Source organism: Schistocerca americana, chromosome 8 (assembly GCF_021461395.2).
Source record: "Schistocerca americana isolate TAMUIC-IGC-003095 chromosome 8, iqSchAmer2.1, whole genome shotgun sequence".
Taxonomy (NCBI): domain Eukaryota; kingdom Metazoa; phylum Arthropoda; class Insecta; order Orthoptera; family Acrididae; genus Schistocerca; species Schistocerca americana.
The window spans coordinates 476,329,640-476,401,728 of NC_060126.1; positions in this window are offsets into that span (position 1 = coordinate 476,329,640).

Consider the following 72,089-nt stretch of genomic DNA (forward strand, 5'->3'; position numbering starts at 1 on the left):
TGGAAATTGAAATAAGAAAACCGTGAATTCATTGTCCCAGGAAGGGGAAACTTTATTGACACATTCCTGGGGTCAGATACATCACATGATCACACTGACAGAACCACAGGCACATAGACATAGGCAACAGAGCATGCACAATGTCGGCACTAGTACAGTGTATATCCACCTTTCGCAGCAATGCAGGCTGCTATTCTCCCATGGAGACGATCGTAGAGATGCTGGATGTAGTCCTGTGGATCGGCTTGCCATGCCATTTCCACCTGGCGCCTCAGTTGGACCAGCGTTCGTGCTGGACGTGCAGACCGCGTGAGACGACGCTTCATCCAGTCCCAAACATGCTCAATGGGGACAGATCCGGAGATCTTGCTGGCCAGGGTAGTTGACTTACACCTTCTAGAGCACGTTGGGTGGCACGGGATACATGCGGACGTGAATTGTCCTGTTGGAACAGCAAGTTCCCTTGCCGTTCTAGGAATGGTAGAACGATGGGTTCGATGACGGTTTGGATGTACCGTGCACTATTCAGTGTCCCCTCGACGATCACCAGTGGTGTACGGCCAGTGTAGGAGATCGCTCCCCACACCATGATGCCGGGTGTTGGCCCTGTGTGCCTCGGTCTATGCAGTCCTGATTGTGGCGCTCACCTGCACGGCGCCAAACACGCATACGACCATCATTGGCACCAAGGCAGAAGCGACTCTCATCGCTGACGACGACACGTCTCCATTCGTCCCTCCATTCACGCCTGTCGCGACACCACTGGAGGCGGGCTGCACGATGTTGGGGCGTGAGCGGAAGACGGCCTAACGGTGTGCGGGACCGTAGCCCAGCTTCATGGAGACGGTTGCGAATGGTCCTCGCCGATACCCCAGGAGCAACAGTGTCCCTAATTTGCTGGGAAGTGGCGGTACGGTCCCCTACGGCACTGCGTAGGATCCTACGGTCTTGGCGTGCATCCGTGCGTCGCTGCGGTCCGGTCCCAGGTCGACGGGCACGTGCACCTTCCGCCGACCACTGGCGACAACATCGATGTACTGTGGAGACCTCACGCCCCACGTGTTGAGCAATTCAGCGGTACGTCCACCCGGCCTCCCGCATGCCCACTATACGCCCTCGCTCAAAGTCCGTCAACTGCACATACGGTTCACGTCCACGCTGTCGCGGCATGCTACCAGTGTTAAAGACTGCGATGGAGCTCCGTATGCCACGCAAACTGGCTGACACTGACGGCGGCGGTGCACAAATGCTGCGCAGCTAGCGCCATTCGACGGCCAACACCGCGGTTCCTGGTGTGTCCACTGTGCCGTGCATGTGATCATTGCTTGTACAGCCCTCTCGCAGTGTCCGGAGCAAGTATGGTGGGTCTGACACAACGGTGTCAATGTGTTCTTTTTTCCATTTCCAGGAGTGTATCTGATGATATGCCTTTTGATAATCCATGGCGCTGAAATACTTTGCTCCCACTAGTAGACTTTGTAACCTCCCCCTCACTTATCGACCTTAATGACAGTGAAAAATGAAACCGCGTGTACCTAATGGGAATTTTGGAAAAGCAATCGTCACCGAAGTTAACCTGTCGGTAAAGAGGGAGGAAAGGGTTACATCTAAATGAAAGGGAAAGTGCAAGTGAAACTGGTGGAAATTAATTTCGAAATAGGGATACAGTTAATAAAGAAAGTAAATGTGCGGCCGTTACGTTAACAATCAACTAGCGGTAATTAGATATTTGAGATTTGGAGGAAATTACGGTCGCCAGTCCTATGGACAATTACTATAATAACTGAAAAAGAAAGGTTATTACACATACAATTAGCACTAGAAGCGTGGCAACTGAAGGTTGACACGTGTAGTGTGAAAACTGAAAGTTTGAGAGAAGTAATAAATTTCGCTACACTTCATTTAGCAAAAGAACTAATGAAACCGGAAAATCGAAAGTTAATTTAGTGACTGAAGTTAATAGTGAGCTTTCTTTCTGAAGCACATCGAAATACAGTTAGTCTTGGACTACCTCAACAATCATTTCTAAAGCTACTTGAATCTACGCAATTTAGAAAGAAGAGATTTAACTTTGAACTTGAATTAAACGATTCTGAACAATTAACAATAGTAAAATTTAGTACGTACCAAGCTGAACTGCAGTCACAGGTAAGCTAAAATACGGTAACAAAACTCGCACTCTTAATTTGTGCTTGTGTAATCTAACTATTGTAGCCAGCTATGAGTACTTAAATTGAACTTTTGAAATTAAAGTAGTGAAATGGAATTTATGCTGGCGTTTGAATTTCAACGACATTCGGGTTCATTTCGGAAAAGGAAGGGACCCTGCTTGGCAATGCAATTGGGACAATGAGCAACAAAGGTTCATGCTAAGTTGCTGTAATTTTGCGAGGCAAATGGAACAATTTGAAAAGCTGAGGTCTGCCATACAGTTCTGAAACTTTACGTGCTTTTAGTCTTCCTTGTTGGTTGATTGAAGGTTTGAAGCCGTCGATCGAGGAGGTGGCGACAGTCACTCATTGTTGGCCGTCGCTGTTGCAGAAGCTGGATGTTGGCGCGCCTTCTTCTCGACACGGCCACGAGGCGAAACGGGCTCTTGATGTGCGCCAGCTAATGCCTCCCGTCCCCGACACCATGTCAGAAACTATCATCGCGAGTCGAGCGCAATTACATGCTGCCAAACCCCGAAAGCGCGGCAACTCGCGGGAGCGTCAGACAACACACCTGCTCCACTCGCTACTCCAGCCAGACACTCACAGCTCTGCCCGCGCTCCACGCGGCAGAGTTAACACTACCAAAGATCCTACACACTTTGAGTCTTCACACGACCTATCGATGTAATCGTTCGATAGCAGTTTTCCCTAGGCAAGACCCAGCGTAAAAATACAAATAATATGTACGAAAGAAACCAATTACACATCGACATAAATGCATAAATATATGTATATATACAAATAGTAAAACAATTACAATATGTAAAGACACAGAAATGTCATATATTCAGGTAACAAAAATAAGGAAAACAAATTATAGTACAATAGATGGAAATAGGAGGATATGCATTTCCGGCGTTACAACTTGTAAAATCACGAATTTTGACCTCTGTATATCGATCGGGTATCGTACGAGCATTCAATTCCCTTTAATCAACGCAAGGCCTCCAACTTCCATCTCTTTTTTTTTACGTAAAGGTGAGGGCAATCCAGTATCATATCGTCGTATCATTTCTTTTCCTGGTCCGCCCCTGGTAGCTGCTTGGTCAGCGCGACGGAATGTCATACCTAACGGCCCGGGTCCGAATCCCGGCTGGGTCGTAGATTTTCTCCACTCAGGGACTCGGTGTGGTGTTGTCTTTATCATCGTCATTTCATCCCCATCGACACACAAGTCGCCGAAATAGCGTCAACTTGAAAGACTTGCACCGGGCGAACGGTCTACCCGACGGGAGGTCCTAGCCACACGGCAATAAATTCCTTTGTCTTACATACGTTCGAACTTAGCCTCTGCGTCCGAGAACCTGTCTTGTGACAGTCTTCTCGGTGTAAAAGAGACTGGAGGGTGTAGCACTGTGTTTATGTGGTGAACGGCATTATGTGCCACTGTGATAGGTTTCTGTGCTGTCAGGTACCTATGCTAGTCTACCTCTGTCGCTTGTACCGAACCACCTCCTCTTTCTTTGAACTCACCTGGAAGTCCAGTTACTGTTTGCTCTCCTTTCCTGAGTCGAGAGAACCGAATGTCAATGGTGATAATGTATGCGTACAGAAAATCCGCCCCTAAGATTGGTTCCGGCACGTCCGCTATTACAAACGTCCAATGACAAGTATGACGAAAACCTAAATTCTTGTGATTGCTCCAGCTGCCATGTGTTGTTGTCCGCTGTTTATTTCCTTCCGTGAAACGAACTGACGAACTGTCCTTGACTGAATTATACCAGCCGCGGTGGCCGAGCGGTTCTAGGCGCGTCAGTCCGGAACCACGCGGCTGCTACGGTCGCAGGTTCGAATCCTGCATTGGGCATGAATGTGTGTGATGTCCTTAGGTTAGTTAGGTTTAAGTAGTTCTAAGTTTAGGGGACTGATGACGTCAGCTGTTAAGTCCGATAGTGCTTAGAGCCATTTGATAGTGCTTAGAGCCATTTGAACCATTTTTTTGACTGACGTATCTCTCTCCACTGCTTACGTCAGATTCGGTGTCTACCAAACAACAAGACTTGCTCGTCGGGCCCTCGACCTCACTGATGTTTCCTTATTTATTGTATGCTCACCTAGGAGACTGGATACTGAAACGATCTATAGTTATGATACTTAGCCCCGTTCTGTACTTCAGTGTTATTTTGAATCTCTTAGTGTGGAAGCAGAGTGTGGTTTTGCTCCGTCACTACCCCCATAACTGCCGCCAAAATTCAAAGGGGGATCTGACACCTTGTCACTCGCTGCGAAACACGTAGTGTATCCGATGATCTAACGGTTCACTAAGCCTGCTTAGAAAACCTTCTTTACACTTGCATGTTGCTGTGTTGTTCGTGTGCGCTTAATTTCTTCTCCTACTAATGCCGCTGCTCTGGCGGCCAGACAGTTGACTACTACCACGAACTTTTTTTGAACGTGTGTTAGTTTATTATGAGTGAACACCAACTCTAACATCGAAAATAAGACTTCCGGTTTATCGGAAAGGAACTGAGGTGAGCGAGGCTTCATATGTCCTCTAGATAAATCATCGTGTCCCGTAATTTCGTAGTCAGCGGAGCTTGTTGCGCGCGAATCATTAATTTGTTGCGGCTAAACGTTTCCATGCCGCGCTATTACACTCCGTAAGCCTCGTATCTGACAGCGCAGCGTACTCTGTAGCTGTACTAAATCTGTCTACACCTACATCTACATCTACATAGATACTCTGCATATCACATTTAAGTGCCTGGCAGAGGGTTACTAGAACCACCTTCATAATTCTCTGTTATTCCAATCTCGGATAGCGCGCAGTAAGAACGAGCACCTGTATTTTTGCGTACGAGCTCTGATTACCCTAGTTTTATCATGGTGATCGTTTCTCCCTCTGTACGTCGGTGACAAAAAAGCATTTTCACATTCGGAGGAGGAAGTTGGTGATTGAAATTTCTTGAGAAGATTCCGTCGCAACGAAAAACGCCTTTGTTTTAAATGATGTCCAGCGCAAATCCTGTAACGTTTCTGTGACACTCTCTCCCATCCTTCACGATAATACAGAACGTGCTGCCCTTCTTTGAACTCTTTCGATGTACTCCGTCAATCCTATCTGGTAAGAATCCCACATCGCGCAGCAGTATTCTAAAACAGGACGGACAAGCGTAGTAGGCAGTCTCCTTATTGGATCTGTTACATTTTTAAGTGTCCTGCCAATAAAATGCAGTCTTTGGTTAGTCTTCCCCACACCATTTTCTGTGTGTTTCTTCCAACTTCATTTGTTCGTAATTGTAATTTCTAGGTATTTACTTGCATTTGTGGCCTTTAGATTTGATTGATTTACGGTGTAACCAGAGTTTAACGGATTCCTTTTAGCACTCGTGTGGTTGAATTCACACATTTCGTTAATTAGGGTCAACTACCACTTTTCGCACCATTCAGATATCTTTTCTAAACCGTTTTGAAATGTGTTTTAATCATCTGATGACTTATTAGTCGATAAACGACAGCGTCATCAGCAAACAACAGAAGACGGTTGCTCAGATTGTCTCCCAAATCGTTTATACGTATAAGTAACAGCAAAGGACCTATACCGCTACCTTGGGGAACGCCAGAAATCGCTTTTGTTTTACTCGAGACTTCACGTCAGTTACTACGAACTGTGACCGCTCTTACTAAAAATCACAAATCCAGTCACATAAATGAGACAATATTTCATAAGCAAGCAATTTCACTGGAAGCCGCTTGTATGGTACAGTGTCAAAAGCCTTCCGTAAATCCATAAATACGAATAAAGAACTAGTGGTGTTTCACAAGAACGATGTTTCCGAAATCCATGTTGACTGTGTGTCAATGGACCGTTTTCTTCGAGGTAATTTATAATGTTCGAACACAATATATGTTCCAAAATTTTGCTGCACATCGACGTCAATGATATGGGCTTGTAACTTAGTGGATTACTCCTACTACCTTTCTTAAGTATTGGTGTGACCTGTGCAGCTTTCCAGTCTTTGGGTACGGATCTTTCGGCGAGCGAATGGTTGTATATGACTGTCAAGTACGGAGATAATGCATCAGCATACTCTGAAAGGAACCTAACTGGTATGCAGTCTGGATCAGAAGACTAGCTTTTACTAAGTGAGGCCGGTCGGAGTGGCCGAGTGGTTCTAGGCGCTGCAGGCTGGAACCGCGCGACCGCTACGGTCGCAGGTTCGAATCCTGCCTCGGGCATGGATGTGTGTGATGTCCTTAGGTTTGTTAGGTTTAAGTAGTTCTAAGTTCTAGGGGACTGATGACCTCAGAAATTAAGTCCCATAGTGCTCAGAATCATTTGAACCATTTTTTTACTAAGTGATTTAAGTTGCTTCACTACTCCGAGGATATTTACTTCTTCGTTACTCATGTAGGCAGCTGATATTGATGAGAATTTTGAAATACTGACTTCGAATTCCTTTTTGAAGGCATTTCGGAAGGCTGTGTTTAGTAACCCTCCTTTGGCGGCACTATCTTCGCTAGTATCTCCATTACTATCCCGCAGAGAAGGCATTGATTGATTCTTGCCGCTAACATACTTCATATACGACAAGAATCTCTTCGGATTTTCTGCCAGGTTTCGAGAGAAAGTTTCGTTGTGGAAACTGTTATAGGGATCTCGCACAGAAGTCCGCGCTAAATTTCGAGCTTTTGTAAAAGATCGTCAATCTTGGGTATTTTGAGTCTGTCTGAATTTGGAATGTTTGTTTCGTTGTTTCTGCAACAGTATTCTCCCCGTTTTGTGTACCAAGGAGGATCAGCTCCGTCGTTTGTTAATTTATGTGGTATAAATCTCTCAACCGTTGCCGATACTGTTTCTTTGAATTCAAGCCACATCTGGTCCACACTTATATATATATGTCGCGGGACTTGATCGATCTACCATATACATTTGCGTCGCCTCGTTTGTTTGTTTCTTTCTGCGCGAGTTCTTCTGACTCTAAGGCCACAGTTTTATGGCCACTAAGTAACATCATATTAAATAATCGCTTCTTATACGCACATGCGAGAATATACAATTTTATTTCTCCTTCTCGTAAAACATAAAAGTGAGTGACCAACAATAGAACATTCTGACTCCATAGAGCAAAATAAAAAAAAAAAAAGTTCTGAAATAATTAACATCATTGCCGCCGACCGCTGCACTGTGGGTAACTGTTAATCTATTTTGTCTATCTTCCCTCCCCTACAACATACTGTATCCTTATTCTAAATTTTATTGTAAGTTATTTTGTGTGTGTCTTCTTAACTAGTTAATGTTTATCTTTTGGGGGTCTGTTTAATGTCTTCGATTTGAGCTATTCTTATTGGCTGGTTTATTTAAATTTCTTTCACTCAAAATTTTCAAGAGCCAATAGCGTTAAGGTCTAATTTTCTTGCGACCTGTCTGAGGCCATTATTATTGTAATTCAGTGACCATGCCACTCACGTTTTTGAACGCCTTGAAGTCCGTAAATCGAATGTGGCAAATTAACTTGGATTTTTCCTACACTATGTGATCAAAAGTATCCGGACACCCCCAAAAACATACGTTTTTCGTATTAGGTGCACTGTGCTGCCACGTACCGCTAGGTACTCCATATCAGAGACGTCAGTAGTCATTAGACATAGTGGGAGAGCAGAATGGGGCTCTGCGGAACTCACGGACCTCGAACGTGGTCAGGTGATTGGGTGTCACTTGTGGCATATGTATGCGAGATTTCCACACTCCTAAACATCCCTAGGTCCCCTGTTTAAGATGTGATAGTGAAGGGACACAGACCTCCTACAGTCGAAGAGGGTTGTAAAGAATAATAGGCATACTTCTACCCAAATCATCACACAGGAATCCCGAACTGCATCAATATCCAGTGCAAGTACTATGACAATTAGGTGGGAGGTGAGGAAATTTGGGTTTCACGGAATGTGTGAAATCTTATGGGACTTAACTGCTAAGGTCATCAGTCTGGGTTTCACGGAAGAACGGTTGTCATAAGCCACACATGTGATAAATGCCAAACGACGCCTTGCTTGGTGTGAGGAGCGTAAACATTGGACGATTGAACAGTGGAAAAACGCTACTGGGACTCACAAATCAAGGTATGTGGCGATCCGATGGCAGTGTGTGAGTGTGGCGAATGTCCGGTTAAAGTCATCTTCCAGAGTGTGTAGTGCCAACAGGAAAATTCGGAGGCGGTTTTGTTATTGTGTGGCCGTGTTTTTCATGGAGTGGGCTTGCATCCCTTGTTGTTTTGCGTGGAACTATCACAGCACAGGCAAACACTGATGTTCTAAGCACTTTCTTGCTTCCCACTGTAGAAGGGCAATTCGGGGATGGCGATTGCATCTTTCAACACGACCAACTGTTCATAATACACGACCTGTGGCGGAGCGGTTACACGACAATAATATCCCTGTAATGGACTGGCCGCAGCACAGGGTCCTGACCTGAATCCCTTTGGGATTTTTTTGGAACGCCGACTTCGTGCCAGGCCTCACCGACCGTCGTCGATACCTCTCCTCAGGGCAGAACTCCAAGAAGACTGGGCCGCCATTCTCCAAGAAATTTTCCTGCACCTTATTGAACGTATGCCTGCCAATGTGGAAGCTGTCATCAAGGCTAAGGGTGGGCCAATACCATACTGAATTCCAGCATTACCGATAGAGAGCACCACGAACTTGTAACTACACTGCTGGCCACCGTAAATGCAACACCAAGAAAGACAAGAGGTAGCACAACAAAATTTATTTTCTAAATAACATGTTGACCAAGTATCAAATGATTACGTTTACAGACGTCTGTGACATGCCAGAATCAGTAGCCAGAGTAGCCGCCATTGTTGGAGATCACCGCTGCCACACGTCTCGGCATTGAGTCAAAGAGACGTTAGATGTGTTCCTGGGGTACGGCAGCCCAAGCAGCTTCCACACGTTGCCAATGATCATCTGGTGTGGCAGCTGGGGATGTAATCTGGGTCACTCGTTGAGCAACCATGGACCACATGTTTTCTATCGGCGAACGATCCGGAGAGCGAGTCGGCCAGGGAAGCAATTCAATCTGGTTATTGACGAAGAACTTTTGGACAATGCGTGCCACGTGTGGTCGCGCATTATCCTGTTGAAATATGGCTGTGGCCGAGCCCTGAAGGTAAGGAAGGACAACTGGCTCCAGCACCTCGGATATGTAGCGCCGGCTATTTAAAGTACCGGCAATGCGTATTAGAGGCGTGCGAGAGTAATATCCAATACCGCCCCATACCATAATACCCGGTGCAAGACCAGTGTGGCGGTGCATAATGCAGCTGTCCAGCATCCTCTCTCCACGTTGTCTCCACACTCGAATCCGACCATCGTGGTGCTGCAGACAGAAGCGTGCCTCGTCAGTAAAGACAACGTCATTCCATTCTGCCGTCCACATCCGTCTGTCATCACACCATTGGCGACGGAGACGTCTGTGGTTCTGCGTCAATGGCAGACGAAGCAATGGACGTCTTGTGGACAGACCACTCTACTGTAAACGGCGTCGAATGGTACACGCAGACACTGGATGATGCGTTACAGACGCAATGTGCTGTGCTGTGGTTCGGGATGTCACTGAGTGATCCGTCACTGCCATGTGCACAATTTGCCTATCAGCACGTGCAGTGGTGCACCGAGGTGAATGCGAACGACCATGTCGGTCCGTCGTACCCTCCTGCATCCAACGGTCACATATCCGCGTTACAGCGATTTCTCTGTATGATAATCCACAATCTCGGTAAGCCACTATCCTTCCTCTGTCGAACTCGGATACTTGATCAAACGATGTTCGCTGTTGTCTACGAGGCATAACTGATCGTCTTGTGAAACAACCACAAGGTAAACACACGTGCCGAACGTACAATCGTCGAAATCGCCAAGCCTTAAATGGCGCTATGAGGTGGCGCCACAGGCGCGCGTGATGTGCGTCTGCGCTGAAATTCTAATCAGTTGCATATCTCATCGCTGCAAACCCATGATGTAAATTTCACTTGATTCGGATGCCTCCTTCAGGGTGTTGCATTTACGGTGGCCAGCAGTGTAATTTTCGACCAGGTGCCCGGATGCTTTTGATCATATAGTGCACCTGTTTTTCTTAAAGGGTACCTGTTAATACTTTAAAAAATAGGTGTTTATTATAAAAAGGATAAATGATGTTAGTTAAAGGGGCCTATTCCTTCCATGTCAATTCCCTCATTCCTTCATCAATGTAATTCCCGATTTTAATAGTCTTTGAATAAAAATGTCATTTCTGTTTGACTCGTTGTTTATTTGTTTCATAAGGCCTCTGTAGGATATTGTAGTAAATCTTTCCATACTGTATGTTCCTAGTTTCATGGAGCTGTGTTATTGACTCTGACATATGATGAAAAAGTTACACTCTTCATTATATTTTGATACAGTGTACACTGTCTTCACCTTGAATTGAGCTCTGTCGGAGACTAGCTGCAGTATTAGGCGAAGTCACAAGGAATGGCCTTGCCTCGGCGGATTCAGTTTGACGACCACAACCAGAAGGCCTCTCCAATGGATCATAGATCAGGAGCGACACTGCTCTGTGAGGATGGAGTAGTTTAGTCACATGTTCGACGACAGATGCGAGCACTGCACAAGTCGAATGCACATCGCTAAAGCTTTATACTCTCCCTGGGGGAGTGTATGGCAGGTAGTGGCCTCCTATCAGGTACTGGACGGTGGAAATGGTGCATCGCCACGTAGCAACGCCGTCAACTTTGAACAGCAAAATGCCATATTGCAGGGTGCAATACCAGCACCACTGCAATGCCAAAGTGCACAAGTACGTTGATGCCTGGTCCATTTATCGCTGGCTGGTTTAGAAAGCTAGCTTGAGGCTCAGGCCCAACAACAGCGAGCAGTCATACACTACACACACACATACACACACACACACACACACATACAGAGAGAGAGAGAGAGAGAGAGAGAGAGAGAGAGAGAGAAGAAACAGGTGTGGGAAGGAGAGATGGAGGGGGAGTAGAGGGTGGAGGAAGAGGAGATTGGGTTTATGGAGGGTTGCAGAGGGGTACTGAGAGTTCGGAGTAATGAGGAGGAGGGTTAGGAGGGTGAGGGTGGAGGGGATTAGAAGGGGATGAAGGGGTGTGGAGGGGGGAGGGGGGGAGGGGGGGAGGGTTGGTGGTGTTGAAGGGTGGGGGGAAAGGAGTGGAATTGATCATGAGCTGTGCATCGGCTCGTATCGATGCATGCCAGTGCGCGAGGAAGATCGCTACTCCATTACTTGCTGACGGATTTCGCTGCTTGGCGGCATGCGAAGAGCTGCGGAGGGGTAACATTAATGTCAAACGCTCTTGTGTGGGTCTGTCTGGCTTGGTTTGTACACTCGGTACTGTTGGCTGCCTCTCCGTTCTGTGGCAGTGGCCTGTGCTTGGACCTATTGCGTCCATTGTGTGTGCCCCATCTGAGGTGAGGCAACGGCTACAATGAGGCAGCGTAGCATTTATCCGTGATCATTTCCACTGTGTGGCGCGCGGCCAATAGGGGGGAAGTCTTGACACGACCGGGCATCAAATGCTTGGTCGCTAGTTCCGGTGGATTGCTGCGCATTCTGTGTCGCCACTGATATGGAGCATTTGTTTTTAACGAAGCCATTATAGGAACTGGTTCCGGTTACAAGGTGGTTTTCGCTACTTGACGCTCCCCCTCCCCTGCCCCCCCGCCCCAGAAAAACCTGTGAACGCAGGACCACGAAACTTGGTGGAAACGTTTGTAAGAATACGAGGAAGAGAAATACCGACCAATCCATTGGAGGGAACACATTTTTATTTCAACATTAGATATTTCTTAATTGTGTATCATATTAACGTTCGAGGTTAGAGAAGTTGTTCAGTCTGACGACTGTCTGCATCCACGACAGCCTGGAACTTGACTACAGATACAACTTTACAGTTGTTCGCAGTACTTTTCGAGAGGTGCACCATGGAATAGTCAGCTCTCATAACACTGCTTACGTAATGCTTGAAGATCGTACATTGCATCCAGCATTCTCAGTCTTGGCAACAGCAGCTTCTTCAATAATTTGGGGAGCAACTGGCCGTCGTCCTATCGATGGAGCAGTTCCTAAATGGGTAGTACATTTCGAACTTCCGAGTCATGCTGTTCAACCCGGTCTGGAAAGGCGACCTATCCGTATTCCTTTACTTGGTCGATACTCGAGGAGAGCCTCGTCGTTGTTGCTGTTGTTTCGATAAAAACAGTTTTACGAGTAAAGACTTGCTCATCTTCTCCAGATATATGCTGACTGCCTGCAAAGGCAATGCATCCTGATACTTGTATTTCAAACTTATGTATGAAACACGTATGCAGCGTGTGCGAGGCATTACAGAATCTTTGACCAGAGAGCTATTTATCGTGGCTAGTCTGCGCTTGACCGCGCGAGTGTTGCGAGCAGTTGTCTGTCGGTAGCAGTAGCTCAGTTCAGTTGCTAATGGCAGTCTGTTAGCACTAGTAGTCGAGTACGGTCGCGAGCGGGACGCAGTCCGCGGGCGTCGACATGGGTCTCTGGTCAAGATGCTGAATGAGGTATATTGTTAATTAAGGTAACCAAGCTGCATTGCGCACATCAGATAATGTACAGTTTATTTATTGTAATTAATTTTCAACAAGTGCCCCAATAATAATTTTGATTTCAAAGCAATTTTTTTCAAAAGAACTATTTAATTGAACCAACGATTTCCTTCCATTTCCTTTAAAGAAAAGTTACAGTTAAATTTCAAAAATAAAAAAAAAAATAATACTTGCAATGCATTTCCTCCAAGCCGTGGCCAACAATAAGAGCAGAACTTAGACATGCAGTTTCGAATGAGGTAAGAAATTAATTATGGTTTTTTTTGCACAGGGCCAAAGACCGATATTTCGGTTTAATTGAGTTTACATTGTCACTGAAGTCTCATTAGCATTGAATTGTTTTTCATTATTTTCGTGAGAGCTTACACCTGGGTCAGATTGCGATTTTCACATTTTTATTGTCTTTGTCAGTAGATTTAATTGCAGGGAGGTTACGCTTGGCACCCATTTATTATTTTTTTTGTCTTTTAAAAATTACGGTGGGGAGGTAACACTTGGCGACACCCAGTCCAGGATCGTATTTCGCTGAGAATCTTTTGAAAAACAGTTAGATATCTGCTCTTATTTGCTTAGATATAATTAGGATTTGGCGCAACGCTTTTACTAATCTTGTGACTTTCTTTCTACAGGTCAACGGCAATTCGTTGCTCTGTTGTATTTTTGTTTGTTGCTTTTTGCATTATGATTATTTCATTTGTGAATAATTTTGACTATTGTAAAAATGCCGCGAAAGACTGTGAATAGTGTATCGCGAGGTATTATGAATGAATTTACCGACTTAAACAACGTGACCGATAGTAATTGTGACACGCAGTGTAATGATGACAATCCTGCGTTCACTGACAATCAATGCGTTCCAACCACTAACGATGATTTTTGTCTTAATGATGAACAAACGAACTCGGTTATGTCCTCTGTTGCTTTGACGACAATCGATGACGCGAGACGCTCTATTGTAATGAGCGCTGCCCAGCCTAACACAACCGGTTTACTAAATTTACGTGATGAACACACAAATTTGTCTAATAGAAATGAACAGGATACACAAAGTACGACGGATTTATTTAATTCCGAAATAATGTCTGACAGCGTACATCAGACTGACAAACCTTTTTGTGAGTCTCAGAATAACCAAATGGTTACGGAAAGCGAGACAATTCCAGGTACACCACTAAACAACACGAAGAATAGAAATGATAATTTTGTGTCGAATCCAATTATGGTATTTTTGCTACAAACGAATGAAAAATTAGACAACCTTAATGAAGATAACAAACAATTCAAAGAAGATAACAAACAACTTAGTGAACAGGTCAGACAACTGAGTGAAGATATCAAACAGTTCAACGAAAAAAAGACAACAATTCCAGACAGTTAAATGAAAAATTAGACAACAATTCCAGGCAGCTTAGTGAACAAATTAGAGCCGTTGCCGCGCAGTGCCATGACACTAAGGAACAGTTGCGAGTGGAAATTGAGGCTTGTTCAAGAAAAAGTAGCGAAGAAATTAAGTCTGTTGCTCAGGAATTAAGGGAATTGCAAACAGCTGCAACAGAAACACTCAGAGACGAAATTAGCGGAGTCGCTAAACAATGCTCTGAAAAAGCTACACAATTACGGGACGAGTTTAAAGCAATGACGGTAGAACTTTCGTGCACAATGGACGCAAAGATAGACGCGAAATTCGAACAACAGAACACTCAGATTGACGAACGCTTTAATCTCCACATACAAAACAGTGATACGCGTTTCCGCAAATTTATTGAGGATCAAAATAAAGTAAAACGTCAAGTAATGGAAACAATCACTTCTCAGAGACAGGAAGACAAACGTAAAATGTTTTCGAAGGCAAAAACGTATGTAGACAGTAATATTGCCACAGTGTCCGACGAAATTAATACCATCAAACAGTCGAACACAGAATTACGTGACGAAATTTCAGATCTTACATCGAAAACAGACACATACACAACCGATTTTCTAACAGTGACCGACAGACTCGAACAATTAGAACTAACACAGGATTCAGATGTCGTCCAAACTGACGTTAAAAAACTGAACGAAACTACACGTAAATTGCAAAAACAGATTAATGCTACTGACACTAAAGCCGATGATCAGGTAAAAATACTGACTGAAAAATGTGATAAACTGGCCAGTCGTATTGACGTCATCGAAAGTACTAATGACAATAAATCAGACGATACTTCACCGGTTTCATTTAATCGAACACCTGAATTTCAAAATTTACAGCAGACAATTAATGAGATCGATTCGTCCAATTACACGTTGCGTAGAAAGTTGTCAAGTTTACAACAAGAAGTAACAGAGATGAAAAGTATTTCAGTTAATAACACATCACAGCAGACGCCACTTTGCGAACATTTGTCAGACTCGCGCAACGCGTATAATTTGGGTAATCTACAGAGAGTACGGGACTTAGATTCCGAACAACCACAGTTCAATAGATTCTCTTACAATCCTGAACCTGTTCCATCACACAGAGACGATAATTTTGATTACAAACATTTTCTGTCAGTGAGAAAGTTTAAAGTGTTTAAAAACGACAGAACACAGATTCACCCACTGGATTGGATACAACAGTTTAGCTTTGCTTTTCCACCGACTTGGCCTGTTACGCACAAACTTGAATTTATTTGCAGCTTTTTGGAAGGTGAACCGGCAACTCGTATGAGGCCGATCGCGAGACAATGTTGTTCAGTAGAAGAGTTTCAGAATGCCTTTCTATCTGCGTATTGGTCGAAGACGACACAGCGCGGAATCAAAGATCAGTTAATTAGCTTACCAAATTATGAGAACTCCAATTTTCCCAGTGTGACGCAATTTTTTGAGCACATGGTGCAACAGAACCAGTACCTAAGTGAACCGTACAGTGAATTCGCACTCATTCAATTATGTATCTCTAAATTACCACGATCATTAAGAGTGTCACTTTTAACAGGTCAACAAAAAGAAAATATTTCAGCATTCAGAGATCTGTTACAGCCCTTGGAAGTACAACAATCTGATTATTCTTTTATAAACAAAAATTTTTCATATAATAACCATGGCCAACAAACTTACAGTAATTACGATCAGTCACGTAATTTCAATAGGAAAAGTAACAGTCGCTTTAGAAACGACAACTACCAGAACTTTGGTAACAGACAAAATTCTAATTATCGGTATCGTCAAAACTATGAGCGACAGAAACCATATTTTATAAATAATAGAAGTTTTTCACAACAACAGCAACAAAACCAGCCGGTTAGCATACCTAACTAACAATGTAATACACAAGGTCAACCCAACTTCAATGTTTCGCCGCGTGCACGTATAGTCCCAGATCCAACAAATAGTAACGCACGGCAGCAAGGAAATAACTACGTACAGAGAAGACAGTATTTTAATTCCTATCGCAATGCACCGTATAGGAATGACTATTACGACAGACGTAAAAATAATGACGACAATTTTCAGCGTACATCTAACAACAGTCGGTCATACCAACAGCAAAATTATCCACAAGAACATATTCTCATGAATGAACCCGACAGTAGGTATCATCCAGAGCGTAATACGTCTGGAAGAAGTAATAGAACTGTTCAAATTGTGGAATTGCCACAACATCGTCCTGATAATAATAACACGTCTGATAGAATTTGACTAGATACAGTAAAGATCGCATCTTCAAGTAACACAAGCACTACTTTTGACACGCAAAATGTTGTTCACGAAAATGTTATTACTTTTGACGACATCCGAGACACTCTTTTACAGGAAAGACCAGTTGTTCAGAAAACTATTTCACACCCTGTCATTGAAATTAAAATTGGTTCATCGGAATTTTCAGCAGTAATCGATTCCGGATCACCTATATCAGTAATAAATGAAGAAACTTTTAACGAGTGTAACAAAGAGAATACCTATCCGACATTACCATTAGGCAGAACAAAAGTGAAAGGAGCAGTATCGTGTAAAGGAGTAGACGTTAAATTACAGACGCATTTATCATTTTGTATTGGAGGTCATACTTTTCACTCAAATTTTTGGATTGTTCCTTTATTGACAACAGACGTAATTTTAGGTACTAATTTTCTCGTACAACACGATGCAGTGGTTGATTTTCAGAATTCTTATTTAATGTTAAAGGATGAAAATGTACAACTTGCTTTAGAACTTCGGCACTCACTATCTGCGGAAGAACAAGCAATTAACCGCACAGAGGTCATTTCCGCAATACGTAACATTGACTGTAATTCCACATTGTTCACGGATACGTACGTACACAACTATAATACTCCAGACGAAACTGACTACGACGTAATGCAGATGATTTCCGATAAAGTTAGGCAAAGCAGTGCAAATACAGACGACAAACGCACGCAACTACGCAAAATACTTTTACAGCAAGCTCCAGTTTTCGACAACATTCCTGGTACTATGTCCGGCTTTATGTATGAATTTCAAGTGAAACAGCACGACACATTTAAAGCAAAGCATTATCCCATTCCATATATCCACAGAGATCAAGTTAAAAAAGAATTGCAGGATATGCTTGACCAAGGAATTATTGAACCGGCAGTTAGTCCGTACATAAACCCGCTGCATATTGTTAAGAAAAAAGATGGCTCACTTCGCCTTGTACTTGATTCACGTCACATTTATGACATTATTATTGATGAAACAGATCGACCACAGACACTACAGGAACTTCTACAGAAATTTCACGGTACAGCTATTTATTCCACATTAGATTTGAAATCGGGATTTTGGCAAATTCAGCTTCATCCGAACTGTAGAAAATATACAGCTTTTCTCTGTTTTGGGGACTGTTATCAATTTTGTAAATTACCATTCGGGTTAACTATTTCTTCTGCAGCTTTTATTCGCGGTTTGAACACAATACTTCCGACAGAACTTAAGGACAGAATCACGACGTACGTAGACGACATTCTTATCGCAGAAGCTAACTGGTCTGAACACAATATGATTCTTGAACAACTGTTGCAAACTTTTCATGCTCAAGGACTCACAGTTAATCTCAGTAAATCGTACTTTGGCAAAACTTCCATAAAATTTCTTGGACATGTAATTTCAGCAGAAGGCATTGCAACTGACCCGGAAAAACTTCAAGCTCTACGTGACATTACTGTTCCTACAACGAAAATGCAACTACGCAGTTTTTTGGGCTTAATTAACTTGTTTCGTAAATTTATTCATCACTCTGCTTTAGACACACCTAAATGATGCCAACTAACAGGTAAAAACACTATTTGGTCATGGAATAAGCAAGCACATTCTGAATTCCTGAACCTGAAACATGCTTTGTTGAATGCTCCACTTTTATCGCACCCAGATCTTACCAGAAATTTTTCCATTGCCACCGACAGTTCTAACACGGCTTTAGGCGTACACATTTTCCAGGAAATTGAAGAAGATGGCTCTACAGTAATTAAAAACATCGCATTTGCAAATCGCATTCTGTCACCTGCTGAGCGAAATTATTCTGTTACAGAACTTGAAACATTATGCGTTGTATGGGCTTTTACGAGATTTCGGCACTTTCTTTATGGAAGACATACCACCGTCTACACGGATCACAGAGCGATACAATTTTTACTTTCAGCTAAATTTACTCACGACAGGTTAAGTAGATGGAAATTGTATTTACAGGAATTTAATTTTACGATTGTTCACATTCCCGGCACACAAAATGTTATAGCAGACGCACTATCGCGTTTTCTGAGCAAAATCAGCAAGACGTAGCAACCAACTTCTGCAAAGCAAATTTTAGTGTTATGTACATTCAGCAAGTTGCATTTGAAAATTTTGTTTCGTCGTCATTACAGGACATAGCACAAGAACAAAATAAAGACAACGTGTGGAAAGAAATTAAACACCTTTGGCAAGATAGGAATAATGTTACGATTAGGAACCACTACACTGTACGCAATGACATTCTGTTTGGCCGCTCTCATCCAGACAGCAACAATTGGTTATTATGTATTCCTGACGAACTTGTTAACAAATTAATCTGGTACACTCGTTTAAGCTATGCACATTACGGAGCCAGAAAATGTTTTCTTATACTGAGACAGAACTGTTATTTTACTAACATGGAGAAACGTATACGACGAGAACTAACAGAGGTTTTTGCTACATCTTTGTCGCTGTTGAACTCACTTCCAAATCTGTTACTTTCACTACGTTACGCAAAGCTACTGCTATAACTGTTTCGAAAGCATTTGTAAAACATTTTCTACTTCATGTAGGGCATCTGGTGAGAGTAATTTCTGACAATGGATCACAATTTCGTTGTGGCATATGGACACGCATGTTACGAGCTAGAAACATTTCTCCGATTTATATATCCAAGTACCATGCTTCTTCGAACCCTTGTGAACGATTAATGAAAGAAATTGGTGTAGAATATACTGCCACAAAAGACATATTAATTGGGATACACACATACTCTGATTCCAAGATGTAATTAATTCCATTACAAATGAATCCACTATGCTATCTCCGTCTGTTATACTGAAAAACGTTGAACCACCAAACAAAGTTAAAGAATTAGTAAACTTCCCTACCTGTCGTCGACTAAGACACCACGAAATAATTGACATTGCGCTGAACAACATCAAACGTGCCGCAGAGCGCCGGAGAAGACAACAAGAACAGGTTTGTACGCGCCGAGACTTTCACGTGGGACATAAGATTTTAGTACGTACACACTATTTATCCAGCAGAATAAAAGGTAAGTGCAGTAAATTTGAACTTCTATACGCAGGTCCATATCGGATTCGCAGCATCCCTCACCCCAATGTTGTACACGTCGAAACTTTGAGAACCAGAAAATCGAAAGGCAATCACCATATCTCAAACATTAAACTGTTTATTGAATGAAACCACTTTATGATGTAACATGCTATGATGCCATTTACTAATCTTTATGACCACTTATGCAATCATATTCACATGACTAATTACTGATGATTATCGTATTTTTTTCTTGGCAAGTGCCCGGCAAGGTAAGGTTAGCAGGTCGCTTTTCTTGTCGTTATATATCAGACTGTGCACATTTTTTTTCAGAGACACTTGCGTATTTTATGACTAATTATGCAATGTTATCTAATGACGTTAATTTCATTACATTTTTTCTCCATTAAAGGCTTTAATTATCGCCTCTATTAACTACACTACATACAAGCTGAACACAACGAACATCACATTTTTTCTTTCTTATATATATATACGATTATTTCATGTTTTGTTCGTATGCATTATGAAATGGTGAAGACATAGCAAACACCAGTCGACTTTGACATTTTTTGCCTCATGTCATCTCAAGATCGTGACTGTTTTACATTTTTTACTGCTGCATTGTGATATTCTGTGTACATTTTTGCATTTGATCACTGTCAATGTCTTTGACATATTACGTTTTCTGTCATGTTATGCTGTATGCTTAATTATGTTACCTTAAACTAGTCATTATTTAGTGGGTATGTGATTTAAATGCAAGACATTAATCTGTGTTCATCATTTTCAGAAAGGAATAACGTGTAAAGGAAATAAATTAAGCAGTAACGGGAATTTCACCTACGGAATGATCGAAAGAACATGCAATAACTGTATAAGGAAGAGTAAATGGATCAGGATTAACAAGCATTAACAAGAATGTACTATACTCATCGTAGAATAGCAGTCTTAACTAATTTTTTCTTTCAGAATACAAGGTGATTGATGCAAGCTGTCAGACAGAACTACGCATCTTAGTTTTAAGTGATGAAATATTGTAGAGATAAGGAATAGTTGTGTAATGAGTAATGAAGTGATTTTTTGCAGATGATAATGAATGCTGATAAATAATGATGAAGAATATGCTACTATGAATAATGAAGTTTTTCTTTACAGGTGATGATGATAATGGAGTTATGATGAGATGTATAATGAAGTTTTATTTTTTTTCTTTGCAGATGAGGATAATGTTGAAGTTATATTAATGATATGTAGTTATTTAAGTATTTGTTGCAGTTCGTTTTGACAGCAGGTGTTATATTGCATAGAATAATGACTGAAGGTTTTGGAAAGGACAGCCATGGAACACATTTTTTATACACATTTCACTACCTGTTAATTCGAAGTTCACTACTTTTCAGCATAAAATGCATTTCTCTTTTCAGCTTAATAATGCATTTTTATACATTTTTTGCAGGAGAAATTATTGATGAGATTAATGTGCTATAAGCAGTTGTTCATTAAATCTATGAATGTGATTACATATACTCTACTTGTTTCGTAATCTTGCCACAGCTGACTTATGACGAATGACGTTACACATTTTCATTTATACCAATCACCCAGAAGCAAATTCATCTCTCTTGCTTTCCCCTACAATTACTCTAAGCAATGCATTGCTAACAAAAAATGTATTACCAGTCGCAAATAATGATACCGGTTTAAGAGAGTTCTGAGTAATGCTGATCAGCTCTGAATAGTATGTCACTTCAGTAATGACTTCTTAAAGATACAAAAAATATATATAAAATAATGCTTTGTAACTGGCTAATAACTGCCACTGTTTATTGTAATGAGACTACTTATAATGCCCATGATTATTAATCCTATGACTGTAATTAACTGATTTTTAATAATGACTTCTTAATGATCTGAATAACACTGAATGATGAACAATGTTTTATACTATTCAATACTTGCTGGCCACTGAGTGCCAATAACTATTGTCACTAAATGAATTATGTTACTAATTATGCCATTAATTAGCTCCTGTTTTCAATTATGATTTTTCATGTTCTATAACTGGCCTCTGAGTGCCAATAATTAATGTCACTAAATGAATTATGTTATTAATTATGCCATTAATTAGCTCCTGTTTTCAATTGTGACTTTTCATGTTTTGGTAACTTGCAACTGAGTGCCAATAATTAATGTGACTAAATGAATTACGTTAATAATTATGCCATTAATTAGCTCCTGTTTTCAATTATGACTTTCCATGTTCTATAACTGGCCACTGAGTGCCGATAATTAATGTAACTAAATGAATCAGCTCTTGTTTTCAATGATGGCTTTTCATGTTTTGGTAAATGGCCAATGAGTGCCAATAATTTGTATCACTCAATGTATTATGTTAATGCTAGGCCAATAATTGACTCTTCTTTTCAATGAAGACTTCTGATGAACATTATTCTGTCATACTAAATATGCTTTGTAACTGGCCAAGGACTGCCACTGTTTATTGTAATACGATTACCCATGATGCCAAAATTTAATTTTATTAACATTATTCTGTGATACTACATACTTGGTACAGAAATGTTCAATAACTGGGCTATGAATGCCGCAAACTACTACTGTAATTCTCAATGAAGTCTATTATGTGACTTAATGTCCTTTACCTTATGAGATAATTACCCTGAATTACTGCAATATCCATTTGTCCTGTCCATCCTCATGATCATGGAGCACTATATTTGGGTTTTGCACTAATTCTACGTTGGTGTGCCTTGTAAGAGCGTGGTGTTGACACGACATGCTGTCCACCACCGTGAGCGATGAAGACGTTATCATGGTCCCACTGTTTGGTGTACCTGATGTACTGCCAAAATGATAACAGGAAATATTACTACGGCATTTCAGTGTCTTGGATACGCTGATAAATACTTCTGGGAAAAGAACTGCAAATTGTCTCACTTGGTGTTGTACTTCTGTGGAAAGATATGGACTTTTAGTGCAGCTTCGTGCAACGTAAGTGCTACAACCATGATGCAATCCTTCCTATTCCTTCCCTAATTCTTGTAAAATGAAAAAGTCATATACAGTGCGTGTGTATTTTTTGCCGTTTATTAATACATTTTGTGATTTGCTGATATATTGTCAACTTCACATCATGTACACTCATGTCAGTTGTCAAAATGAATTTTTACCTTTGCATTTATTTGTTATGAAAATGTTTAAAAGTTTTTCAGTGCATGTGCACTTATGTTATGTGTTAATATGTTTTCTATTGAACTGCAGTGCCTGTGCACTTTTCTCATGTTTCAGTATGATTTGTACTCATTCTGTATACATTTTGTGATTTCCTGATATATTCAATACTTGCGTGCGTATGCACTTATGTCATTTGTTACTTATTGTATATACATTTCCTCATTTGCTGATATGTTCTGAACTGCAGTGCATGTGCACTCATGTCACTTGTCAACATGATTTTTTGCCATTCTATTTATCTGTTCTGAAAATGCTAAAGAGTTTTTCAGTGCGTGTGCACGTTATTATCCATCAAATAATTTGTATATACATTTTTCTGATCTGCGAATATGTTTTATACTCATATCTTGTCTTTGTCTGAAATGTTTTGTACTCAGTGCATGAGCATCAAGTTTAATCCATGTTTTGTACTTTTGCTGTAATTGTAATAATTAATTAGTTAAAAAAAAATTTGGTGCTCATGGCGAGTCCAAATGACTCACCATCGCGACCAAATTTTTGCCCCCTCCCAGTGGAGGGTTATGAAACACGTATGCAGCGTGTGCGAGGCATTATAGAATCTTTGACCAGAGAGCTATTTATCGTGGCTAGTCTGTGCTTGACCGCGCGAGTGTTGCGAGCAGTTGTCTGTCGGTAGCAGTAGCTCAGTTCAGTTGCTAATGGCAGTCTGTTAGCACTAGTAGTCGAGTACGGTCGCGAGCGGGACGCAGTCCGCGGGCGTCGACATGGGTCTCTGGTCAAGATTGTAACCTCCCCACCCAAAATTTAAAAAGAGAATATTATTTAAGACTGCTAATGATCATTGAGCTAAGTGTAACCTTTCCACCGAAATTTGTAAAAGATGACAACATTTAATAAAAATGTGAGCCAAGCGTAACCTCCCTAGCAATTAAATTTAATGACAATAAAAAAATGAGAATCGCAATCTGACTCAAAGTATAAGCTGTCACGAATATAATGAAAAACAATTCAGTGCTAATGAGACTTCAGTGACAATGTAAATTCAATTAAACCAAAATATCGGTCTTTGGCCCTGTGCAAAAAATCAGAATTAATTTCTTACCTCAGTATAACTGCATCATGTCAAATTTCTGCTCTTATTGTTGGCCACGGCTTGGAGGAAATGCATTGCAAATATTTTTTTTTTTTTTTAAATTTAACTGAAACTTTTCTTTAAAGGAAATGGAAGGAAATCGTTGGTTCAATTAAATTTTTTTTTTATAAATTGCTTTGAAATAAAAATTATTATTGGAGCGATTATTGCACAAATTAGTTACAGTTAATTTACATTATTAGCTGAGCATTGCTGATTCATTACCTTGTTTAAAAATTAGTATACCTCGTCCTGAATCTTGACCAGAATGCCATGTCGACGCTCGCCGACTCCTCACACACAACTGCACTGGGCTGCTGCTACCGAAATACTGCACTGCTCACAGACTGCCCACTGACAGACTGCTCGCAACTGTACTGCACGACTACTGACAGAGTACTGGACGCAACTGAACTGAGCTACTGCTACCGACAGAGAGCTGCTCGTAACTCTCGCGCGGTCAAGCGCAGACTAACCACGATAAAAGGCTCTCTGGTCAAAGATTTTATCATGCCTCACCATCGCTGCTACGTTACATACGTGTTTCATAACCCTCCACTGGGGGGGGGGGGGGGGCAAAAATTTGGCAGCGATGGTGAGTCATTTGGACTTGCCATCGCAAGAAATATTTACAATTTACAGAATATTCAAATGTAGTACATAAATTAAATGTGGTGCACACGCACCAAGTACAAAATATATCAGACAAGGACAAAATGCGAGTACAAAACATAGTAGCAAATCAGAAAAATGTATATACAAATTATTTGATAGATAACAGAGTGCATACGCACTGAAAAAATTCTGTAGCATTTTCAGAACAAATAAACAGAATGGCAGAAAATCATGTTGACAAGTGACATGGGTGCACATGCACTACAGTTGAGGACATATCAGCAAATGACGAAATGTATATACAATGAGTAACAAATGACATAAGTGCATATGCACTGAAGTAATGAACATATCAGGAAATCATAAAAGGTATACAGAATGAGTACAAATCATATTGAAAAATGAGAAAAGTGCACAGGCACTGAAGTTTAGTAGAAAACATATTAACACATAACATAAGTGCACATGCACTGTAGTTCAGAACATATCATCAAAATAAAAATGTATATACAATATGAAAGACAAGAGTGCACATTTACTGCACTTCAGAACAAATCGAAAAAATGTCTTAAGCATTTTCACAACAAATAAACATAATGGCAAAAAATTATGTCGACAAGTGCCATAAGTGTACTCGCACTGGAGTTCAGCGAATCGAAAAAAATGTATAACCCATGAACATAAATGATGTTAGCAAAAAATGATTTTCATTATTAGGATAGGAAAGGGAAGGATTCCATCATGGTTGTAGCACTTTCGATTGCACACAGCTGTTCTGAAAGTCCATATCTTTCCACAGAAGTACAACACCAAGTGACACAATTCGAAGTTCTTTTCCCATCAGAATTTATCAGCGTACCCAAGACACTGAACTGTCGTAGTAATGTTCCATGTTTTCATTTTGGCAGTACACTAGGTACACCAAACAGTGGGACCATAATAACGTCTTCATCGCTCACGGTGGTGGACAGCATGTCGTGTCAACACCACGCTCTTACAAGGCACACCAACGTAGAATTAGTGCAAAAACCAAATATAGTGCTCCATGATCATGAGGATGGACAGGACAAACCGACATTGCAGTAATTCAGGGTAGTTAGCTCATAAGGTGAAGGACATTAAGTCACATAATATTGAGAATTACAGTAGTAGTTTGCGGCATTCATAGCCTAGTTATTGAACATTTCTGTACCATGTATTTAGTATTACAGAATAATGTTCATAAAATTAAATTATTGGCATCATGGGTAATCGTATTACAATACACAGTGGCAGTCCTTGACCAGTTACTAAGCATATTTAGTATGACAGAATAATGTTCATCAGACGTCTTAATTGAATAGGAGAGTCAATTATTGGCCTAGCATTAACATAATACATTGAGTGATACAAATTATTGGCACTCATTGCCCATTTACCAAAACATGAAAAGTCAACATTGAAAACAAGAGCTAATTAATGGCATAACTAATAACATAATTCATTTAGTGACATTAATTATTGGCACTCAGTGGCCAGTAATAGAACATGAAAAATCATCATTGAATACAGGAGCTAATTAATGGCATAATTAATAACATAATTCATTTAGTGACATTAATTATTTGCACTCAGTGGCCAGCAAGTATTGAATAGAATAAAACATTGTTCATCATTCAGTATTCTTCAGATCATTAAGAAGTCATTATTAAAAATCAGTTAATTACAGCATTAATAATCACGTGCATTATAAGTAGTCTCATTACAATAAACAGTGGCAGTTATTAGCCAGTTACAAAGCATTATTTTATATATATATTTTTTTTGTCTCATTAAGAAGTCATTACTCAAGTGACATACTATTCAGAGCTAATCAGTATTATTCAGAATTATCATAAACTAGTGACATTATGTGGGACTGGTAATACATTTTTTTTTTTTGTTAGCAATGCATTGCATTGGGATCGATAATTAATTGCTGAGGCATAACACTATTTGCTTTTGACCTATTGCTGCAAATGAGGATAGGTAACGTCATTTGTCATGAGTCAGCTGTAGCAAGGTTATGTAAAAAGGCAGTATATGTGATTACATTTATAAATGATAGACACAAATGGGTAAATAAAAATAAAAATGCAAGTATTAGAACAGGTATAATAAGTAACAGGTTTAGTAAGTATCATGAAAAGCTTCTACTGGAAAAAAAATAATACAAAATGGATTATTGACCTGAAAGAAGGAACACACACTATGCTGAAAAGTAGTGAACTTCGAATTAGCAGGTAGTGAAATGTGTATAAAAATGTGTTCCATAGCTGTCCTTTCCAAAACTTTCCGTCATCCTACTATGCAATGTAACACCTGCTGTCAAAGCAAACTGCAACAAACACTTAAATAACTACATAGCATAAATACATAACTTCAACATTATCCTCATCTGTAAAGAGAAAACCTCATTATCAATCACTTCATTATCCATATTATCATAACTTCATTATTATCATCACCTATAAAGAAAAACTTCATTATTCATAACAGCATATCCTTCATCATTATTCATCAGCATTCATTATCATCTGCAAAAAAAATCACTTCATTATTCATTACACAACTATTCCTTATCTCTAGCATATTTCATCACTAAAACTAAGATGTGTAGTTCTGTCTGACAGCCTGCACCAATCACCTTGTATTCTGAAAAAAAAAATTAGTTAAGACTGCTATTCTATGATGAGTATAGTACATTCTTGTTAATGCTTGTTAATACTGATCCATTTACTCTTCCTCCTAAAGTTATTGCATCTTCTTTCGTTTATTCTGTAGGTGAAATTCCCATTTCTGTTGAAATTATTTCTTACACGCATCATTTCTTTCTGAAATTGATGAACAAAGATTAATGTCTTGCATTTAAATCATATACCCACTAAATAACGACTGGTTTATGGTGACATAATTAACCATACAGCATAACATGACAGAAAACGTAATATGTCAAAGACATTGACAGTGTTCAGATGCAAAATGTACAGAGAATTATACAATGCAGCAGCAAAAAGGAAAATGTAAAACAGTCACGATGTTGAGATATCATAGGGCGACAAAAATGTCAAAGTCAACTGGTGTGTGTTATATCTTAACTATTTTACAGTGCATACAAACAAAACTGGAATACAATCATATTCACAAAAAAGATGGAAAATGTGCACGGTCTGATGTGTAACGACAAGAAAAGCGACCTGCTAACCTTTCCTTGTCGGGCACTTGCCAAGAAAAAATACGATAATCATCAGTAATTAGTTATGTGAATATAATTGCATTAGTAAATGGCATCATAGTGTGTCGAATCATACAGTGTCTTCATTCAATAAAGGATTTAATATTTAACCAATGGTGGTTGCCTTTCGATTTTCTGGTTCTCAAAGCTTCGACGTGTACAACATTGGGGTGAGGGATGCTGCGAATCCGATATGGACCTGCGTATAGAAGTTCAAATTTACTGCACTTACCTTTTAATTTGCTGGATAAATAGTGTGTACGCACTAATATCTTCTGTCCAACGTGAAGGTCGCGGCGTGTACAAACCTGTTTTTGCTGTCTTCTCCGGCGTTCTGCAGCACGTTTGATGTTGTTCAGCGCAATGTCAATTATTTCGTGGTGTCTTAGTCGACGACATTTAGGGAAGTTTACTAATTCTTTAATTTTGTTTGGTGGTTCAACGTTTTTCTGTATAACAGACGGAGATGGCATAGTGGATTCATTTGGAATGGAATTAATTACATCTTGGAATGAGAGTATGTGTGTATCCCAATCAATATGTCTTTTGTGGCAGTGTATTCGGCACAGCTTACCAATTTCTTTCATTAACCGTTCACAAGGGTTCGAAGAAGCATGGTACTTGGATATATAAATCGGAGAAATATTTCTAGCTCGTAACATGCGTGTCCATATGCCACAACGAAATTGTTATCCATTGTCAGAAATTACTTTCATCACATGCCCTACATGAAATAGAAAATGTTTTACAAATGCTTTCGAAACAGTTATAGCAGTAGCTTTGCGTAACGGAGTGAAAGTAACAAATTTTGAAGTGAGCTCAACAGCGACAAAGATGTAGCAAAAACCTGTGTTAGTTCTCAGAATTGGACCAAAATTGTCTACTGCGGCCAGATGTCTTAATTTAACAGGTACAATGGGATATAAAGGAGGAATATGTGAAGTGGTGTCTGATTTAGCTTTCTGGCAAATTTTACAAGACGCTAAAACTCGTCGTATACGTTTCTCCATGTTAGTAAAATAACAGTTCTGTCTCAGTATAAGAATACATTTTCGTGCTCCGTAATGTGCGTAACTTAAATAAGTGTACCAGATTAATTTGTTAACCAGTTCGTCAGGAACGCATAATAACCAATTGTTGCTGTCAGGATGAGAGCGGCCAAACAGAATGTCATTGCGTAGAGTGTAATGGTTTCTAATCGTAACATTATTCTTATCTTGCCAAAGGTGTTTAATTTCTTTCCACACGTTGTCTTTATTTTGCTCTTGTGCTATGTCCTGTAATGACGACGAAATAAAATTTTCAAATGCAACTTGCTGAATGTACATGACACTGAAATTTGCTTTGCAGAAGTTGGTTACTACGTCTTGCTGACTGTTGCTCAGAGAACGCGATAGTGCGTCTGCTATAACATTTTGTGTGCCGGGAATGTGAACTATTGTAAAATTAAATTCTTGTAAATACAGTTTCCATCTGCTTAATCTGTCGTGAGTGAATTTAGCCGAAAGTAAAAATTGTATCGCTCTGTGGTCTGTGTAGACGGTGGTATGTCTTCCATAAAGAAAGTGCCGAAATCTCGTAAAAGCCCAAACAACACATAATGTTTCAAGTTCTGTAACAGAATAATTTCGCTCAGCAGGTGACAGAATGCGGCTTGCAAATGCGATGTTTTTAGTTACTGTTGAGCCATCTTCTTCAATTTCCTGGAAAATATGTACGCCTAAAGCCGTGTTAGAACTGTCGGTGGCAATGGAAAAATTTCTGGTAAGATCTGGGTGCGATAAAAGTGGAGCATTCAACAAAGCATGTTTCAGGTTCACAAATTCAGAATGTGCTTGCTTATCCCAAGACCAAATACTGGTTTTACCTGTTAATTGGCATAAGCTGGATGTGTCTAAAGCAGAGTGATGAATAAATTTACGAAAAAAGTTAATTAAGCCAGAAACTGCGTAATTGCGTCTTTGTCGTAGGAACAGTAATGTCACGTAGAGCTTGAAGTTTTTCCGGATCAGGTGCAATGCCTTCTGCTGAAATTACGTGTCCAAGAAATTTTATAGAAGTTTTGCCAAAGTGCGACTTACTAAGATTAACTGTAAGACCTTGTGCACGAAAAGTTTGTAATAGTTGTTCAAGAATCAGATTGTGTTCAGACCAGTTAGCTTCTGCGATAAGAATGTCGTCTACGTACGTTGTAATTCTGTCCTTAAGTTCTGTCGGAAGTATTGTGTTCGAACCGCGAATAAAAGCTGCAGAAGAAATAGTTAAGTCGAATGGTAATTTGCAAAATTGATAACAGTCGCCTAAACAGAGAAAAGCTGTATATTTTCTACAGTTCGGATGAAGCTGAATTTGCCAAAATCCCGATTTCAAATCTAATGTGGAATAAATAGCTGTACCGTGAAATTTCTGTAGAAGTTCCTCTAATGTCTGTGGTCGATCTGTTTCATTAATAATAATGTCATTAATGTGACGTGAATCAAGTACAAGGCGAAGTGAGCCATCTTTTTTCTTAACAATATGTAGCGGGTTTATGTACGGACTAACTGCCGGTTCAATAACTCCTTGGTCAAGCATATCCTGCAATTCTTTTCTAACCTGTTCTCTGTGGATATATGGAATGGGATAATGCTTTGCTTTAAATGTGTCGTGCTGTTTCACTTGAAATTCATACATAAAACCGGACATAGTACCAGGAATGTTGTCGAAAACTGGAGCTTGCTGTAAAAGAATTTTGTGTAACTGCGTGCTTTCGTCGTCTGTATTTTCACTGCTTTGTTTAACTTTAGCAGAAATCAATTGCATTACGTCGTAGTCAGTTTCGTCTGGAGTATTATAGTTGTGTACGTACGAATCTGTGAACAATGTGGGATTACAGTCTATGTTACGTGTTGCGGAAATGACCTCTGTGCGGTTAATTGTTTGTTCTTCCGCAGATAGTGAGTGCTGAAATTGTAAAGCAAGTTGTATATTTTCATCCTTCTACATTAAATAAGAATTCTGAAAATAACTGCGTCGTGTTGTACCAGAAAATTCGTACCTAAAATAACGTCTGTTGTCAATAAAGGAACAATCCAAAAATTAGAGTGAAAAGTATGACCTCCAATACAAAATGATAAATGCGTCTGTAATTTAACGTCTACTCCTTTACTCGATACTGCTCCCTTCACTTTTGTTTTGCCTAAAGGTAATGTCGGATAGGTATTCTCTTTGTTACACTCGTTAAAAGTTTCTTCATTTATCACTGATATAGGTGATCCGGAATCAATTACTGCTGAAAATTTCGATGAACCAATTTTAATTTCGATGACAGGATGTGAAATGGTTTTCTGAATAACTGGTCTTTCCTGTAAAAGAGTGTCCCTGATGTCGTCAAAAGTAATTACATTTTCGTGAACAACATTTTGCGTGTCAAAGGTAGTGCTTGTGTTATTGGAAGATGCGTCCTGTACAGTATCTAGTCAGATTCTATCTGACGTGTTATTATTATTAGGAGGATTCTGTGGCATTTCTACTATTTGAACTGTTCTATTACTTTTTCCAGACGTGTTACGCTCTGGATGGTACCTACTATCGGGTTCATTCATGAGAATATGTTCTTGCGTATGATTTTGCTGTTGGTGAGACCGACTGTTATTATATGTACGCTGATAATTGTGCTCATCGTTTTTACGTCTGTCGTGATAGTCATTCCTATACGGTGCATTGCGATAGGAATTGAAATACTGTCTTCTTTGTACGTAGTTGTTTCCTTGCTGCCGCGTGTTACTATTTGTTGGATCTGGGACTATACGTGCATGCGGCGGAACATTAAAGCCTGGTTGACCTTGTGCATTCCATTGTTGGTTATGTATACCAACCGGCTGGTTTTGTTGCTCTTGTTGTGTAAAACCTCTATTGTTACTAAAATATGATTCCTGCTGCTGATGATTTTGACGATATTGATAATCTGAATTTTGTCTGTGATTTAAGTTCTGGTAGTTGTCGTTCCTAAAGCGTCTGTTACTTTTCCTATTGAAATTACGTGTTTAGATTAGATTAGATTAGATTTACTTTCATTCCAATTGATCCGTAGTGAGGAGGTCCTCCAGGATGTGGAACATGTCAGAAAAACAACAATACATGACAAATATTTAAACTAAAACAAATAAGCTAATGCACCATTCCACAGGTCCCAAGTGGAATGATCGTCATTTTTTAATGAACACTGAGAGTCATTTTACAAATACTATTGCACTGAATTTAAAATAAAAAAGTTTTATATTTATTTATAAGGTAAGAAACATGTAATACAACTACTGTAATACTTATTTACAATGAACACATTACTGCACTGAAATGGTGCAGAAGTTAGATTATACTTACACACACACACACACACACACACACACACACACACACACACACACACACACAAATTTTCAGTGAACACATTACTGCACTGAAATTGTGCAGAAGTTATGTTGTACTTATATACAAATCAGTTGGTTTTCCTCAGAAATTCATCAATGGAGTAGAAGGAGTTGGCCACCAATAAATCCTTTAGGCTTCTCTTAAACTGAATTTCATTGGTTGTTAAGCTTTTTATGGCTGCTGGCAAGTTATTGAAAATGTGTGTTCCTGAATAATGCACACCTTTTTGTACAAGACTAAGTGACTTTAAATCCTTGTGAAGATTATTCTTATTTCTAGTATTGATTCCATGAATTGAGCTGTTGGTTTGAAAAAGTGATATATTTTTAATGACAAATTTCATTAAGGAATAAATATATTGGGAAGCTGTAGTTAGTATCCCTAGTTCCCTAAACAGGCTTCTGCAGGATGTTCTTGAGTTCACACCACATATAATTCTTACTGCACGTTTTTGTGCCCGGAAAACTTTAGCTTGGCTTGATGAATTACCCCAGAAAATAATCCCATATGACATTATGGAATGAAAGTAAGCATAGTATGCCAGCTTTTTCATTTTTATATCCCCTATGTCTGACAAAATTCGCATTGCAAACAGAGATTTGTTAAGACGCTTCAGCAGTTCTGTGGTGTGCTCCTCCCAGTTGAATTTATTATCAAGCTGTAATCCCAAGAATTTAACACCGTCCACTTCTTCTATCTTCTTGTCATCATATGTTAGACATATACTCTTGGGACACCCCTTACAAGTTCTGAACTGCATGTAGTGTGTTTTTTCAAAGTTTAGTGACAAAGAATTGGCTAGGAACCAGTGATTAATGTCTACAAATATTTTATTGGCTGATCTTTCTAAGACTACACTTGATTTGCTATTTATTGCAATGTTTGTATCATCAGCAAACAAAACAAACTTGGCATCTGGTAATGTTACTGATGAAAGGTCATTGATATACACAAGAAAAAGTAAGGGCCCCAAAATGGAACCTTGTGGGACCCCACATGTAATTAGTTCCCAGTTGGATGATGCCTGATAGATTGATACATGTCTCTTTCCTAATAACACCCTTTGTTTCCTGCCAGAGATATAAGATTTGAACCATTTTGCAGCATTTCCTGTTACACTATAATATTCTAGTTTACTTAAAAGGATATTGTGATTTACACAGTCAAATGCCTTTGACAGATCACAAAATATACCAGTTGCCTGCAATTTTTTGTCTAATGAATTAAGTACATTTTCACTGTAAGTGTAGATAGCCTTCTCAATATCAGAACCTTTTAGAAATCCAAACTGTGACTTTGACAGTATGTTATTTGAGATAAGATGGTTATAAAGACGACTGTACATTACTTTTTCGAAAATTTTTGAGAATGCTGGCAACAGTGAAATTGGACGGAAATTTGATGCTATTTCTTTATCTCCCTTCTTAAACAGTGGCTTAACTTCAGCATATTTCAGCCATTCGGGAAATATTCCACTGATAAACGACTGGTTACACAGATAGCTTAATATGTTACTTAGCTCAGAATCACATTCTTTAATTAACTTTGTTGATATTTCATCATACCCACTAGATGTTTTTGATTTTAAAGATTTTATGATGGACATTATTTCTGTTGGGGTAGTGAGGGTCAAATTCATATTATGGAAGTTACTTGAAATGTCTGGTCTAAGGTAATCCATAGCAGCATCTACCGAACCTGACAACCCCATCTTTTCAGTAACAGTTATAAAATGTTTGTTAAAAAGTTCTGCAACACTATACACATCTGTCACCAATGCATCATTTACTCTTAATGCTATTTGTTCCTCTTCATGTCTGGTTCTACCGGTCTCCTCCTTCACTATATCCCATATTGTCTTTATTTTGTTATCTGATATGACTATCTTTTCCTTGTAATATATTTGCTTTGACATCCGTATTACAGTCTTTAATATTTTGCAGTATTTCTTATAATGTGCTATAGCATCAACATTGGAAATGTTTCGGATTGAGAGATACAGTTTTCTTTTTGTTTTACAAGATACCCCTATTCCTCGAGTAATCCATGGCTTCTTTGTAGACTTTGCTCTAACCTTGGTAAGTTTTGGGGGAAAGCAGTGTTCAAATAAGGTAAGCACTTTATTAGCAAAAATGTTATATTTTTCATTCATGCCATGAGCACTGTAAACATCAGTCCAGTGAATGTCTCTGAGGAGTGTCCTAAAATAATCAATTTTTGGATTACTGATTACCCTCTTGAGCTCAGATTTAACAGATGTTATATCCTGTTCAGTATTAACATTTAACAGAAGGAACTGCATGTCATGGTCTGAGAGGCCATTGACTATTGGTTTTGTAATATAATTTTGTTCATTTGACTTTTCTATAAAGATATTATCAATGGCTGTTTGTGAGCAAGTGGTTATCCTAGTCGGGAACTTTACTGTGGGAATTAAGTTGAATGATAGTGTTACTAACTCAAATAGGTTCTTATTGGGAGAGTCTTTAAGGAAATCTACATTGAAATCACCAGCAACCACTATTTCTTTGTTTTTGGTTGTTAAATGGGCCAGTACAGCTTCAAGGTGGTTTACAAACATATTAAAGTTACCTGCAGGTGCTCGATATACACTTAATATTATGAAAGATTTTTTGTGAAAATCTAATTCTGTTGCACATGCTTCCATATGCTGTTCTAGGCAAAATTTATGAATGTCTATGTTCTTAAATTTATCACAGTTCCTGATGAATGTGGCAACTCCTCCTTTCTCCATTTCTGATCTACAATAGTGAGATGCTAACCTAAACCCTGTAACACTTAAAAGTTCTATACCAGTGGTCACATGATGTTCAGAGAGGCAGATTATGTCAGCTGGGTTTGAAGACTCTAATTCATCTATGCAGATAGTTAATTCATTAATTTTATTTCTCAGTCCTCGAATATTTTGATGCAATAAAGATAGCTGACATTTCACATTGACTGACTTAAAATTGGATGGAGTTAAAATATCTGCTGACAGTTGAAAATTCTTAACCAATGGCTGTTTATGTTGATGTAATAAGCTGGAATTATGTTTTTTGATTTCTTTCTCAAACTGAAGGTGTGTCTCAGTTCTAACCTCTCTTAAAATTTGTTTTCTTTCTGTCCTCCCTACCCTAAAAAAGGGTCTTTTCTGAATCCTATAAGCACTGGTATTTTACCACTCATGACAGTGCCTCCCCCCTTTAACTTTCCTGCTATTTCCCCAGCCAATTTACCCTTCCCCTTCCTGTTGAGGTGAAGGCCATGCCTAGTATAATCCCACCTACTGACAGAATCAACATGAACCACACCAATGTGTGACCCCGCACCCGACATGAGCAGCCGTTCCAGCTCCAAATTAACTCTCTTGACAGAAGAGTTCAAATGAGGTCGGTCATGGCGCCCAAGAACAGATACAAACTCAACACTGGTATGCCTCGATGCTGATGCAATCTTCGCCAGGTCACACTCTATGCTGTACCCAGGATCTCTGTCAATACTGTTACCTGCCCCACCCACTATAACCACGGTGTCTTCCTTAGTGAAATCTTTGCAAAGTGATCCTAAATCCTCTGTCACCTGCTCCAGACCAGCACTAGGTTTAAAAAAATTGGTGACCTGGTATTCTGATCCTAGTTCATCCTGCAAGAGTTGGCCAACACCTCTTCCATGGGAACTGCCTAACAACAACACTTTCTTTCTCTTTACTGATTTCCCTACATTCTTACTTTTCAATTTGCTGCTGAAAGTTTGTTGTGCCCTGTCTACACCTGTAACTGCTTGAGGCTCACCAGCTTCTAACTGAAGCAACAGGTCAAATCTATTTTCCACATTCACTATAAAGCTGTCAGACAAAGTTCTAGGCCTGTTCCTCCTGTTGCCTGTTGCCACTTCCCACCTCTCTTTACCCTTCTCCCTCCTTAACCTGTCAAGATCTCCCCTGGCCTTGTCTAACTCAGCCTGAAGGGCAGCAATTTTCCCCTCCTGTTCCAGTATCTTCCTATCTCTACTACAAATCCTACAAAACCACTGATGAGTCTCATTTACTTCCCCTATTCCCACGCCACTACAGTCACCCACATGGAAAAAACTACAGCACCCATCACACCAAAGCCCCGACCTAACAATTCTACGGCAAGTCAAGCACTTTTCACTCATGATAAACGTAATAATTTATTAAGAATAAGTCAGTTAAATTACAGATAAACACGAAAATATGGTTACACAAATTTGGCCTATACGCAACTGTGTGTAAACAAAAACAAAAGTGCAAAGTTTCTGAAACAACAAGTTAAACTTTACGCTACTTTCCGGAAATGCTAGTTAAATAATGAAGAGGTACGCTAAGTTAAATTGCTGGAGAGAGCAAGGAACAACTAAACGAAATTCTATAGATTTGCTGCAGCAGAACGTAAACAGAAAATACGACTGTACGGTCTTTTCGCGTTTTCTGCTATATTACGTAATGAGAAATGAAACCTTTAATGGTACACTTAAACGGCACACTAATACACTTATTTACCACGTAATCAGTACTAATCTATGTGTTTTATAATCTAAAATAACTTATCTTTACGAGAACACCAAACCTCGCGCTAGTCGCTTGGCTGCAGGGCTGCAGGGTCTGATCATAATTGCTGTACGTTTGTTGGCCTTGGTTATTATACGAAAAGTTTTTGTTTACAAAAGAATAATCAGATTGCTGTACTTCTAAAAGCTGCAACAGATCCCTGAATGCTGAAATGTTTTCTTTTTGCTGGACCGTTAGAAGTGACACTCGTAATGAGCGTGGTAATTTGGAGATACATAACTGAATGAGTGCAGATTCACTGTACGGTTCACTTAAGTACTGGTTTTGTTGGACCATATGCTCAAAAAATTGCGTGACACTGGGAAAATTGGAGTTCTCATAATTTGGTAAACTAATTAATTGATCTTTAATTCCGCGCTGTGTCGTTTTCGACCAATACGCAGATAAAAAAGCATTCTGAAATTCCTCTACTGAGTAGCATTGCCTCGCGATCGGACTCATACGAGTTGCTGGTTCGCCTTCCAAAAAACTGCAAATAAATTCAAGTTTATGCGTTACAGGCCAAGTCGGTGGAAAAGCAAAGCTAAATTGTTGTATCCAGTCTAGCGGGTGAATCTGTGTTCTGTCGTTTTTAAACACTTTAAACTATCTCACTGACAGAAAATGTTTGTAATCAAAATTATCGTCTCTGTGTGATGGAACAGGTTCAGGATTGTAAGAGAATCTGTTGAACTGTGGTTGTTCGGAATCAAAGTCCCGTACTCTCTGTAGATTACCCAAATTATACGCATTGCGCGAGTCTGACAGATGTTCGCAAAGTGGCGTCGGCTGTGATGTGTTATTAACTGAAATACTTTTCATCTCTGTTACTTCTTGTTGTAAACTCGATAACTTTCTACGCAACGTGTTATTGGACGAATCGATCTCATTAATTGTCTGCTGTAAATTTTGAAATTCAGGTGTTTGGTTAAATGAAACCGGCGAAGTATCGTCTGACTTATTGTCATTAGTATTTTCGATAACATCAATACGACTGGCCAATTCGTCGTATTTTTCAGTCAGTATTTTTACCTGCTCATCAGACTTAGTGTCAGAGGCATTAATCTGTTTTTGCAATTTACGTGTAGTTTCGTTCAGTTTTTTAACGTCAGTTTGGACGACATCTGAATCCTGTGTTAGTTCTAATTGTTCGAGTCTGTCGGTCACTGTTTGAAAATCGGTTGTATATGTGTCTGTTTTCGATTGAAGATCCGAAATTTCGTCACGTAAATCTGTGTTCGACTGTTTGATGGTATTAATTTCGTCAGACACTGTAGCAATATTGTTGTCTACATATGCTTTTGCCTTCGCAAACATTTTACGTTTGTCTTCCTGTCTCTGTGCAGTGATTGTTTCCATTACCTGACGTTTTACTTTATTTTGATCCTGAATAAATTTACGGAAACGCGTATCACTGTTTTGTATGTGAACTCTAAGACGTTCGTTAATTTGAGAGTTCTGTTGCTCTAATTTCGCGTCTATCTTTTCATCCATTGTGCGCGAAAGTTCTACCGTCATTACTTTAAACTCGTCCCGTAATTGTGTAGCCTTTTCAGAGCATTGTTTAGCGACTCCACTAATTTCGTCTCTGAGTGTTTCTGTTGCAGCTGTTTGCATTTCCCTTAATTCTTGAGCAACAGATCTAATTTCCTCGCTACTTTTTTTTGAACAAACCTCAATTTCCACTCGCAACTGTTCCTTAGTGTCATGGCACTGCGCGGCAACGGCTCTAATTTGTTCACTAAGCTGTCTGGAATTGCGTCTAATTTTTCATTTAAGTGTTGTTTGAGTTTTTCGTTATCTTGCTGACCTGCTCACTAAGTTTGTCTTGTTTTTCGTTCTGTTGTGTGACCTGTTCACTAAGTTTGTCCTGTTTTTCGTTCTGCTGTTTGACCTGTTCACTAAGTTGTTTGAAATTATTGTCTATTTTCTCACTTTTCTGTTGTAGCAATCTTGCCATAATTCGTTCCAAGTCAAAATTAGCATTTCTGTTCTCTGTGCTAATTAATGGTGGAACTGGAATTGTCTCGTTTTGTGTGACCATTTGGTCATTCTGTAATTTACAAAAACGTTTATCATTCGGATGTACACTGTCAGACACTATTTCGGAATTAAATAAATCCGTCCTACTTTGGGTATCCTGTTCATTTTCATTAGAAAAATTTGTCTGTTCGTCACTTGAATTTCCCAAACCGGGTGTGTTAAGCTGGCCAGCGCTCATTACAACAAAACGCCCCGCGTCATCAATTGTCGTCAAATTAACAGAGGAGACAATTGAGTTCGTTTGTTCATCAGTAGGATAATAATCATCATTAGAGGTTGGAACGCACTGATTGTCGGTGAACGCAGGATTGCCATCATTACACTGCGTGTCACAATTATTATCAGTCACGTTGTTTAAGTCGGTAAATTCATTCATAATACCTCGCGATACACTATTCATAGTCTTTCGCGGCATTTTTACAACAGTCACAATTATTCACAAAAAAATAAGCACAATGCAAAAAGCAACAAACACAAATACAACAGAGCAAAGAATTGCCGTTGACCTGTAGAGAGAAAGTCACAATATTAGTAAAAGCGTTGCGCCAAATCCTAATTATATCTAAGCAAATAAGAGCAGATATCTGACTGTTGTTCAAAAGATTCTCAACGAAATACGATCCTGGACTGGGTGTCGCCAAGTGTAACCTCCCCACCCAAAATTTAAAAAGAGAATATTATTTAAGACTGCTAATGATCATTGAGCTAAGTGTAACCTTTCCACCGAAATTTTATAAAGATGACAACATTTAATAAAAATGTGAGCCAAGCGTAACCTCCCTAGCAATTAAATTTAATGACAATAAAAAAATGAGAATCGCAATCTGACTCAAAGTATAAGCTGTCACGAAAATAATGAAAAACAATTCAGTGCTAATGAGACTTCAGTGACAATGTAAATTCAATTAAACCAAAATATCGGTCTTTGGCCCTGTGCAAAAAATCAGAATTAAGTTCTTACCTCAGTATAACTGCATCATGTCAAATTTCTGCTCTTATTGTTGGCCACGGCTAGGAGGAAATGCATTGCAAATAATTTTTTTTTTTTTTAAATTTAACTGAAACTTATCTTTAAAGGAAATGGAAGGAAATCGTTGGTTCAATTAAATAATTTTTTTTTAAATTGCTTTGAAATAAAAATTATTATTGGGGCGATTATTGCACAAATTAGTTACAGTTAATTTACATTATTAGATGACCATTGCTGATTCATTACCTTGTTTAAAAATTAATATACCTCGTCCTGAATCTTGACCAGAATGCCATGTCGACGCTCGCCGACTCCTCACACACAACTGCACTGGGCTGCTACTACCGACATACTGCACTGCTCACAGACTGCCCACTGACAGACTGCTCGCAACTGTACTGCACGACTACTGACAGAGTACTGGACGCAACTGAACTGAGCTACTGCTACCGACAGAGAGCTGCTCGCAACTCTCGCGCGGTCAAGCGCAGACTAACCACGATAAAAGGCTCTCTGGTCAAAGATTTTATCATGCCGCACCATCGCTGCTACGTTACATACGTGTTTCAAGATGCTGAATGAGGTATATTGTTAATTAAGGTAACCAAGCTGCATTGCGCACATCAGATAATGTACAGTTTATTTATTGTAATTAATTTTCAACAAGTGCCCCAATAATAATTTTGATTTCAAAGAAATTTTTAACAAAAGAACTATTTAATTGAACCACGATTTCCTTCCATTTCCTTTAAAGAAAAGTTTCAGTTAAATTTCAAAAATAAAAAAAAATAATAATACTTGGAATGCATTTCCTCCAAGCCGTGGCCAACAATAAGAGCAGAACTTTGACATGCAGTTTCGAATGAGGTAAGAAATTAATTATGATTTTTTTGCACAGGGCCAAAGACCGATATTTCGGTTTAATTGAGTTTACTTTGTCACTGAAGTCTCATTAGCATTGAATTGTTTTTCATTATTTTCGTGAGAGCTTACACCTGGGTCAGATTGCGATTTTCACATTTTTATTGTCTTTGTCAGTAGATTTAATTGCAGGGAGGTTACGCTTGGCACCCATTTATTATTTTTTTTGTCTTTTCAATATTTCGGTGGGGAGGTTACATGTATGCATACTGCCGCCTAATGGCAAGATATGGTACTAACACTACCAACAACGAATATCCTACAGCGCGCAGCCTGACAAATTTCTATGAAGTTGGGAACCATATGGTAAATAGATTTCCGCCTCAAGTGGCTCATGCAACAAACGTTTACTTGGAGCCTAATGAATCTGGTGAACTTGAACTAGTTAAACATCAGCTAAAGAGCCTTTAATGCTCCTGGTCACGCTTTGGGGAAATAAAATAAAAGTAGCAGACCCTCTGATGCTACCAAAGTCATGGGATAGCGATATGCACATATGCAAATTGTGGTAGTATCTCGTACAGAAGGTATAAAAGTGCAGCGCATTGGTGAAGCTGTCATTTGTACTCGGGTGGTTCATATAAAAAGTTTCCGACATGATTATGGCCACAACACGCGAATTAACAGACTGATAACTCGGAATGGTAGTCGCAGCTAGGCGCGTGGGACACTCGATTTCGGAAATCGTTAGGGGCTTCCATATTCCATGAACCACAGTGTCAAGAGTGTGGCGAGAATACCAAATTCAAGCCATTGCCTTTCACCACCGGCAATCCAATCGTCGACGGCCTTCACTTAACGACCGAGAGCAGCGACATACTAACAGACAAGCAAAACTGCGTGACACAATTACAGAAATCAATAAATGACGTGCGATGAACGTATCCGTTCGGATGGCACAGCAAAATCTGACGTTAAAGTGCCATAACAGCAGACGACTGAAATGATTGCCTTTCTTAACAGCACGACATCGTCTGAAGTGCCTCGGCTGGACCCTTGACCTGATACGTTGTATCCTGGAGAACTGGCATGGTGAGATGAGTACCGATTACAGTTGGTAAGAGCTGACTATAGATTTTGAGTGTGGTTCAGGCCCCACGAATGCGTGGACCCAAGTTGTCAACAAGGCACTGAGCGAGCTGGTGGATTCTCCATAATGGTGTGGGCTGCATTTGCATGGAATGGATTCGATCTCCTGGTCCAACTGATCCGACAGGGAATGGTTATATTCGGCCATTTGGAGACGATTTGCAGCCATTCATGGACTTCAAGTTCCCAAACAATGATGTCATGTCACTGGTCCACAGTTGTTGACAGTTGGTCGGAAGAACATATTGCACTGGCAACACTTTCGCAATTATCGACGCCTAAATTTCTGCAGGGGAATTTCCAGTGACTTGTTGAGCCCATCCTACCCCCATGAACCATGGACTTTGCCGTTGGTGGGGAGGCTTGAGTGGCTCGGCGATACAGATGGCCGTACCGTAGGTGCAACGACAACGGATGGGTGTCTGTTGACAGGCCAGACAAACGTGTGGTTCCTGAAGAGGGGCAGCAGCCTTTTCAGTAGTTTCAGAGGCAACAGTGTGGATGATTGACTGATCTGGCTTTGCAAAACTAACCAAAACGACCTTGCTGTGCTGGTACTGTGAACGGCTGAAAGCAAGGGGAAACTACAGCCGGAATTTTTGCCGAGGGCATGCAGCTTTACTGTATGGTCAAATGATGATGCCGTTCTCTTGGGTAAAATATTCTGGAGGTAAAATAGTCCCCCATTTGGATCTCCGGGCGGGGACTACTCAGGAGGACGTCGTCATCAGGAGAAAGAAAACTGGCGTTCTACGGATCGGAGCGTGGAATGTCAGATCCCTTAATCGGGCAGGTAGGTTAGAAAATTTAAAAAGGGAAATGGATCGGTTGAAGTTAGATATAGTGGGAATTAGTGAAGTTCAGTGGCAGGAGGAACAAGAATTTCGGTCAGGTGAATACAGGTTTACAAATACAAAATCAAATAGGGGTAATGCAGGAGTAGGTTCAACAATGAATAGGTTCAACAATGAGTGCGGGTAAGCTACTACAAACAGCATAGTGAACGCATTATTGAGGCCAAGATAGACACGAAGCCCATGCCTACTACAGTAGTACAAGTTTATAAGCAAACTAGCTCTGCAGATGATGAAGAACCTGGTGAAATGTATGATGAGATAAAAGAAATTATTCAGGTAGTGAAGGGAGACGATAATTTAATAGTCATGGATGACTGGAATTCGAGAATAGGAAAAGGAAGAGAAGGAAACATAGTGGGTGAATATGGATTGGGGGAGAGAAATGAAAGAGGAAGCCGTCTGGTAGAATTTTGCACAGAGAATAACTTAATCATAGCTAACACTTGGTTCAAGAATCATAAAAGAAGGTTGTATACATGGAAGAATCCTGGAGATACTAGAAGGTATCAGATAGATTATAGAGTGGTAAGACAATGATTTAGGAACAAGATTTTAAATTGTAAGACATTTCAAGGGGCAGGTGTGGACTCTGACCACAATCGATTGGTTATGAACTGTAGATTAAAACTGAAGAAACTGCAAAAAGGTGGGAATTTAAGGAGATGGGACCTGGATAAACTGACTAAACCAGAGGTTGTACAGAGTTTCAGGGAGAGCATAAGGGAACAATTGATAGGAATGGTGGAAAGAAATACAGTAGAAGAAGAATGGGTAGCTCTGAGGGATGAAGTAGTGAAGGCAGCAGATGATCAAGTAGGTAAAAAGACGAGGGCTAGTAGAAATCCTTGGGTAACAGAAGAAATATTGAATTAAATTGATGAAAGGAGAAAATATAAAAACGCAGTAAGTGAAGCAGGCAAAACGGAGTACAAACGTCTCAAAAACCTCAACAGGAAGTGCCAAATGGCTAAGCAGGGATGCCTAGAGGACAAATGTAAAGATGTAGAGGCTTATCTCACTAGGGGTAAGATAGGTACTGCCTACAGGAAAACTAAAGAGACCTTTGGTGAAAAGAGAGCCACTTGTATGAATATCAAGAGCTCAGGTGGAAACCCAGTTCTAAGCAAAGGAGGGAAAGCAGAAAGGTGGAAGGAGTATATTGGGCGTCTATACAAGGGCGAAGTACTTGAGGACAATATTATAGAAATGGAAGAGGATGTAGGTGAAGATGAAATGGGAGATACGATACTGCGTAAAGAGTTTGACAGAGCACTGAAAGACCTGAGTCGAAATAGGGCCACGGGAGTAGACCACATTCCATTGGAACAACTGACGGCCTTGGGAGAGCAAGTCCTGACAAAACTCTACCATCCGGTGAGCAGGATGTAAGAGACAGGCGAAATACCCTCAGACTTCAAGAAGAATATAATAATTCCAATCCCAAAGGAAGCAGGTGTTGACAGATGTGAAAATTACCGAACTATCAGTTTAATAAGTCACAGCTGCAAAATACTAACGCCAATTCTTTACAGACGAATGGAAAAACCGCTATAAGCCGACCTCGGCGTAGATCAGTTTGGATTCCGCAGAAATGTTGGAACACGTGAGGCAATACTGACCCTACGACTTATATTAGAAAATAGATTAAGGAAAGGCAAACCTACGTTTCTAGCATTTGTAGACTTAGAGAAATCTTTTGACAATGGTGACTGGAATACTCTCTTTCAAATTCTAAAGGTGGTAGGGGTAAAATACAGGGAGCGAATGGCTAATTACAATTTGTACAGAATCCAGATGGCAGTTATAAGAGTCGAGGGGCATGAAAGGGAAGCAGCGGTTGGGAAGGGAGTGAGACAGGGTTGTAGCTTATCCACGATGTTATTCAATCTGTATATTGAGCAAGCAGTAAAGGAAACAAAAGAAATATTCGGAATAGGTATTAAAGACCATGGAGAAGAAATAAAAACTTTGAGGTTCGCCGATGATATTGTAATTCTGTCAGAGACAGCAAAGGACTTGTAAGAGCAGTTGAACGGAATGGACAGTGTCTTGAATAACTGATGATGGTCGAAGTAGAGAGGATATAAAATGTAGACTGGCAATGGCAAGGAAAGCGTTTCTGAAGAAGAGAAATTTGTTAGCATCGAGTATAGATTAAAGTGTCAGGAAGTCGTTTCTGAAAGTATTTGTATGGAGTGTAGCCATGTATGGAAGTGAAACGTGTACGATAAATAGTTTAGACAAGAAGAGAATAGAAGCTTTCGAAATGTGGTGCTACAGAAGAATGCTGAAGGTTAGATGGGTAGATCACATAACTAATGAGGAAGTGTTGAATAGAATTGGGGAGAAGAGGAGTTTGTGGGACAACTTGACTAGAAGAAGGGACCGGTTGGTAGGACATGTTCTGAGGCATCAAGGGATCACAAATTTAGCATTGGAGTGCAGCGTGGACTCTAAATATCGTAGAGGGAGACCAAGAGATGAATACATAACCAGATTCAGAAGGATGTAGGTTGCAGTAAGTACTGGGAGATGAAGAAGCTTGGACAGGATAGAGTAGCATGGAGAGCTGCATCAAACCAGTCTCAGGACTGATGACAAGAACAACAACAACATGTTGAGCCCATGCCGAGATGCTGCGCTACGCCAGTAAAAGAAGGTTCAACAGTATACTGGGAGGTATGTCATGACTTTTCTCACCTGAGTGTATGTGTGGTCTTATAGAATGCAGATAAGCTGTTTTAATGTCTGCCAATTGAGGAGCTACTCGACCGAATAGTAGCGGCTTCGGTGAAGAATACCATCATAACGACCGGGAGGACGGTATGCTGACCCCACGACCCTCCTATCCTCGTCCTCCTCTAAGGATGTCCCGGCGGTCGGATGGTCCCTGTAGGCCAGTCGCGGCCTGAAGACGGAGTGCCTTTCTCCAGAAAATAGTAAGTCATTTTGGGTACGGCATAAATCTTTCGTTGATATGAATTATATAGTGAATATTAAACTTTTAACATGTAGAATGGTTAACACGGTTAATTGCGTCCCATGTATTGTGTAGGCTGCAATTACTTCATCGGCAATCTTAGGTATATTCCCTTTTGTGTAATTATGTGTAATATTTTTACAACCCTGTTCTGTTACGTTGCAGTAAATCGAAGTGTTGTTGTGGCTTGTCGTATCGTACCTACTAGAAGCCAGCTGCGAATGAAGTATCAACTGTTTCCTTATCGATTTCTTTACATAGGATACTGTTTTGGAATTTACTTTTTGTTTGTTAGTTTTAAACGTTATAAAGCTATAATTTAGGGTAACAATTTTCTTTCAATTTTTCATGGAGAATTAGCGTTTCTCTTACACAAGTGTGAAATTTTCCTTTTTAATACTCTGGGTGAAAGATTACCGTCAAACCTCCTCGCCTAGGGACGCCAGATGATGTCGTCAAGCCCTGAACGAAAATTGCGCAACGGATAACTGGGGAAGGGAGCTTGAGAGCGCTACCTAGAGAGCGTGCCCTTTCTGTACGATACGAGGCAAGGGGCTGGAGGGCTCACACGCTGATGTGTGGGTCCCTGCATTCTATATCTTTTATTTTTAAATGAATTCCTTTAACTGGACTCCTGTGTCATTTTTTTAAGGTATGTTAAAGATGAATGACAATTGATTACCTATTTATTTCAAACATTATCACTCGACTTTACAGCGATTGCAGCAATTGTTCCAGTTTACAGATATTACAGTTTTACAACTTATAGCTCGGGTATATTATATACTAATCTGCACGCACATTTCTACGAGCAAGACGGAATTGCGATGGCCAAATGTATACCACTTAAGTCTCCCAATATTTTACATAGGACATACACTACGTGAGGAGGATAACGGGCAAACTGGGGACCAGATGCATTAACACAGGGGGTCAAATTTCCGAAATCAAACGAGAACATTCGTTTCCTTACACAATCGAAAGCTAGAAATAAAATAATTAGTACAAATATTCAAATACCTCTCTTCCATGCGTGAATATTGAGACAGACGCACTGAGGGCACGTCTGCTCACTCACCCGTCTTCCGTAACCCTTCGAGAATATGGCGGGCACCCGGAAGTCTTCCTGGGCCCCGGTGGAGGGAATGGTCGAACCGCTTTGCTGTGACCAACCTCTCTACCCCAAATCTTGTTCAAATGGTTCAAATGGCTCTGAGCACTATGCGACTTAACATCTATGGTCATCAGTCCCCTAGAACTTTACTTAAACCTAACTAACCTAAGGACATCACACAACACCCAGTCATCACGAGGCAGAGAAAATCCCTGACCCCGCCTGGAATCGAACCCGGGAACCCGGGCGTGGGAAGCGAGAACGCTACCGCACGACCACGACCTGCGGACCCAAATCATGTGACACTGGAAAGTGTTTGGCTTTTACCTGCCTGTGCTGTCTCTCTGATCCCCTACCCAGGAGTAAGGTTGGCACTACTAGACTACAGAACGACTTCCCAACAAAGATTTGGCCACGCTTTACGAAAAGGTGTGAGGAGGATTAGGAAAGTTCACGTGCAGATTCACATTCACGTACAAGAAATGCATAATACACGACACATATAAATACGTATTATGAATCCTGACACATTTATTTCCACCCGTCCACATGGGTTCTGTTGCGCCCGCGGCCGGCCGCGTTGTGTAATAAAACTGGCGGCCGAGCCGCCTCTGTTTGTATTTCCCGGTGCGAGCGAGCAGCGAAACCTGCTGCATATGGAGCGGAAACTACTGTACCGTTTCATCAGGGAATGAAAGAAATTTGAAATATAATTTTATATTTTGTGGCCTAGTCCACCCAGTCGATGATCCACTTGAGATTACAATATACTCCGGCCTCTCAGTAATCGGGCGCAGACCCAAAAACACGTGCACAATGAATCATCGTGCGCGGCAGTGCCTAGTTGACCACTGCTTTGTACACTGTGTTTGAAATTGTAGCTTCCTTTACAGTTCGGAGTCTTGTCTTCTAAAAGGAAACACGTTACGCTAGCCCTCAAGCAGAAGCTCGAAATTTTAGATAAGTTAAATCGTGTATCTTCTGGACTCGCATTCGGGAGGACGACGGTTCAATCCCGCGTCCGGCCATCCTGATTTAGGTTTACCGTGATTTCCCTAAATCGCTCCAGGCAATTGCCGGGATGGTTCCTTTCAAAGGGCACGGCTGACTTCCTTCCCCGTCCTTCCCTAATCCGATGAGACCGATGACCTCGCTGTCTGGTCTCCTTCCCCGAAACAACCAACCAACCAACCGTGTTTCTTCGCAGAAAGACATTTGCTGCGGAGTTCATTTTGTACGAGCAACCATTTATAACATCAAAAAGAAAGAAGATATTATTCGAGAGTACTCAACACAAACCGATAGTGAGTTGGGATAACGGAAGGTTATGCGAAAGAGTGAGAATGAAGAACTGGACGTAGCTGTTTATAGGTGGTTCATACAGCAACGCAGTAGAGGAATTCCGGTCCGTGGACCGATTATAAAGGATACTAGCAGCCGCATTTAACAACCAACTTGGTGGTAGTAACTTGTTTGCAGCGAGCGAAGGTTGGATATCAAACTGCAGAAAATGACATGGTAGTCGGCAGCTGACAGTCACCGGGGAAAGTCGCTCAGCTAACGATAAGGATGCTAATGAGTTTGTAAGCAAGGTACGTAAGATAACAGAGGAAAAGTATTTAACTGCTGATGCCTTGTACACTCCTGGAAATGGAAAAAAGAACACATTGACACCGGTGTGTCAGACCCACCATACTTGCTCCGGACACTGCGAGAGGGCTGTACAAACAATGATCACACGCACGGCACAGCGGACACACCAGGAACCGCGGTGTTGGCCGTCGAATGGCGCTAGCTGCGCAGCATTTGTGCACCGCCGCCGTCAGTGTCAGCCAGTTTGCCGTGGCATACGGAGCTCCATCGCAGTCTTTAACACTGGTAGCATGCCACGACAGCGTGGACGTGAACCGTATGTGCAGTTGACGGACTTTGAGCGAGGGCGTATAGTGGGCATGCGGGAGGCCGGGTGGACGTACCGCCGAATTGCTCAACACGTGGGGCGTGAGGTCTCGACAGTACATCGATGTTGTCGCCAGTGGTCGGCGGAAGGTGCACGTGCCCGTCGACCTGGGACCGGACCGCAGCGACGCACGGATGCACGCCAAGACCGTAGGATCCTACGCAGTGCCGTAGGGGACCGCACCGCCACTTCCCAGCAAATTAGGGACACTGTTGCTCCTGGAGTATCGGCGAGGACCATTCGCAACCGTCTCCATGAAGCTGGGCTACGGTCCCGCACACCGTTAGGCCGTCTTCCGCTCACGCCCCAACATCGTGCAGCCCGCCTCCAGTGGTGTCGCGACAGGCGTGAATGGAGGGACGAATGGAGACGTGTCGTCTTCAGCGATGAGAGTCGCTTCTGCCTTGGTGCCAATGATGGTCGTATGCGTGTTTGGCGCCGTGCAGGTGAGCGCCACAATCAGGACTGCATACGACCGAGGCACACAGGGCCAACACCCGGCATCATGGTGTGGGGAGCGATCTCCTACACTGGCCGTACACCACTGGTGATCGTCGAGGGGACACTGAATAGTGCACGGTACATCCAAACCGTCATCGAACCCATCGTTCTACTATTCCTAGAGCGGCAAGGGAACTTGCTGTTCCAACAGGACAATGCACGTCCGCATGTATCCCGTGCCACCCAACGTGCTCTAGAAGGTGTAAGTCAACTACCCTGGCCAGCAAGATCTCCGGATCTGTCCCCCATTGAGCATGTTTGGGACTGGATGAAGCGTCGTCTCACGCGGTCTGCACGTCCAGCACGAACGCTGGTCCAACTGAGGCGCCAGGTGGAAATGGCATGGCAAGCCGATCCACAGGACTACATCCAGCATCTCTACGATCGTCTCCATGGGAGAATAGCAGCCTGCATTGCTGCGAAAGGTGGATATACACTGTACTAGTGCCGACATTGTGCATGCTCTGTTGCCTGTGTCTATGTGCCTGTGGTTCTGTCAGTGTGATCATGTGATGTATCTGACCCCAGGAATGTGTCAATAAAGTTTCCCCTTCCTGGGACAATGAATTCACGGTGTTCTTATTTCAATTTCCAGGAGTGTATAATGCTGATGAAACAGGAATCTTTTACAGGATGCTTCTTTCAAAAACATCACTTGCCAAGAATGAGAAGGAAGCTCGTGCTTACAAGCAACAGAAACAGCGTGCTATAATGCAAATGGGAATCATAATCTACCGCTTATGGTGATTGGAAAATCCCAACATCAACGTTGTTTTCAACACACTTACATAAATACTGTACCACTTTTGAGGTGAGTGGCTTTGGGTGGGGAGGGGGGGATGAGGAGGGTGGATGGGGGAGGGGGGGGGGACGGATTTGAAGACCGCAGTTTCTGTAGTAAAAATCGCGGCAAAGTGGCAGTCGAGAATGTGGCGTGTTTACATGTAAGATGGGTGTGTGTCAGCCGTCTTGACAGTAGGAGAATCGTCCTACATTCGGCACTGACCGACAGATGACGTTACTTAAAATGAGCACGGTCAGTTTGGTGTCAAGCCACGTGGTGGCGAAACTCAACGGCCGGCACGCTGGCTCATGGCAGGCTTCCTCCGGGCCGCTTTTAGCATAGAGCTGAAGTGAATGTATGATGTAGAAATAAATAAAAACTGTTCCCAATCCGGCACAAAGGAGCTTGTAGGCTAATTTTAAATCAGAAAATTAGCCGTTTCGGCTCATATAAACGAGCCTCCAGTCGCCCTGGTACATTTTGAATTATAATAAATTGAATGTTTTAATAACTAAGTAAGATTGTAAATTGGACATCTTGGAGATGCTTTAACAAAATTTTACGAACGAGGTGTCAAATGAAAGGTCTGAATGAGTAGTATTAAGATATACATATAACTTTTTTTTACATGTTTTAAAAATTTAAATGAGAACCCGGAATGCTGTTTTCGCGATTAAAAATGCAGAATTTCGATAAATAAAAAATGGAAACTAAAGATAGTGGCAGTACGGAAAAACCGACATAAGGAAAAAAGTAATACAATAATAATATCAGTTATTTATGCATTGAAACTATATTGAATAATGAAAAGTTCTACATGAAGAACAGATAAATTTTAATAATATGAGAATAAGATCCCGTAAAGAAATTCTGATGATGAATGTGAATTCAGCGGAAAATTTCCGTCGGAATAGAAGTGTTACATGCATTCTATTGTATCTATATTAAGTGTAAAAGTAAATTTTATGTGCAAACAAACTTGATTTGACTTCAGTGTTCAAACCAAGGGCTTTTAAGGGTGGCCATTTTCTGTGGTATGGGGTATTCAGTTGAAATGAAAGGGCTAGTACGTGTGACTGGCAAATGTCCGTCATGAATTGGATTTAGAATATTTTCGTACCGCGAAGTCGTGTCGAACTTTAACTCTGAACAACCGCTGTGGGATATAGTGATTTCAGCTTGGGTTGGACTTCGGATTGTGTTTGGCTTATTATTATTATTTTTTTCGAGAGGTATTCTCCGCTCAGAATTTTGTTCATCACGGGGTTTCACCTATTTTAAAACAATCGTTAAGTTAATAATTGTTGAATGATTGTGATTAATATTTTTTGTGGCGCTGTTGAACTGACTCGGTAAATATCTGAGGTCAAATCAAAAACACTTAACAGTATTTCGGTCAAATCTATCCTAAACAAATTAAAATAAACTCCAGTTAGTTAAAACTGTGTTGTGTTCGCTAAAAAATTACTCCTGCCTGCTAATATTTGTTTTTAGAAACTTGACATTAATTTGAAATTACTGGGGATAGTGCAGCGGGTGTGGTTCACACCCGTCAGACCTAACGTGTAAGGTGTCAGGCAAATACAACACCCTCCATGAAAACCCTGACATGGTAAGCAAATCCAGTAGTATGTCACATAGCTCCGAATAAATCGTGACATTAAATTAACCAAAGTAATACGAGTAACGAGTGAGTAAATGGAATACCACAGACTAACATAAGAATGCCTAAATGCATGTCATACCTTCCCACCGTGAGACAGACGCAGTTCCGAGGGGAGAAACGAGAGCACAAGCCGAGAGCGGAACCGTGTTAAGCTAGAAGGCCCTACGATAAGGGACGGACACCCACGTCGCCAGCTAACCACCAGGACCACTCCCCAGCCCATTTTAAAAGCTAGAGCCCTCCAGAAGAACAGTATAGATCTTACGATAACACTAAAAGGGCCACACCAGCTGCAAGTTTTAGCGTGAGACTTTTTCGCGTCTCTGTTACGTTGCAAACTTTAAAAACATTGCCCCACCACGAAAAGTATAACGTTTCTCACTGGATAGATAGAATTTTTGTAGGCGGAGCATAAGGTTACCATTGGTCAGATGAAAACACAGCCAGATAGTTTTTTTAAACCAACTTCGGTAAATTGTAGTAAGGAGAAGTTAGGAGAGAGTTGCTTCTGAGACGGCGAGGTGAGCGGAGCTGCGCCGGCAGCCGCCCCCTGACGAACACCGACAAGGTAATGAACGCACGCGATGCCGCGTTTTTGAGCGCATAAGGCTTCACTCAGAACTGCAGAAGTCTCATCTGTCACATTCCCTTTTTACGTAATACTAGTGTCGATCGTCAGTTGAAGCTCATGGTATTCACATTTGCTACGTAAGTTAAAATCTGAAACGCGATGATTTTTCTGTTATATAATTATTGAGAAGCCACATCAACCACTGTAATATACGACAAGTTAGATAAGTAATTAAAGATAACTGAGGGTCACTGTAGACCGTTTTGATAGTTTTCTCTTTTGTGAAACTTAATTTAAACCTAGATTATAGATGTGATGCGGCATAGGTCATCCTTCGATCCATTGTAGAACTTGGGAACCCGTTCAGGGAACATTCGTTCACATTTTTGTTGATCGCAGTTGTTTTTTATCATCATTTCCTTTTATCACTAGTGCAATTTATAAACAATGTTTTGTGAGTAGAATAAAATTTCCAATGGTAAACCTAACTGCTTTTTCGACGTTATTTTACCAGGTAACTAAAAATAGGAAAGCCTTGAACCCCTTCCACTAAATTTAGTTAGTATTAAGATTCTTTTACAGGGAGTGCAGTGGAGCTGACGCTGCAATCATTAAGTATTTGGTTATATCATCGCTAGTCTCACTAAACTCTTCTGAACTCTACATGTCATGTGTGGTCTGGCGTCTCCTTACCAGCAACAGGTCCCAGGTTCAAACTAGTCAATTCCCTAAAAAACACTCTCAGAGCGTCGTTGCTCGAAAGTGGTAGGGAGACACGACTTAGAACAAACAGAAACCACGCAGAATGTTAGAGACGTAGCCAGTTTAGTTAATAAGTCCAACCACATTTTACGAAACCCCAAAGGGATGCATGCTATGTAGGTGCTTGGGTGAGAATTTTTTTTTTTTTCGTGCAGAAGCACGTGGATGCTCGAGCCATCTAGTTTTACTAGATAACTGACTTTGAACTACAATTATTGTGATCACCTAGTGCAACCAGTGTGTTTCTCTCGACCTCGCGCGTAGAGAGAAACCGCAGCACGTCGCAAACGGTTTTCTCGACCCAGCGAAGCTTGCAGACGGATATTTCTCATCCGTAGTAGCTCGTACAGTGCAGTATTGCGCTCAGAAGTAAGCGTGGATGGTCAGACCAATATTCTCTGAAACCTTTGTACCAGCAGTGAGAAAAGGGATAAAGAAGAAAAAGCTTCCACTGGAAGCTATCCTTATGACTGACAATGCTCCCAGTCATCCTTCAGATGTTTCTCTAAAGTCCGATGGTATACGAGCACTCTTTCTCCCACCCAAAGTGACAGGCTTAATTCAGCCCGTGGACCAGGGAGTTTCGTAATCAGTTAAACGTCATTATCGACATTCGCTTTTCGTCTCCTTGCTGATCGAAAGTGAAAACGACTCTAGTGAGACTACAATGAAGGCGCGGAAAGCAACATACGTGATGTTTTCCAAGCAGCCGAAGCATTGGATAAAGGGGAGAGCGCTACTATAATGAAGAGCTGGAGAAAATTGTGGCCATTCATTGATGCCGATCGGATCCAGTAGTGAGAGACAGAGATGGTCCAGTCTGTTCGGAATTATCAATTACTTTGTACACTGACACGTTCCACAACCTTCCAGGAGGATACGAAATGGATGATGAATATGTTGTTAAGTGACTGGATGAGGAAAACTGTGATACATGCAGTACCAATGTAACCCTTGTAAAGTGGTTGCGTGATAAAGCATGCCACCGTCGCGTATCATCATTGTGACAGTTAAAAATTAGGGACATGTTTCATAGTAAGTGATACGACTGTATAATTATGTACAGTGTATACTCAAAGAATATATTTTCTTTGAAAATTGATGTATTTTTGGATTTGATAAAGTATATCATCTATATTTTAAAACTGTATCCTTCGTTTTAATAAAGTACAGTACACTAATCCCCTATGTTTCCAAATAAATAAAAAAACTAAGTAAATGAATAAAATAAATTTCAGACACTCAATAATCCGGCACTTCTGCTAATCCGGCACCCATATGTGCTAGGAATGGCTGGATTAGCGAAAGTCTAGTGTGCTTGGAAACCAGATTGAATCACAATGAACAATTGTTATCGACATATCTCAGTGTGTCTGGCATTTAACACCCCCCCACTGACTCAGTATCATTCTTTTGTGACTGCCACGTAGTTCTGAAACGCGTCGGACAATTGCCCGCTCTCATCGCTGTGGTCCTGGCAAAGCCTGTTTTCCCAGACCGCCACTCCATCTCCAGCAGCCTTTTTCCCAGCTTCGATCGTAAATCCCGAAGAGGTTTCCCTTTAGAGACGTCTCATTTACCCCTCCCCAATTCCTCCGCCGACCACCTCCACCACAATTCACTTGGTGAGAGTTTGGCGAGCCGCTTGCGGTTTCCAGAAGTCAATCGGGCGGTCTCCGGAAGGGCAGCGTTCTTTAATTAAAACTTAACAGCGGCAGGCACTGTGAGGCTGTCTCGGGAGAGACAGTGGTCTCCGCCGACATAGGGTCGGTGGCCGCGCACGCACGCACACACAAACACACACTCACACACACACACACACACACACACACACATACACACACACACTGGACTGATAGTATCAGGCGTGACTGCGTACGTCCCTTGTAAATATAGGGAAATTTTCATTACTTGGGTGGGATATTCGATGTAAAATGACGAATCAAAGCACGTTCAGCTGTCTAAATTTTCATTTTTATTTTATTTTTGCTACCTGTTCCAGCGTTGCATTTCGTCTTCTTGAGGCTGCTCGTACAATCGAAGAAATCTACAGATTCCAATGGTTGTTTGCTGGCCCCCAGAGGTGGGTTTCTTCACGTCGCTCTAGTGGCCTGAATATGGCGTAACGCAGCGCTGAAACTGGTAGCACAAATAAAATAAAACTGGAAATTCAGACAGCTGAAGGTGTTTTGATTCGGCATTTTAATTGGGTCAAGTGACTCTGACAGAGGACATTTTACAGTTCTTCGATGAGTAGAAGAAAATCTCGGAATTGGCGAGATACAGAGACGATAAAGTATTAATGGTTAATGTGGCGGTGCTTAACTACAACTGGATAAGCCACGACACGAATATGAGTCAATAAATAAAACGCAAGCGTCAGAATACCGCACACAGTTCTAAATTTCACGCCTGTAGGTATACAGGGTGTTCCATTGAACGTGACCGGGCCAAATATCTCACGAAATAAGCGTCAAACGGAAAAACTACAAAGAACGAAACTTGTCTAGCTTGAAGGTGGAAACAAGATAGCGCTGTGGTTGGGCCGCTAGATGGCGCTGCCATAGGTCAACCGGATATCAACTGCGTTCTTTTTAAATAGGAACCCCAATTTTTTATTACACATTCGTGTAGCACGTAAAGAAATATGAATGTTTTAGTTGGATCACATTTTTCGCTTTGTGATAGATGGCTCACAGTTCTAGACGAACAGTTGGTAACAGGTAGGTTTTTTAAATTAAAATACAGAACGTACGTAAGTTTCAACATTGTATTTCGGTTGTTCCAATTTGGTACCTGTACCTTTGTGAACTTATTACTTTTTAGAACGCATGCTGTTACAGAGTGATTACCTGTAAATACCACATTAATGCAATGAATGCTCAAAATGATGTTCGTCGCCGGTCGTTGTGACCGTGCGGTTCTAGGCGATTCAGTCTGGAACCGCGTGACTACTACGGTCGCAGGTTCGAATCCTACCTCGGGCATGGATGTGTGTGACGTCCTTAGGTTAGTTAGGTTTAAGTAGCTCTAAGTTTCAGGGGACTGATGACCACGGATGTTAAGTCCCATAGTGCTCAGAGCCATTTGAACCATTTATTTGATGCTCGTCAACGGCAACCCATTTGACAATACGTGTAACGACATTTCTCTCAACAGCGAGTACTTCGCCTACCGTAATGTTCGCACATGCATTGACAATGCGCTGACGCATGTTGTCAGGCGTTGTCGGTGGGTTACGATAGGAAACATCCTTCAACTTGCACCACAGAAAGAAATCCGGGGACGTCACGTCCGGTGAACTTACAGTCCATGGTATGGTGCTTCGACGACCAATCCAGCTGTCATATTGAATACCACTTCAACCGCACGCGAGCTATGTGCCGGGCATCCATTATGTTGGAAGTACATCGCCATTCTGTCATGCAGTGAAACGTCTTGTAGTAACGTCAGTAGAACGTTACGTAGGAAATCAGCATACATTGCACCGTTTAGATTGGCATAGATAAAATGGGGCCAATTATCCTTCCTCCCACAATGCCGCACCATACATTAACCCGCAAGGTCGCTGATGTTCCACTTGTTGCAGCCATCGTGTATTTTCCGTTGCCCAATAGTGCATATTATGCCGGTTTACGTTACCGCTGTTGGTGAATGACGCTTCGTCGCTAAACAGAAGGCGTGCAAAAAATTTGTCATCGGCCCGTAATTTCTCTCGCGCCCAGTGGCAGAACTGTACACGATGTTCAGAGTCGTCGCCATACCATTCCTGGTGCATAGAAATATGGTACGGGTGCAATCGATGTTGATGTAGCATTCTCAACACCGACGTTTTTGAGATTCCCGATTCTCGCGCAATGTGTCTGCTACTGATGTGCAGATTAGCCGCGACAGCAGCTAAAACACCTACTTGGGCATCATCATTTGTTGCAGGTCGTGGTTGACGTTTCACATGTGGCTGGACAATTCCTTAAATAACGTAACTATCCGGCGATCCTTCCGGACACTTGGATGATGTCGTCCAGGATACCGAGCAGCATATACAGCAGACGCCCGTCGGGCATTTTGATCACAATTGCCATACATCAACACGATATCGACCATTTTGCAATTGGTAAACGGTCCATTTTACACGGGTAATGTATCACGATGCAAATACCGTCCGCGCTGACGGAATGTTACGTGATTCCACGTACTTACACGTTTTTGACTATTACAGCGCCATCTATCATAAAGCGAAAAAAGTGGTCCAACTAAAACATTCATATTTCTTTACATACTACACGAATATGTAATAAAAATGGGGGTTAGTATGTAAAAAAACGCAGTTGATATCCGTTTGACCAATGGAAGCATCATCTAGCGGGCTAGCCACAGCGCTATCTGGTTTCACCCTTCAAGCTAGACGAGTTTCGTTCTTCGTAGTTTTTCTGTTGGATGCTTATTTCGTGAGATATTTCGCCCAGTCACTGTCAATGTACCACCCTGTATACCAGGTGACATTTCACATCATAGAGAAAAATTGTGTCACGAAATTTGAACCCTGGATAGCTGGTGCCAGCAGGAACAAAAATTACTAATGTTGTGTAGGTCGACAGCGCACCATTTTTAAACTACGTGAAACACGGTACCATGCGCTCCGATTGGCCGACGGACTGCCTGTTGCTGTTCTTCGGTTGATGGGCAGCGCTGTGGTTGTCGGTACACGCAACCAAACGTCCCTCGTCCCGTCACTGCCCCAACGTGATACACATACGTGTCGAACAGGTCTTGCTTTTTGTAGCCACCTCACGTCAGAGGCATTCAGACGTAAGCTTCGCTTCGGAGCACGCACACGTCACCTGCGATTTAGTCATACAATAACCATGGCGGCACAGTATTCGTTTGGAGAGCAACATGATATGGTATAATTGCGTAGGCTTCCGCACCAGTCAGTCGACAGTGACCAGTAGACCCAGAAGAAGGCCGCTGCAACGGTGGTTCAAACGTTGACTTTTTTCTCCAGCAGCAGTAGTTTTATACATTATGACGCGGTACCATGTCCCAAAAAAAAAATTTATGCTGAACATGATATGTTTTTTGTTTATGGACTAGCGGACGGTATTGCGAATGAACCTCGACGGTTGTATGAGGAACGGCACTCTAGCAAGACGCCATCCACATCTGCAAAAGTTTACAACAATTCACCGGCGACTTGGCGAAACAGGCTCGTTAGCTGGATGTCACGGTGATTCTGGAAGACCTCGAAACACAACGGGATGCTGCATTTGAAGTGACTGTTCTCGAGCGCTTCGAGGAAGCACCTACGACAACTACTCGAGCCGTTGGACACGATATGGGGGTCACTCATCGATTAGTCTGGAAGGTTTTGGGGAATGACGCCGAGCATCCATTTAGTTTCCTTCCTGTCCAAGACCTAAATCCTGTGGCGTACTATGAAAAAGGCTAGGGTTTTGCCGGTGGTTTCTGCGAGGTTTTGCACGAGATCCCAACTTCCCCGGCATCGTGTTGTTTACCGACGAAAGCACCTTCCATCGGGATGGCCTTTAAACACTCGAAACGTTCATTACTGGGCAAGGGGAAATCCTCACATCACGTACGTCAAATTACACCAGGAATGGCTTTCGCTCAATATTTGAGAAGGCATTGTGGGTGACCATCTGATTGGACGAGTCCGTCTACCTCCTCAACTTACCAGGCAAATTACCTTCACGTTTTGCAAGAAACTCTACCCGGTCTGCTGGAAGATGTTCCCCTAGACATACGGCTACGCATGTGATTGCATCATGACAGGGCCCCCGCACATGACAGTCGTGCTGTGCGTGCATATTTAAATAAACTCTTCAAAGGCCGGATAATTGGCAGAGGTGCTCGCAGAACATGGCCCCCGCGACCACCAGACCTCACGCCACCGGACTTTTCCCTGTGGGGATTCTACAGTGTTCTAGTTCAAGCATCCAGATGCGTACCACCTAGAAACGAAGACGAATTAATGGCTCGCATTCAACATACCGTCAATCACATCAGGGCAATGCCTGGAATCTTTGAAAGCGTTCGGCAAAACTCCGTTCGACGTTACTAAACTTGCGTCGCGTCAGAGGGTTGCCAATTCGAGCACCTGCGTCAAGTAAACATTGTCCTAGCAACGGAAAAGGTCGGTTTCAGGACCAACACAATTTGTGTAAGGACTTCCTGTATGCGAACTAACAGCTGTTGACGGGTTTGCTCCCAGTACGTCTTATCATGAAACTACAATGGGTGTGTCGAGACTTCGGCGGATTCCCCGCCCCCCCTCCCCCCCCCCTCCCAAACCCCTGAGTGGAAGGCTAGCGCGCTGCCACCGAGCGTGCGTTGCCGCCTTGGATACGTCGCGATCTCCGGCAGGTAAAGCATTCGCGATCGTGCATTGTCCAGAGCACCCGGCAGCAGGGCAACCCCGCGGCCAATGGGAGCACGTGGCGCCAAGTTTCCGTAGTTTAAAAATTGTGCCTTATCGACCTACATAACATTAGTAACTTTGGTTCCTACTGGAGTCAGCTATCCAGGGTTAAAATTTCGTCAGACCATTTTTCTCCTCCCTGTAGAGTATTCCATATTTAACGGTTAATGATCGGTGATACCTCACAACTAGGGTTGGGATAACTTTAAGGAAAACACATGAGTGGTGGACCCATATATTTCGTCATTTGCTGTTTCGTGGGGTACACTTCATTGCTTAACAACAGTATTATACTTACAGTCTGGAAAACCTTGTTAGAAGAATCGCAAAGCCGACAGTCTAAACAATTTTGAAGAGGCTCAATTCATTCAAAACAAATTTTGAAAATTTATACCATTAAGAGCAGAGCTTGAAACCGGAAGCATACATTTCCCAAAAACAAGAAAGAAGCACACCAACTAGGCGTGGCTGCAAGTCGGTTAAACAAAGAATTTTGTCATTAAAATGAGTTACAGGCACTAAAAGTACCAACAATTTCCAAGCTTGGGTTACACGTTACACAAGTGGATTATGTCCATCCAAAATACAGAAAGGATAACAACTCATGCCACTGACCGTGGGCGTTGGGAAGCCATTAACAGTGTATAAGATGATAAAATTCGATGGTTTTTGACAGAGCGTAGGGGAACGATGCGGGAGACCCGCACCGCCGTACTAGGCAAGGTCCTAATGGAAGTGGTTTACCGTTGCTTCCTCCGATCGTAATGAAGATGAGCAATGATGATGAAGACGACACAACATCCAGTCATCTCGGGCCAGGTGAAAATCTCTGACCTCACCGGGAATCGAAACCGGGACCCCTGCTCGGAAAGCGAGAACGCTACCGCGAGACCACGAGCTGTGGGCAACAATCTATAAGCTTTAATAATAATCTCTTAAGCTATAAAATACACAATCCCCCAAAACACAGAAAAAACTGCAAAGCCATAGAATTTAAATGTCACTTCCATCTGCTACATACCAAGAGAAAAATTGATAATGACCCTTAAATAAATATACAATAGCCCAAAATACAAGAAAAGCTGGGAGGGCATGCAATTTAAACGTGACTTCCAACTGGTACACACCAGCAGAAATGATGACAATGACCCTTAGTAGAAAAAATTGCAATTGCTCAAAACGCAACATAAGTTGAGAGGACGTGACTCCCAACTTGCACAAACCAGCTGAAATGTCGGCATTGCACAATTTTCCATGATTCATGGTAAGCTGAAAACTACATCAGACAGCTGTCACAGCCAACAAGGCCAAGCAGGCAAGTTTCACAATGAGTGGAGTTAGCTAATGACTGTAGATCAAAAGAAAGCCTCAACAGTTTGTATTGATAAGTAAAAGGCCACGGCCATAACGCACTCAGAAGAAGTACCAAAGGTGCAAGGATTAAAGGAGTAGTTTTTTTACTACCTAATTCCAACCCCCCATGACTATTAATTTTTTGTGTCCCTTAACTAACTGAATAATTTCCCTCACCTCATCATACCATTCTTCAATCTCTCCATCATCTGTGAAACTAGTTGGCACATAAGCTTGTACTTCTGTGGTAGGTGTGGGCATCTTGTCTACCTTGACTACAATAATGCATTCACTAAGCTCTTCGTAGTAGCCTACCCGCGTTTCTATTTTTTATTGATTATTAAACACACTCCTGCATTACCCCTATTTGATTTTGTACTTATAAACCTGTATACGTCTGACCAGAAGTCCTGTTCGTCCTGCCACCAAGCTTCACTAATTCTCACTATATCTAACGTTAACCTATCCATTTACCGTTTCAAATTTACTACCCTACTTGCCCGATTAAGGCATCTGACATTCCACACTCCGATCCGTAGAACACCAGCTTTCTTCCTCCTGTTAACGAGTTCCTTCTCAGTAGCCCCCTCCCGGAGATCCGAATGGGGAACTATTTTGCCTCTGGAATGTTTTACCCAAGAGGATGCCATCATCATTTAAACATACAGTAAAGCTGCATGCCCTCGGGAAAAATTCCGGGTGTAGTTTCCCCTTGCTTTCAGCCGTTCAGAATACCAGCACAGCGATACTGTTTTGGTTGATGTTACAAAGCCAGTTCAATCAATCATCCAGACCGTCGCCCCTGCAACTACTGAAAAGGCTGCTGCCCCTCTTCAGGAACCACACGTTTGTCTGGCCTCTCAACAGATACCCCTTCGTTATGGTTCCACATACAGTACGGCTGCCTGCATTGCTGAGGCACGCAAGCGTCCCCACCAAGATCCATGATTCATGGATATATATATACATACATATATATATATATATATATACATATATATATATATATATATATTTATTTATTTATTTATTTATATGGCAAGGCGGAGGGGAGGAAGAAAAAAAAAAGAGGAGCAAATCGTCCACCTGATTTTTGTACCCTCTATAAATTGCTTCTGTGAAGACAAAATTAGATTGATTGCAACAGTCACAGAGAGGTTTAAGAAGGTATTCTTCCCACACTCCATACATGAATGAAATAGGAAAAAACCCTAATATGTGCTGCAAGATAAGTACGTTCTGTTATGAACTTAACAGTGGTTTACTCAGTGTGTATTAGCAGTAGATTGGTCACACACATGTAATTGGTCACACATATGTTTTCTGATTGATCTCTTTTGTAGACTGACTGCATTTTTCGCAGTGTCTTACTAATGAACTGAAGACTGCTCCTCTTTGACCTATGACTGACGCTGTGTGATTATTCTATTTCATATTCTGAAAAGTTGTTACACCCAGAAATATGTAAGAGTTGAATGATGCCATTTATGTCTCATTAATATTGTACTAATAGAATACTATGCTTGTGCACTTTGTGAAGAGCATAATTTTACATTTATGATCATTTAAAGCAAATTGCAAATCTTTGCTTCATTTTCAAAAGCTATCAAAATCTGATTTGAATATATTGTGCAACTTTTTTTCAAATGTTATCTCGGTGGCCTTGCAAAACACGCTTAAACATGATGAACTTACTATATTCACCAAAGAGCGCACACTACTGGTTCCAGATTAGTTGGTGACACTCGGCCGTGGCATGCATCACACGATCAAACGTAACTTGAGCAACCACCAAGTGGTTAGTAGAGGCACAAGACCACAGGCGACACACACCCCGTGCGACGACGGAAGTGCTGTCGAGGCAGAAAGCAAACACGCATCTGCTCCGGGCCCAGGTAACAGGATCGCCTCACCTACTACCAAAACTACCCTGCCAACACACATCAAAGGGAACAGTGATCTGCGCAAATAAGGCTACAGACGAGAATGCCTAACATGTAGAAAATTTCAACTAATCGCACAAGCGACTACACATACAGGTTACAAACTTAACGCTCCGCGAAATTACTTGTTATTTACACTACTGGCCATTAAAATTGCTACAACAAGAAGAAATGCAGATGGTAAACGGATATTCATTGGACAAATATATTATATCAGAACTGACGTCATTATATTTTCACGCGATTTGGGTGCATAGATCCTGAGAATCCAGTACCCAGAACAACCACCTCTGGCCGTAATAATGGCCTTGATACGCCTGGGCATTGATTCAAACAGAGCTTAGATGGCGTGTACAGGTACAGCTGCCCATCCAGCTTCAACACGATACCACAGTTCATCAAGAGTAGTGACTGGCGTATTGTGACGAGCCAGTTGCTCGGTCACCATTGACCAGACGTTTTCAACTGGTGAGAGATCAGGAGAATGTGCAGCCCAGGGCAGCAGTCGAACATTTTCTGTATCCAGAAAGGCCCGTACAGGACCTGCAACATGCGGATGTGCATTATCCTGCTGAAATGTAGGGTTTCGCAGGGATCGAATGAATGGTAGAGCCACGGGTCGTAACACATCTGAAATTTAACGTCCACTGTTCAATGTGCCGTCAATGCGAACAAGAGGTGACCGAGACGTGTAATCAATGGCACCCCATACCACCACGCCGGGTGATACGCGAGTATGGCGAGACGAATACACGCTTCCAATGTGCGCTCACCGCGACGTCGCCAAGCACAGATGCAACCATCATGATTCTGTAAACAGAACCTGGATTCATCAGAAAAAATGACGTTTTGCCAATTGTGCACCCAGGTTCGTCGTTGAATTCACCATCGCAGGCGCTCCTGTCTGCGATGCAGCGTCAAGGGTAACCGCAGCCATGGTCTCCGAGCTGATAGTCCATGCTGCTGCAAACGTCGTCGAACTGTTCGTGAAGATGTTATTTGTCTTGCAAACGTCCCCATCTGTGGACTTAGGGATTGAGACGTGGCTGCACGATCCGTTACAGCCATGCGGATAAGATGACTGTCATCTTGATTGCTAGTGATACGGGGCTGTTGGGATTCAGAACGGCGTTCCGTATTACCCTCCTGAACCCACCGATTCCATAATATGCTAACAGTCGTTGGATCTCGACCAACGCGAGCATCAATGTCGCGACACGATAAACCGCAATCGCGATAGGCTACAATCCGACCTTTATCAAAGTCGGAAAGTTGATGGTACCCATTTCCCCTCCTTACACGAGGCATCACAACAACGTTTCACCAGTAAACGCCGCTCAACTGCTGTTTGTGTATGAGAAATCGGTTGGAAACTTTCCTCATCCAGCACGTTGTAAGTGTCGCCATCGGCGCCAATCTTGTGTGAATGTTCTGAAAAGTTAATCATTTGCATATAACTGCATCTTTTTCCTGTAGGTTAAATTTCACGTCTGTAGCACGTCATCTTCGTGGTGTAGCAATTTTAGTGGCCAGTAGTGTAGAAAACGCGTACACTTCCACGGAATATGGCCTGGAACACAATTTGTTATCAGTTACACTCACCGATGATCATACACACAATCACGAGTAGCCGCTTTCATGTAACAGGTCCGATTCTGTGTAACGCAGACATAGCCTTGCAGTATCAAGTACTCAAAAAATAAGAAAGGAACACTTAGTTCCATTCAAATGTGAAGGAGCCCTGACTTCCAGGATTTCAGCCGGGGTGTTATTACCTACAACCTGTACAGGTGGCCTTCGAGGTGGCGTAAAATTTAACCGTGCGGAGTAGGCCAGGCACTGGCCGACTAGGTTGCACGCGATTTCCGCTGCCCGCATTTCCCCACTATCAATCCTTAACCGATGCGCCGAGGCTTGCCCCCGACCAGATTAACCATTCGCTGCTTTTGGAGGCCCTTAGCGGACAGCTTTAGTCTCCCAAAAGCAACTACTTGCCCTCCAGCCAACTCACTCTCCATGACCCGCCAAACCAACAACAAACGCCTCGGCCAAAGACCCTAGCTCGCGACCTGTCAATAGATTGACATCGGCAACCCAAGTAGTTAGCGGCTCTAGCGAACTGCCATGCCACCAAAATTAAAACCGACACTGTTCACTCTGCAATCAGAGAAAGATGGCTGGTGTGCTGTGAGTGTGTACACTACTAGAACAGCGTGATCTGAGCTGAGGGAGTGTCCGCAGAGCATGTCAATAGCGAAATTCATCTCTATACGGGTACAGGAATTCATCGAAGGACAAGAAAAATCACGAACAAGGAGTGTCCTAGCCGCTCTGGTTATCCAATTATGGCACATTGTTTCCTCGTCCAGGGGTACTGCACTACCCCTAGTAGGCATTGCTCTTGTGAGTCGCAGCAATGCAGGGAAATAAATAGACTTGTTGTGTCCCAAGAGTTTACTCGTTATATGAAAACGCTACGCCAAGAATTCTATGCTGCACGTTTTCACTCCTTGTCGAACAATGGAGTAAGTGTTACAGTTTACAAGGTGTGTATATCGAAACGGAAGACATTTTTCATGAAGATACATGCATCTACATCCCAGTTTGCGATTTATTTATTGATTCACCCACATATTTTAGAAGTCTTCTTTAACAAGATGTCAAACTCGCAAGAGGCATACCGACAGTCTTTCTTTCCACGAACAATACGAGACTGGAATAGAAGGGAGAACCGATAGGGGCATTCACCCTCCACCACACACCGTCAGGTCGCTTGCGGAGTATGAATGTAGATATAGATGTAGAAACATAAATTAGCCACTCTTCACCTGTATACCTCGGCCTACAATCGTGTGTGCCTATTTTCGGTAATTTAGGAGCTTTACACACTAAAAGACAACATAGACTGTAGGAAGTCTGCTAATCGGCCGTTTACTGACGAGTACTTCATTAGACTAAATTTACATACGCAGAATATTCGGATTACGCCATTAATTTGGGCCCAATTGATTTCATAGTTATTCTGAAGACTTCCTCAAAACTCTGATAAGGAAACTGATTTCTAAACTTGATATGGCAAGAAAATTTTTTAGCCAAATCAGATGTATTAACTGTACAATCATTACAAATTGATGGCACGAACAATATAATACAATTAAGTGCATATAATCTATTGATGTAGACTGCAGAGATGAAGAGCTTTGCACAGGGAAGATAGTCGCGGAGAACTCCATCGAACTAGTCACCAGACATCAACCACATCAACAATAACATAGTCTCCTTTTTTTGAAAAATCTGATGATAATCATTTTGTGAAAGTAGTAATGTGGTAATCTTTTTAAATGCAATAGTGATCTTAACTACGCATATTAATGCACAGTCAAGATCGCAATTATACTGCAAGAACATTCCATTTTATTAGTGTCACCCAGAGGCATATCATGAGGTAGATGACACTATTGATATGAGCAGAGAATTTTTTTAGGTTTTGACGTTATAGCTGAAAGCTACAACATTTTTGAGATTTGGCTGAGTTTTTATGATGTTATTATTATGATGACAATGTGTATTATGCTGTTGAGGTATGTTTATGATCAATAAGATGATGCTACCGTAAATGAGGAATTTGATTATGCTACATATTTATTTTGATAAAATATTGAAGAAGTGTCGATGAATGTGTATATGTATAATAAGGTAAGGAATAATGAGTAGTGGTTAGGGACTCTGCTTTGTGGAAAAGGATGTTGGATACCAAGAATCGTATTTTAGAATTATGAAATGTATGTAAATACGTGAATGTATTACGATGCCGACCAAAATTTTTTTGGACACTGTTATATCAATAGGATTTTGTTTCTACAGATTTTTAACGCAAATTCTTGACCTGTGAAATTTTTTATATGAGACTGCCACTGTAGCGGAAACTGCTGTCGTAAATATTTCAGTAAGAAAGGTAAGTGACCTTGACGTTATGCGTTTTGGGCGACCAGCTGAGAGGTAGTCGTCTGACAAAAGAAAGCTATTAGGTGGAGAAGAAAAAAAGAGGCCATTATCTTCGCTATTGACATTCCTTTGTAGAAAGCATCGCAAATACGACACGCTCATTACTTGGAAAGATACTTACATCTGCACACCTGATTATGACAAGCGTCTTTCCGCGAGAATTGAGAGAATTTCTACTAACTTATGAAATGACACATGACTATTGAATGATATTTTTATGCTTTGTACATAGTTGCTTATTTCATTTGATATCAGTTTTCCAGCTGTCTTGCAGCATTGGTTTCATAAAATAAAATAAAATGCATTTGCTAATGTGAACACTTTCTGTCAACAGATCTATTAAATAATTATTTTATGATCCACATTCTTCGAAAAAGGAGCTCTTGGAATGGAAAGAACAATAAGAAGTGACTAATAACAGTAACTGCATATATAATTTTCTTTTCAAGTACTTGGTAATTTTTTGTAGAATTAGTTTTTGTGGTGCACCACTTTAATTACATAGACATTACGATGTGAATATACATTTCCCTTGTCTGAATTGTTGTCTTTAGTGTAACATTTTTTTTTTTGCTTGAGCTATGTCATGTTTAGATATAAGCTATTTCATTTGCTGCTGCTGTTTGCCAGGCATAGTGTTACTGAATTTGACTTTGTGTTATTCTGCTAAGTCAGTTTACTACTGATTTATTTTTCTTGTTTGCTGTTCATTGCCTTATATTAGTTGTAATATTGTTGCTTACTTTGCCAATTTGTATTTTTGTTGTACTTGCTGTTTGTGTTAATTTGTTATGTGCTGCTGCATTGCCTCGTCCCTTGGTATATATATCTGAGCTCAGTAGATTTAAGTTAGCTTAAGAGGGGGTAGACTATATAAGGAACTAACTATGATGAATTGGAAGAAATGCATTGAGAAGCTATAAGAAAATGGTTTTGCCAAAAAAGTAGTGCACAGTGGAGAAAAACTATTTTTGAAAGAGGATGTGAACAGAATACAGAAAGCATGCTTGGATAGGATTTTTTTTTTTTTTGGCTGGAGCATATGTTGAAATAAGAGGGACGATATATGGAATGAAGTTTTGGGTTGGACTGCAATACCAAATGTTACACTGAAAACGAACCCTGACCTTTCCATTGTGTTATCACCCTATGTGTTTGTGTACTCTTGTATATTTGTGTTTTTCCTGTCCTTATGTGTTTAGCTAATAAGAGTTATGTTGTAGAATTTTTCTGATAATATGTTATTTTCTTTGTAAAGATGTTTAGACGTTATGTATTCTGTCCTGTTTTAATGCTCATGTGTGAAGCTGATGTTTCTAAAGTTATTCTGATCTTTTATGTATGTACTCATGTCATAATTCCTGTAACACTGATGTATATGTTATTTCGATTCTTTTGTAAAGGCTGTATTACAAATGTTATCTGTATTGTTATGTTCTTTAATGATGTATTTTGTACCTTTGTAATTGTATTCTTATGTTATAAAATTGTAATTGACACCAGTTCATAATATTATTAACTTGTAAGTTCCATTTCACTGCACACGTTTCTGTTGGTCATAGTATATGGACAATATGTGAGAAGTAGGGACTGTTAGTGTTTACATGTGTGTTAATAATTCAGCAAGGGACTTGATAACAGCACTGCTGGTTCTAAGGACAATTCCAAAAACTTTGTGAGTGCACAAGTGGTGGTTATGGACTTGCTACATTGTCCGCAAGACTCTTCGATGGTGATTGAGCACCTGCACAGCCGCAGCAGATGGCTGCTGGCCATCTCTACAAGGACTACAGTGGGTCTACACCTTTGATGATTCATCAATACCATTATTTCTACAAGGACTGTAGTGGGTCTGCACCTTTGGTGGCCCACCTACACCATACTCTCTACCAAGACTATAGTGGGTCTGCTCTGTGATGACCTACCTACCAATATTCTTCAAAACGTCGAATGACTCTGCTGTGGGTTTGCTCTGTTGTGGCCCATTACTTGTCTGCATGTAGAGAGTCAGCACTGTCTTTCCGTTGGAAGGACAACACTACTTCTTCAAGACTGCATGGAAGTCAACTACTTCCGTGTGCATTTTCTTTTACTGCTCAGCCTTTGAGAAAAACACTGCAATTTGACTGTGATGAATGATCAGGACTGTCTTTATGGGCTGTGAGAAAATTTTAACTTTTGATCAACATTGTATCAATAAATGTGTGCATTTGATATCTTTGTTATTGCAATTATGAAAAATTTTATGAAATCATTATTGGCCACTGCCCAAAACAATTCGTAAAATTTTTTGTGGGGAGCATGGGGGCTATGTCAGTAGGCTGTTTATGTTTTCTTATTGGCAACGTTACGTAGCGCTCTGTATGAAAATCACTGGCTGTGCTGTGTGCAGTCTGTGGCCAGTTTGCATTGTCGTCTGCCATTGTAGTGTTTGGCAGCTGGATGTGAACAGCGTGTAGCGTTGCGCAGTTGGAGGTGAGCCGCCAGCTGTGGTGGATGTGGGGAGAGAGGTGGCGGAGTTTTGAAATTTGTAAGACTGGATGTCATGAACTGCTATATGTATTATGACTATTAAGGTAAATACATTGTTTGTTATCTATCAAAATCTTTCATTTGCTAACTATGCCTATCAGTGGTTAGTGCCTTCCGTAGTTTGAATCTTTTATTTAGCTGGCAGTAGTGGCGCTCGCTGTATTGCAGTAGTTCGAGTAACGAAGATTTTTGGTGAGGTAAGTGATTTGTGAAACGTATAGGTTAATGTTAGTCAGGGCCATTCTTTTTTAGGGATTATTGAAAGTCAGATTGCGTTGCGCTAAAAAATATTGTGTGTCAGTTTAAGCACAGTCCTGTACAATTTTTCTAAGGGGACGTTTCACAGTGTCTGAAGCACATATGTATCGAATTTATGATAAGAGTAGTAGATATAAGAGACGTAGTCTTGACGGAATTATAATTTCTTTCATAACACGGAAACAGAATGAGGCGTTTGCATTTCCTGGATGGAAATTGGTATAAAGGTGCTCACTATTCTGCTGTGTTATTGTACTGTTAGTGCTTATGGAACCTCCATTCTTCCTAATTACCCCAAAAATACTCATCGACATTGATTTTGTTAGTGTTTGCAGGTCTTACAGTGACATTGTTGTTCACTCTTCTCGTATCGCTCTTTTCAGCTCACATGCGGCCTGAAATTGCCTTCCATTGCGATAAAAACGCCTTGCAAGTATTCCCCAAAAGTTTTCGGCGGTGTTCCGATCTGGGCTACGCGCAAGCCAGGACAGAACATCGACATCTTTATCTTCAAACCATTTTCTGGTTGTAGCAGTAACATGCACAGATGCATTACCTCTTTGAAACACAAGATTTTCGTCCCGTAAGTCCTCATGTATTCTCATTAATTCTGTATCTAAAATTTCAGTGTGAACGTTAGAGTTCATTGTAGTGTTCAGCCAAGTAACGCGTGATTTACCTTTAGCGCAAAAGTATGCTCAAATCATAAGACTTAAACCACCAAAATTTCTGCTCATTCCTGCCTGCTGCTGTGTTCTCTGATCATGCCAGTAATACTGAAAACTACCCGGCCCATCGAAATTAATCTACTTTTCGTCACTGAGTTTCACTTTTCCCCAATATGAAGTCTATGAGATACGATTTTCAGCAATCTTTAATCTAGCCTGCCTATGTTTCAGTGTTACAGCAGTCTCTGAAGTCGTTTATTGAATAAAAGTGTTTCTCATTTGACAAAACACGTCGGACACGTCTGGAAGTTGGCAGAAATCAGCCACAAATTGAGAAGGAAAACGGTTTGTGGCCCTTGCCTTGTGCAAAAGTAGCCGTTTCGATGCCTCAAGTAATTTTCTACTATGCCTGTAATTTCCGTTCTCTGCATATCGTGCGCCACCTAACCAAATTCCCAGTCACTGTACTTTTAATGGATCAACTTATTCGCTATTTGGCGATTAGAGAGCTCCATTTCGAAGTACGCTTCGATTTCAGCTTTTTCATCACATGATAACTGTTTTCTGCGTGGTTTATGGTCGTCGTGGTTTATCTACACAACACGCTTTGTCACTATAGGTGTCTGTTTCCTATCTGCTTTTAAAGGCAATAAGGCACAGATGCGACTGCATATATATGGCCTAACCACTCGTCAACGATTTAATTGTGCGCACGCATCCTCCCTTCCTCAATGTCTGTCTGTTGTTTTGCATAGTAATTCGCTGACGACCGAGGTCTGGTACCTCGTGTTGTGGATGGTTGTAGAACGTGGACCCGCGGAACTTGAAGAATTACAGATTCCTTATGCATTCATCGCCGCAAGTTTACGTCTTCAGAAGCAGCATGATCGTGATTCTGTTGATTCAACTTGTGGTATTATCTGGCAGTAGTTACTGTACATTCAAAGCGGGTGGAGAGAGTTACGAGAGTTGTTTGGTCCTAGTCCTCCAGTGGGGATCAGCATTCCGAGATACCGCTACAAACCCGAATTATTTTAAGCCCATGCGTAAAAGGCGAATAGAATGTAAGTCCTATTGTTGATTGCTTCATGGAAATGTTGTTTCCGCATTTTTTACTAACAAGAAATTATTTTCTTAAATAAAAACTTCCTTTAAAGAACCACGTACTTACATCTAAAAGAGAAATGTTTTAAATTAGTTAATGAGCCGAATGAAGAGACTGAGCGATGTCTACGCTACGCTTAAGCTGATTAACTTAATTAAAACTCTAATCTGTTACATGAAATGAAAAATGAAACACCTGCAGCCGTCACTTAAGCCTTTAAGAAATTTATGTATCCAGTTTCGGTATTCCATTACATCAACTTCAGACCACTGTGTAAAAAACAACGACGGCAACAAACTTCAGTTAATAAACATAGTAGTAAAGGGACGGAATGGAGACTGAAAGCACAATAACATAGAACGGTATTTACAGTAAATATCTGCCAACAGCCAAACCGAGCAGGATAATACATAAGTGTCAGTGAACCATTCACAAGTAAAAAAAAAGAACAGTTTTAAGTTTCATAAATTTTATGTGTAATGCAAATGAGTGTTCCTGATACCATTTTTTAGAAACTGAAAACTACTTATAGTAGATACCTTTGCGTATATTCTATGAGCCTTGAGGGCAACTGTCGTTCTTGTTTTCCCACTGGAGTTGTAACCTTTGACTAAGAGCCGCGCCGGGTGAGTTAGGGTGAGTGCGTAGAGGGTGCAAATGGGTGAGCAGAAAGCGTTCATCGAGTGACAGTTCAGCCAGGCAACAGTGAACAGCAATACCGAGTTCAGCGATCCGGAGCCAATTTTTCTGGCGTGGCTGCAAGTGTGTATTTTAGGCGGTTGGCTTCCTGGATTCGTATACTGAGTCACGTGC